At 44.8% G+C, this 72,089-nt stretch overlaps 3 protein-coding genes and 2 pseudogenes across 3 annotated transcripts; 2 read left to right on the forward strand and 3 right to left on the reverse strand.

Moving 5' to 3' along the window:
• Window positions 1-19,662: 19,662 nt before the first annotated feature.
• On the forward strand, window positions 19,663-27,556 carry LOC136487111 (protein SAWADEE HOMEODOMAIN HOMOLOG 2-like). Its single transcript, XM_066484243.1, has 7 exons — window positions 19,663-19,860; window positions 19,987-20,167; window positions 20,824-20,884; window positions 21,288-21,339; window positions 23,953-24,096; window positions 26,758-26,880; window positions 27,464-27,556. Exons 1-7 carry the CDS (start codon window positions 19,663-19,665, stop codon window positions 27,554-27,556), a joined length of 852 nt encoding a protein of 283 aa, XP_066340340.1.
• A 695-nt stretch (window positions 27,557-28,251) lies between these two features.
• LOC136488678 (uncharacterized) lies at window positions 28,252-32,486 on the forward strand. The gene is made up of 8 exons (XM_066485521.1): window positions 28,252-28,278; window positions 29,596-29,631; window positions 30,139-30,171; window positions 31,053-31,088; window positions 31,580-31,617; window positions 31,903-32,038; window positions 32,145-32,240; window positions 32,454-32,486. The coding sequence occupies exons 1-8, from the start codon at window positions 28,252-28,254 to the stop codon at window positions 32,484-32,486; spliced, it is 435 nt and encodes a 144-aa protein (XP_066341618.1).
• Window positions 32,487-32,701: 215 nt separating this feature from the next.
• Window positions 32,702-38,946, reverse strand: LOC136486616 (acetolactate synthase small subunit 1, chloroplastic-like; annotated as a pseudogene).
• A 16,064-nt stretch (window positions 38,947-55,010) lies between these two features.
• On the reverse strand, window positions 55,011-55,424 carry LOC136488679 (uncharacterized). Its single transcript, XM_066485522.1, has one exon. It carries the CDS (start codon window positions 55,422-55,424, stop codon window positions 55,011-55,013), a length of 414 nt encoding a protein of 137 aa, XP_066341619.1.
• A 5,598-nt stretch (window positions 55,425-61,022) lies between these two features.
• LOC136490280 (uncharacterized) lies at window positions 61,023-67,144 on the reverse strand (annotated as a pseudogene).
• Between the last annotated feature and the right edge of the window lie 4,945 nt (window positions 67,145-72,089).

Below are 72,089 nucleotides of genomic sequence, written 5' to 3' on the forward strand. Positions count from 1 at the left end.
TGACTTAATTTAAAAAAAGGTACATAGGATCGCCTCGCTAAAAAACCATACACCTTTTCGTAAAGGCTTCCCCCGTGAGGAAAAAGAACGTGAATCCTTGTTTAATGTTTACACAACTGAGAAGGAAAGAAAAGATTACAACCCTTGAAGGGCGAAGATGTTATGGGTAGAAGCATCGCAGATTGTCTGCGTTCCACATGTGGTTTGTTTTGACTCGTTCTTCGTTGAGCAATTTATAAACTCCTGGCTTGACCATGTTCGCCACTACGAATGGTCCATACCACTATTACTGTAGCTTGCCCTGCTTGTCGGGATGTCGAATTAGCACCATGTCCCCTAGGTTGATGTTCTTTCGCAATACTTTCTTGTCTCTCCTGGTCTTTGTTTCTTGATGATATTTGTCGAGGTTTGATGCAGCTTACAACCTAGCATTTTCTGCTGCTTCAAGCTCCACATACCGCCGTATAAGAGTGGTTGCCGCGATTTCCATGCAAAAAGATCCTAACTTGAGCTCTTCTGGTGTGATGGCTACTTCGCCATACAGGAGACGAAATTAGGTGAACCCTATAGTTCTGGTGCGCAAGATGTTGTGGGTCCAAACTGATGTAACCAATTCCTGCACCCATTTTCCCTTTGGCATATTGAACAATGCTTTTGATACTGCACTGAAAATCAGACCATTAGCCCTTTCGACTGCTCCGTTGCTCTCTGGGTGATTGACAGATGTGAATGCTAGTTTGATCCCCAATTCTTTGTAAAAACTTCTAAACTCTATGCAATCGAACTGCTTGCCATTGTCGACTGTGATGTATGACGGAACTCCAAAGTAGCAGATAATCATTTGCCATACAAAACTTATTAACGTACCTAAGGTGATTTTTGCTAGTGCTTTGGCTTCGATCCACTTGGTGAAATATTCCAAGGCTACTGCAGTGAAATGCAGATTTCCAGGTGTAGTCATCAGTGGTCCTACAATGTCTACTCCCCATCTCTGCAATGTCCATGTTGGGATGATTGCTTTTGTTGGGTTAGCTGGTGCTCTCTGCTTCTTGGCAAACATCTGGAAGTTTTCACAACCGCGAACTAGGTCCTTGGCATCTTCTGCTACTGTCGGCCAGTAGAAACCCTGCCTCATCGCTCTATGAGTGATTTCATGCAGCCCCCTGTGAGCCCCGCACATCCCTACGTGCATTTCGCCTAGCAACTCAATTCCTTGCTCCCTGCTTATGCACTTGAGCATTGGCACGGACTACTCCACTTTTGTACAGTTCTCCCGCTATGATAGAGTATTGTTTCATTCTAGAGTTCATTCTATCCATCTTGTGCTTGCTCAGAGGCTCATAAGTTCCATTGAGGTAAGCGAATATAGGTGATCTCCAATCTTTGCTTGCGATAGTATGCACCAAGCGAGGATGCTCCTTCTCTTCTCGTATGGCTTTGACTGATAGCTCTTGATAAAATACGTCTACTAGCATTGGTGCTTTCTGTGTAGCTGCTTTCGCTACCTCATCGGCTTTAGCATTTTCATTTCCTGGGATGTGGCAAAGAGAGAAACCTGCGAAATGTTTCTCCATTCTCCTTACTGCAGGCCAAGTCTTTGATCAGCCCAGGTTCCTTTGCAGTAAACTCTTTCTCGACATGCCCTACTATCACTTGAGAATCTGATTTGACTATACATCTCCTGACTCCTAGGGCTCTGAAGTTTTCGTAGCCCGAGGAGCACTGCTTCATATTCTGACTATATTGTTGGTCGTGAGAAATTCCAGCCTTACTGCATAGCGAAGTTTCGGTCCATGTGGCGGTGTTAAAATTGCTGCTATTCTGGCACCATTCATGCCCCATGCTCCAGTCGTAAGTGCACAGTCCAAATTGGTTCTTCAAATTGTGTTATTGTGTCGTAAGCTGCTGGGGTCCAGTTTGCGATGAAATATGCTGAGTGCTTCAGACTTGATGGCAGGATCTGTGCTCAAAATCAACTACTGAATTCGTTTAATTCGGTGGCCCATTTTCCGATTCTACTGAATGGCTTTGCTGTTGCAAAATAACTACTTCTAGCGGTTGCGCTGAAAAGGACTTTGATGCAATGGCTCGACAAATAATGTTTTAGCTTTCCTGATTGCCATGAACACAGTGTATGCTATGTTTTCTAGTTCGAATAGTTGAGGTTTGCTACTGACTAGTGCTTACTGATATGAAATATACTGGGAACTGCTTCATCTTGTTTTCATGTTCCTTTTCTTCGACCAGTACCGCACTGACGGTTGTTGGCGATGCAGCTAGATATAACATCAATGTTGTAGATGGTGATGGCTTGGACAATGTTGTCAGCTTGGTTAAGTATTGTTTGAGTTCGTCAAAAGCATGTACTGCTGCTCATGCCCCCATTCGAAATGGTCTGAGCTTTGAAGTATTCTGAAAAAGGGTAGGCCCCTTTCGGCTGATCTCAAGATGAATCTGTTCAATGCTGCTAGTCTTCCCGTAAGCTTCTGTACCTACTTCTTACTTGCTGGCTGGTTTCATGTTTACTATCGCTACTATCTTTTTCAGGATTTGCTTCGATGTCCCCTTGCCAATACTAGGCAACCAAGAAGTTTGACTTTCTTGATGCCGAATATGCATTTGTCTGGGTTCAGCCTAAGGCCAACCTTTCTTATGTTTTCGAATGTTTCCTAGAAGGTCCTGAATATGGGTCTCCTTCTTATCGCTCTTGACCACGATGTCGTCGACAAACACGATGAGATTTTTGCCTTTCTGTTTGCCAAAAACACCGTCTGCCAATCTAGAAAAAGTAGGTCCTGTGTTTCGCAGTCCCTTAGGCATTCGTCGATAACAATAAGTTCCTCCTAGGGTGTGACAAAACTTGTTTTCTCTTCGTCGTTCGGGTTTAACCAGATTTGGTGATACCCGGAGAAGCAGTCTAACATACTCATCACTTCACACCCAGTGGCGATATCAACTAACTTGTCAATTCTTGGGAGCGGATATGGGTCTTTTGGGCAACACTTGTTCAGGTCAGTGAAGTCAACACACAATCGCCATTTCCTGTTCTTCTTTCTGACCATTGCGACGTTGGCGAGCGATTCTGGGTACTGAACTGGCCTGATGATGCTGGCGATGAGTTATCTTTGCACTTCTGCTTTCGCTGCCTTCGCTCTCTCTGCGGACATCTTCCTTAGTTTTTGCTTCCTGGGTTTCACCCCTTTTGCCACGTTCAGATTGTGCTACGCGAGGGCGTGACTAACACCTTGCATGTCTTTTGCTGACCAGGCAAATACGTCCTGAATCTCATGTAGAAAAGCCAATAGCCTATCTTTCTCATCCTCTACGAGGCCAGAGCCCACGTGCACACATTTTTCTGGTACCAGTTTCGATAATGGGGCCTTTTGAGTGTCTTTGGCTGCTTCTGCCTTTGGTTCAACTTTGCTTTCGCTGTTTGCTTCTATGTTAGGTGATTTTTTGAAACTTCATTGATGAGGCTATAGCCTAGGGTTGGTTTGCCCTCGATTTGCCTGGATGTAGCCTGATCTCCTTGTACTGCGATAATGCCAAAAGGGGATGGCATCTTCATGCACAAGTAGCTTTGCTTTATAATGATTTTGAATCTACTTAGAACTCCTCTGCCAAAAATTATAGTATGCGGATAATCCTTGTTGACTATGTCAAAAGTTATGGTTTCTGTGCGGACCTTTTTCGGCTTCTGCGAAAGAGACCGGGATTGCCTTCTTTCTCAAGGCGTCTATCTTTTTTCCACCAAAACCGAATAACGAGTTCCCGGCTGGTTCCAACGTTCGCTTGTCAAGGTTCATCTACTTGAAAGGCTTGATGAATAAGATGTCGGTGGAGCTCCCATTGTCAATGAGGATGTTGTGTACAGTGAACCCAGTTATATTCATTGTTGCTACAAAAGCATCTGTGTGTGGAAAATCCTGCACTTGAAAGTCATTTTTGTCAAAAGTGATGGGCACCATGGACCAAGCTGGCCTGTTGAGCGGTGCCCTTGGTGAGACGGTGTGCACTCTTCTTTCAAATTCTCTTCTGGTCTCTTGTTTTTGTGCTCTTTGTTTGATCCGCCAGTGATTGTGAATATATGGCCTTGTGATGGCAAGATATTATTTATGGCTTGATGTTCTTGAGTATTTTCTTGCTTTGAGGGCTAAGGCTGATTTGAATGCTGCTACTCTTGTTGAACTAGCGAGGATGCAACTGCCGACTGCCCTAGGAGCTGGGCAAAATGCTAGTATATTGGAAATGGTGGCTGCTGCCATATGTATAGATGCTGGTTGTATCCATGTGAAAAAGGTAGGGTGCTAGAAAGTGCGGTTGTTTGTCGGTGAATAGTGGCTGCTACAACCCTAGTTGTTTACTATTTCACAAGCAGTGTTGTGGAACACGTGATTAGATGTTTCGCTGCTTCTTGTGGCCTCATCTTGCTCCTTGAGTTCTCTGGCTATTTTGTTGTATTTGTAGTCTTTCATGAAATGTCCTGCATTTTTGCCACAAATGGCACAATAGGGTGTTTTGGGGGCTCGTCCCCTTCCTCTGCCTTCATGTCCGCCATGGGGGGTTCGTCCTCCTCGCCCGCCATGTGGAGACTGATTAGAACTTCTGTATTGTTGGTTAGGCGGTGGCCCTTGGAGACTTGGTTTCGCCGAGTCATGCTTTGGCTGCTCTTGTAGATTATTGATTGCGCAGAATGGTCTCATATTTGGCTTGGGGTTGGAGGTGGCCTAGGGGCCTTGCCTTCTTGCCTCCATGATTTCCTTGTCGCCTTTTGCTTCTTTAAGTCGTCATCTAATCTTACGTATTGCTTCATTTTTGGAGGTGGCCTGGGGGCCTTGCCTTCTACCCTATCTAACGGAGGTAGGGTAATTCCTGGCGAAGTGAGCTACACACTGGCCTATGGCCAACCCTTCCATGGTTGCTACTATAACCATCTCCTCTGGTGCATTTGGCACCTGAGCTTTGGTCTGAATGAATCTTTCCAAAAACACAAACAGGGATTCGTCAACTCGTTGAATGTAGTTTAGCAAATCTCTCGTTGTTTTTGTTCTCGGGTGATATCCTTGGAAGGTGGACACTAGTTCCGCTATGACTTGGCCCCAGGACTTGATGGATAAGGGCTTCAACAAAGTATACCAATCGTGTGCGATGTCTTCGACCGCCATGATGAGTGACTTTGCGAGGATTTGGGCGTCTCCCCCGGCTGATGTCACCGCGGTCTCATAACTTGCGAGGAACTTCCTCGGGTTTGATTTTCCGTCAAAAACTAAAATGTGAGGCTTGTAGCCGGCTGGCCATGGATACAGCTAAAGTTCTTTCGACAAAGGTGAAGTGAGGTCATATGCATTTTTGTCTACTTCTAGGTGGTTATCATCTAGCATTACAATGTTTTTGTCAGCGTGAATGGCACCTCCTGTTCCTACTCCCTACAGTCCTTGAACCTCTCGCACCAATCTGTCCCTCTAGATTTTTGCTTCCCTAATTGTCCTCTGTGTCTGTTTAGCTCTGTTATGGGCAGCGGCCTGCCTGAGTAGCTGCTCCTTCTTGTTTTGGAGTCTGAGGATGTCTTGCTGGTACTGATTCAACGTCTTTAGATTACTTGCTTGCTCAGTGATTTCGCCATCTTCGACCTCATCGCCATTTTGGTTGATTTTGACTTCTTGGGCATCGTCTTCCGACATTTGCTCTCACCCTCCGTGCACTGCGGTATTGTCCATCTACGACTATGGCGCAGGTGGTTCTGTAGCAGCTGCTGCATCATCTCGTGCGGCTGCTTCCGTTGCCATTGCAACGGTTACAGCCGCGGATGTTCCTGCTTTATCCGCCTTATGCTTCTTTGGTGTCATGATAACCTCAAGCAACAACCACGATGGGTGCCAATGTTGTTCGAGGCCAAGGCCTTCGAACACCGGTTGCTGCTCAAGCGAAATCAAGTATGAGAAGTGGGTAACACGAAACTTGGCGAAACAAGGTGAACGATTTTATTGAACTTGTTCTCCCCCCTTACATTCCCTGCAAGGGGGCTATTTATATAGACTCGTAGGCTTTCTACGGGACCAAAATGCCCCTACAACTACCACCTATCCGGAGGATATTTCCTGTCGCCGTGGGGCTTGTTCGCCATCCAACACCCTTGCCTGCCTTAGGTAGCACCGGCCCAGGGAGACCCAACCAGCGTCGCCTTGTGTCGCCTGCCCGACCGACCAGATGGTCCACGAGCAGTCAGATGTTGTCGTCCACATGAGGATGGCTGGCTTATCGCACGGTGGAACCTGCAGAAACAAGCAACCAAACTATCAATAGGTATTCGTCAAAGCGAATAGCCAGGGTCGCCACCGAGCCTATCGCTAGGGCGAAAGGGAAAGAGCTAGGCCCGGTCTGATCTCGGCCGCCGAGTCCACCTTTTTGCCATAGCGAAAAGGGGTTTCTAAGGACAGAACAGCGAGTGCTGTCATACAAGCAACCAAACTTTCAATGGCCATTCACCTAGGCGAATAGTCGGGGTCATCAGCGAGTCCCACCGCTAGGGCGAAAGGGAAAGAGCTAGGCCCGGCCTGGTCCTGACTGTAGGATCTACCTTTTCGCCGTAGCGAAAAGGGATGTCTGAGGATGGGACAGCAAGCACCACCATTACTTCGCCGAGGTGAGAAGGGGGGCTCGACACATCCTTCTCATCACAGACAGCTGCTGAGTGTGCTAGAGCGAAACCGGGACGGCGATAGAGCCACGTAGAATGCCCATAGGCGGGGCACGCCCCCAACAAACAAGTTCAATAAAATTGTTCACCTTGTTTTGCCAAGTTTCGTGTTACCCACTTCTCGTGCTTGATTTTGCTTGAGCAGCAACTGGTGTTCGAAGGCCTTGGCCTTGAACAACAAATCCTAATCCATGGTCCTAAAATTTAGGCACTTGAGAAATCCTCCTCCATCATGCGTAACTTTGCGCATAATCGCGGTCGCGCGGATACTGCTTTCCCATGTGTATCAGTCGGTCTATCTAAAGGTGAAAGGGTGTGGCAAAGAATAAGGAGTAAGAAAGGGTTCCTAATGCAAATGTATGAGAGAGAAAGAATATATAAAAGTGGTTATGGTAATTTACAAATAGTATAGCATTCCTGATGTAAAATTGTCTTCTATATTTTAGTAATGGATTATTGGAAACTCTCGGAGATGGCCTTCTTTTTTCCTCCCAATATCCTTGTAGGAGTTGCAAAACTACAAGTTTTTGGGAGGAAAAAATAGGATACTCTTGGAGATGCTCTAATAATTTTGGAAGAATATTAGACTGCTACACGAGGTAATTTTGGAAGGATATTAGAGTGCTACATGAGGTAAGTGCTACATCGGAAAACTGGATCCCGGTCGTGATTCCCATGCCATAGTGGTTGTGATCATGCACCCGTCCATCAGGCTAGACGGTATTTGGACGGTGCTAGGCCACGTGGGGTGACATAGTCGAGTGCTGATGTTGTCTTGTTCGGTAGTGGAGTGCTGCCCAAGATGACGCTCTGCCCCAAGACCGGACGGTCAGAGGGGCGGTCGTCCTTCTTGTACCCGGTTGAGTGCACGCGATGCGCGTCCTATCGGGGCAGGTGCATTTGGTGTGTTCACCCACGTCTCATCTTTTCCTTAGTGGCTAAGGAAGGAGGTGGTCAAGGGCACCGTGTGGTGCGTGGTCAAGAGATGGGAGGTCAAGGCGGGCCTCATACGGCTCGAAGTTGGGAGGTCGAGGCAGGCCGCGGTTAGCTGGCCATGGCCAGTTGGGCCATCCTTAGTAACTGTGCTTTGGGGTACCCCGGCTATGTAACTCTGACACCATTTCCCTCTGCTAGACCCAATTCTGGCAGTGATGCATGATTTAGACCCGACAGTGATTGCATGTTCCGCACTAGTGTATGAAGTTTGCATTACTATCCTGTGAAGTTTGTTGTTGATCTTCCTAATCGTTTGGGCTGATAATATAGCCTGGATCTCTATGAACTCCTCAACATAGATGTAGCTTCCTTCATGGAGGTAAACCTCACAAACCTTCTTTCTCTTTGTTTGGTTTGTAATCTAATATATATGGTTTCCATGACTTTGAGGATTTCTAGTCGATCTACCCACTTCGAGTTTGTAGGACCAAGCTTTTGTTGGGACATCCCATCTACCTATTTTTTCCGTACTCGACTTCAAGTATAATTCACTAGAGTAACTCGCTTTGTTACAACATCAGTTTTAAAAGAACATCTCTTTAGGACATACTAACTCAATAGAAATTGGGATTATCAGGTAGTTCTAATTCCATCACAAAAGTTTGGTTTTTCAATTAATGCACATTCATCTAATGCATCACACTATATTTTAGGAGCAACTCTAAGAGCGAGGTCATTAATAATGCCAAGTGCTTGGCTATAAATCAAGTTATAAAAGCTAAGCTATGCAATAGTTCGTCTTCTATTTGTCTACAAACTTTTTTATTATTATATGCTTTCATTCTATTTCCTATTCATCCTCACATACATTTCTATTGGGACCCACTACTGCCTATACTTCTGTTGGGGGAAGGCGACTCCAGCTTGAACCCCCACTAGTCTCCTGACCCTCATTCTGGACCTGGTGACCAGCCTCACAGCGGGCCATGACCCCTGCGGCGAGGGTTTTCCTCCAAGTCCCTCCCTTTCAGGTACCTTAAGCCAAGCTCTCTTTTCTCTTCTCCCTTCCCTCATTCACATTAGCAAAAATGCTGACTAGCCTGCCCATAAGACAATTGTTGTACTTGCTCTAAGGCGATGATGAGTATAATTAGCTTTTCAATAGGTTGAAGGAATAGCTTCAATGTGCTAATAGATAATGCAGTAAGGGAGTCCAAAGTCCAACCCATGCACAACAAGAGCTTATTCCAAAATCAAAGAAGATATCTGGTCCAGATCTACAATAGAAACATCAAGTTCTATTCATATGGTAAAGAGTACAAAAGTGAGAAACTAGAGAGCATTGTCTCAGTTGTTTATAGGCTCTAAGGGTATGATTGGATGCAACCATGGCCAAAATTGCCTAGACTAGACCACTACCTGTATGTTGCTTGGACTTCATTTGGTTCTGGTTCATACCCTGAGTTTCTTTGCCAGATGCGAATTCCTACGCTGGTTGCCAGGCACCAAGCACTACCGGACAGAGCATCTTTGCCGAGGGCCCAGGGCACTCGGCAAAGGCCTAAAAGCCCTCGGCAAAGGCTTTGCCGAGCGCCGCCCTCGGCAAAGAGCCCTCAGAAAAAAATTTAACGGCAAAGAGGCTCCTTGCCGAGGGCCAGTTGTCGGGCACTCGGCAAAGCATTTTCCGAGGGCCAACGGCGGCGCTCGGCAAAGAAAAGCAGCCATCAACGGCGCTGCTCCGTTGACGGCGTCTTTGCCGAGTGCCGACAGTTTGGGCACTCGGCAAAGACATTTTTTATTTTTTTTCAAAAACTCTTTGCCGAGCGCCACGGCGGCAAGGCACTCGGCAAAGACATTTTTTTATTTTTTTTAAAAAACTCTTTGCCGAGTGCCTCCCGCTTGGCACTCGGCAAAGATTTTTTGCTTTTTAAAAAAAAAATCTTTGCCGAGTGCAATGTCCTGGCACTCGGCAAAGTTTCCCAGCTTTGCCGAGTGTCATGACCATTGCACTCGGCAAATCAACCGAAACTGCAATTTTTTTTGTTTTTTGCATTCCACTGACACAAACAGTTCAAATATATATCACATGTCACATATATATCACAAACATCACAATAATCACATATATATCACAACGAAACCATTTTCACACATTATATCACAACCACAACTCAAATAACAACATATCGCAACCACAAGTCAAATATCACAACCACAAGTCATAAATTCACAAACACAGTCCATCAAGTCAAAGCACAAGTCACAACCACAAGTGAAGCTAAAGTCCAAGCACATGATGAAGCACAACTCCTCAAAAAAGCGGCCTATGACACGATGGTTCATTCGGTGATGCATTAGCGGGGTTATTCGAACCCGCCGACGGAAGCTGCAAAAAGGATAAGAGGTTGCATGTGTGAGATTCATCTAGTAAGTTTCTATGTGAAGCATTGGTGTATGTCATAGCTAGTGCAAGCATGTAGTAAGTTTCTATGTCAAGCATCTAGTAAGTTTCTATGTCAAGCATCTAGTAAGTTTGTATGTCAAGGAAGCATCTAGTAAGAGTGAATTTTCGTACTTACAGGAGTGGCTGTAGGAGTAGGCGGTGGAGGTGCTGCCAACAGCAAAGGTACACTCCCTTGCTGGACACTCCACATGAAGGCCTCCATTTCTTGCATCCTCCTCTCCTGGGCCACGAACGCTTCCCTCTGGGCCTACAGTTGCGCGCTCTGAGCCTCGACCACGAGCTTTTGGGCCTGCAGCTCGGCCTGCAATACAAACTTCAATGTTTTAGTAATGCAAATGTAACTTAGGTGTGCAAAGATGAACGTACGACGAGTAAAACAGGACGTACCTCGAGAGCATCGATCCGCTGCAGTGACGGACTAGGCCGTGGGCGTATGGGCTGGCTGGAGCTCGTGCTCCATGCTCGGAGCACGTCGAGAGAGGGAACAATGGTGGAGTCGATGGCGCCATCTGCAATCCACAGCCACCCATGCTTCTTGACTCCTCCTAGCCTCATGATGGTCTCTGCATCAATGGGCTCAGTGCGCACATCGTAATCTTCCCCATGGACCTCCCTCACCTTTGAGGTGTACTCTTGGACCTTAGTGTGCACGGTCGGGTCGGAGTACACCTCGCGTAGGGCAGACGGATCGAAGGAGACAGAGGAAGACGCCCTGCCCATGTGGGACATAGCCCACGCAGAGAACTCCGAGACCTCCACGCCCGGGTGTGCAGCCTCCTGCGAGTAAGACAGCAAGATGGTGAGAAATAAGGCAGAACTCAGCATCAAATAAGATAAAAGAAATCACTTACATATGCTTGTTTGTAGGCCGGGAGGCTGCGGCTGCCTTGATGGTGAGTAGCACCTCGCCTCAGCAGACGCTGGTCCCGCTGCCTCACGTGGTTCTCAGCAAAGTCGTTGGACAACCACATGTCCACGATCATCTCCCAGCACAAGGAGTGGGATCGGCACCACCAGGGAACCACCTACAAGTCATCGATTATTTGACATAGAAAAAGATAAAATTAAACCGACTTAATCTCAAAACGAATCATTATTAATGTTTTTCGTCTACCTCAAGGTACTGGGCCCGGGATAGCTCCACCTGTCTTGCATCAGGCTTGCTGATGGACTGCTTCAACACCACGGCGTAGTAGTCTCTGTGGGCCTGCACGTGCGCCTCGTGGTGCATGTCGGTGACGTACTTCCTACAGGCGGCGGCAGCCGCCTAATCCGCCAGGGCCTCAAGTCCTTCTTCCAGCTTGAAATACATCTGCATACAAAACTGATGTATCCATTCATTATTTCAATAAAAGACTTGCCCAATGAAAATGTTGTGCGAGAGAGACTTACCCAAAACTCCGCCAGTACCCGCTCCTGCTTGTTGCGGTACATGTCGTCAGGGGCCAACTGGTACCTGTCCCACGTGTAGGCTAGCTCCCGCACGTCCTCAGACATGTTCACAAGGCCAAGGGTACCATTTCCTGCACAAAACACCAAGGATGCTTGCGGGGGAGCGTGCAGAAGTACCCGACAAAACCAACCAGGCCCTGCACAAGTGATTAAGAAAATTTATCAGTTCCTCTTTTGATTTCCAACATTACCATATGAAGTAGTTGTGATAACATCTATAGTTACTTACCTCTTCGCCATAGGGCGAATCAGTGCCCGGTTGTGAGGAAGCGGAGGCTGAGGGAGGCTCACGGGACCTCGCTGGTAGACAGTCAAGGTAGCGGAACTGTCGCCCTCGGTGGCCTCGCCCTCGGCAGCCTCGTCCTCGGCTGCCTCGTCCTGGGTCTATCGAACGTCCTCGTCCTCGACCTCGTCCTCGGGCGTGGCCGTCACGTGCTCCTCCTCCATCACCTCGTCTGAAGGTGGTGGGGAAGGAGTCCGTTGCCTCCTGCTGACCCTGGTCCTCCTCCTCTGACCTCCTGTGGACGCTACCCCTAACCCCGACCCCTCGTCTGAAACAGGAGGGCGTGGTCTCCCGTAAAGGGAGGCCGTCTCACGTCATGGACGGCTGCTCGCCATCACCTGCAATCACAAAGAATGAACAAGACTTATTAGTATATATATTAGAAATAGATTCAAAATAAATAAAGAAAACACAAACTAAAACAAACGTAGTATTACATGTATTAGGAATAATCTTCATGATTAGGATCATAGGTGTCGTCATCACTGTCAAAATTGTCCAAATGGGCAACACTATCTGAAGGTTCTATGTTGTCTTCGTTGTCATTGCCTAGCCTTAATCGGTCAAGCATTTCTCTGTCCTTGGCATTTTGCACCACATCTCCATCAACCTCATCATCCTCCATTTTGTTGTCTACTTCCATTTTGATCGCTTCGGGTAAGACTATCTCAAACGTGCCTGGTAGCTCATCTTCTTGAAAGAACTGTCCTTCATATGTGTTTGCGTTGAAGTTGTAATCGTCATCGTTTGGGGCAGGTAGTTTACCGTGTGGAGACACCTGGTGCACAATAGCCCAACCCTTAAGATCCGCTTTGTCTTGGTTGGCATATCGCGTATAATACACCTACATGGCCTGTTGAGCCATAATGTAGACATCTTTTCCTGGATAGACGGAATCTTCTCGAATCTCGACTAGCCCAAGATGAGGGGTCCGTCTCGTTTCTCGAGGATTAAACCAGTGGCATTTGAACATGACAGGTTTATGTTTGTGACCATGAAATGAGAGTTCATATATTTCCTCAACTCTACCATGATAGTCGAGGCCATCAGTGCCGGGCGTGCAAACTCCGCTATTTGTGGTTTTCCGTTTGGGCCGAGTCTGCTCATATCTTGTTGTGTGGAAGCGATATCCGTTCACGTCATAACCGGTAAATGACTGCACCCTAATGTCATAGCCGCCTGCAACCTGTCTCAACTCCTCACTCATGGACGAGTCAGTCTAGGCCTGCAAGCTCAAGCATGATAGGTCGTTATATTAATCGAACGAACGAGAAACTTGGAATATGGAACGTGGGAGCTAAATTGGACATTACCTTTTGTTTGAACCAAGAAATGAAATCAGGCCTCCCCGCACCCGCACCCCAAGAAAGAAGGGTGTCATGTTCCTACGAGGTAGGATCCCTTGATTGATGCCAGGACTCACGAACAAATTCCCTGTCCGAACGAGAATCAGTGGGGTTGCATGAAGAATATTCAGGGCGTATTGAAACAAGTTCGTTGAGAACTTACTCGACGAACGGCTACACCTCGGGAAGGTTGGTCAACACATATAGCATGACACTTCGCCACTCTTCATTTCCCAATATCTTATTGGTCGATCCACTTACGCTGCCGAGTTGGCCTTGGAACAGGCTGTGGGTCCATTCATTTTCGCCAACATTGTAACGAGGGAGTGGATTATGATTGCTAGGAAGTTTTGGCTTGTAGTATAGTATTGTGAAGTTTGCCACCTCCTCCCTTAGACTTGCCTCTGCAATGGAAGCCTCAATTCTGGCTTTATTTGTACATTTCTTGTGAAGAGTCTTTAGACATCTCTCGATTGGATAGCACCACCGGGCTTGCACGGGCCCCCCAAACATGCCTCGGACGGGAGGTGCACAATCAGATGCTGCATGGGCAAGAAGAAGCCGGGTGGAAAGATCTTCTCCAGCTTACAGAGCAACACAGGTGCCGCTTTTTCCAAGTCCTAAGCGACGGTCCAAATATCTCCTTGGCACAAAGCTGACTGAAGAAAAAGCTCAACTCTGCCAGCACTTGCCAGACATGGTCAGGGACATAGCCTCGGACCATCGCCGGAAGAAGCCACTCAATCCATATGTGGTAGTCATGACTCTTCATCCCGTTCACTCGTAAAGTGCCTAAGTTCACTCCCCTGCTCAGATTCGCTGCATATCCATCTGGGAACATTAACGTCTTGATCCATTTTAGTACTTCCCTCCTTTGATCGGGTTCCAAGACAAAATCGACCTTAGGTCTTTTCCATTGTTTGTTTCAGCCACTAGGAGGCCACATCTCTTGCTTCGGTCTATCACATTACGTCGCTAGGTCCACTCTAGCCTTAACGTTGTCCTTAGACTTGTCAGTGTTCATGAGAGTTCCCCAAAGTGCCTCAGTGATATTTTTTTTGGTGTGCATTACATCAATGTTATGTGGCAGAAGAAGGTCATCGAAATAGGGGAGCCTCGTCAAGTCGGACTTATGAGTCCACATATGTTCCTCACCATATCCTACAAAACCACCTCCTTCATTGGGCATGAGAGCATCTATCTGAGCACACACCTTAGCACCACTCTTCATGCGTGGTTTAGGGTCTATCACTGCAACACCTTTCGTAAAGTTCTTGATGTCTTATCTAAATGGATGGTTAGAAGGGAGGAATTGACGATGCCTGTCGAACGACGAATACTTGCCACCCTTCTTCAACCAAATGAACCTCACAGCTTCCTTGCATATTGGGCACGGGAATTTCCCGTGGACACACCAGGCGGCGAATATCCCATACGCCAGGAAGTCATGCAGGGAGTAGTGGTACCAAACATGCATCTTGAAGGATGATTTTGTAGCTCGGTCGTATGTCCATACCCCCTTCTCCCAAGCATCGATCAATTCATCAATTATAGGCTCCATGTACACACCCATATTACTCCCCGGGTGTCCAGGAATTATCAACGACAAGAAGACGTTATGCCGTTGAAAGGAGATGCCGGGGGGGAGATTCAGGGGGATAACAAACACGGGCCAACATGTGTATGGGGCAGACAACTATCCATAAGGATTGAACCCATCTGTTGCCAGCGCGACACATACATTACGAGCCTCAGCAGCTTTGTCAGGATGTTTGTCATTAAAGTACGTCCATGCTTCGGCATCGGACGGATGCACCATCGTCCATGGCTTGTACCGTACACCTTCTTTATGCCATGTCATCTATTTCCGGATTCCTCGGTCATGAAAAGCCGTTGGATCCTCGGCACAAACGGAAGGTGCCGTAGGACTTTCGCGGGGATCGTAAGCTGCCTCTTCTGGCCATCTCTAGAGTCTACCTCTAGGTACCTTGAGGATTTACACTTCGGATAGTACTTTGCATCCTTGTGATCTTTCCTAAATAAGACGCACCCCTTCGGACAAACATGTATCTTGTCATATGGCATCTTAAGCATACGAAGTAGTTTCTGTGACTCGTGCAAGTTCTTCGGCAGAATGTGCTTCTCCGGTAGCATGCTGCCAAACACGGCCAACATCTTATCAAAGCCTTCGCGACTCAGATTTAACTCGGCCTTCAACCCCATAACACGTCCAATGGCATCCAGCTGAGAAACCATTGTACTCTCATGAAGGGGTTTCTGTGCCGAGTCCAACATTTCGTAGAAGGCCTTAGCGGCTTCCTCCATCTCCTCCTTCTCACGTCCTTCTGCGAAGTGAGCTTGGTGAGTGTCATCTAGCATGTCTGCTACTCCGGCATCATCATCAAAAGCCTCGAGGCGTGGTCTCACCACCTCCGCTCTTATACGATCTGCTTCACCATGGTGGATCCACCGGTGGTAGCCAGCCGTATAACCATTGTACACAAGATGTTTATCCCATGGTCACCTTGTCTACCCTTCTGTTGTTGTCACATTTGCTACAGGGACACCAAAGTTTAGAATGTCCTTTAGCTACACCCGAGCTCCATGCATGTTCCAAGAAAGCATCTGTCCCATTCACCCACTCAATGTCAAAGTCACTCCTGCTTCTCCAGGCCCGTGTACATCCACTGACGGTCTTCCATCCTTCCACATATACAGAACATAGTAATGTAACCATCAATTGCATCTACGCGGTGCTCCTACTCTCTAATAGGTGAGGATAGGTCCTAATCCCACCCGCGGATGCGTAGATGAGGTTAGTTTCCATGCTCCGCTCCCTATCCGAGACAGAATTTCGGCAGCACCTCCCCGCTGTTCTCCCGATGCACGTCCTGAAAGGGAGAGTGTGTATCCGGAGAACAACAGGGGTGATGCCGAAACACCATCTCGGACCGGAGCGGACCATGGAAACTAACTTATCTACGCATCCGTGGGCTGTCCAAAAAACGTGGACAATCCGAAACAGATACGATCGCAGATATACAAAGATCTGTATACCTCCAACCGTATCTCTTTCAGGACGGGAGACACCTAACTAGGTTACGCGACCAAAGACCACATACGGATAGAGGGGTTATACCTAGGGTGCCGGTGAGGTCAGGGTAGCGGGGCGGTGGAGAGTCGGTGCAGTGGCGAGTCGACGCGGTGCAGGAAGACCCGCAGCACCGACGAAGACGATCGGGGTCACCGAGTCCCTCCCACAGGTCCTCCTGCAAAAAAGGGCAAAAATGGTTAGTGTCGACTCAAAATTTCGGCAGCACCTCCCCTGCACGGGGAGGTTCCCAAAACCTGCAAAAAACATGGCACAAAGGCCAACAACCACATATATACCAAACATGGGCACGAAGGCCAACAACCACCAATATATCAAGAGGAGCCATGTATTTTAGTTCTCTTTCCATTCAGATGAAAGTATTGAAGTAGTACAACAACAATTACTACTAACCCTACAACTACTACTAAACTACTACTAACAACTACTTAACTACTAACAGTACTAATACTAAGAACTACTTAACTATTAACAACTACTACTACTAACCACTACTACTTACTAACTACTACTATTTACTAACTACTACTACTACTAACCCTACAACTAACACTACTAACTAATACTACTAACCACTACTACTTACTAACTACTACTATTTACTAACTACTACTACTACTAACCCTACAACTAACACTACTAACTACTACTACTAACACTACAACTAACTACTACTAACTACTAACTACTACTACTACTAACCCTACAAGGGTAGGGCTTACCTTGGCGGCAAGAATGACAAGAGCGAGGGCCGACGACGACGGCGGGGATGACCGCAGCAGCGCGAGGATCAACGGGCAGGCGGAACGAAGCGAGGATCGACGGGCGGTCGGGTCGGCACCTTCCTCTTCTTCCTCCTCCCCTTTCTCTTTCTTCCTCTTCCTCCTCCCCCTTCTCTTTCTTCCTCCTCCCCCTTCTCTTTCTTCCTCTTGCTCCTCTCCTTCTCCCTCTGCTGGCCGGCCGCCGGGGCCCGGGCGCGGGGCCACTGGGCCGCCGGGGCCGGGCGAGAGCGCCGGCCGGGCGCCGGCGAGCTCGGGGCATGGGCGCGGGGCCGCCGGGGCTGGACGGGGGCGCCGGGGCGGGCCCGGTAGGAGCTCGCCGGCCGGAGGGGGACAACGGCGGGGGCGGCGCAGGCGGCCGGGGGCGGCGGCGGCACGGCAGGGACGCGGGGGCGCGGGGGCGCGGGTGGGAGAGAGGAGGGGGTCGGTTGGGCCGGCCCGTTGTGGGCCTTTAGGTTAGAAGCTTTGCCGAGTGCCGGGCCCAGCGGCACTCGGCAAAGTTTTTTACAATTTTTTTTAAAAAATCCTTTGCCGAGCGGCCTGTGACCTAGCGCTCGGCAAAGACAGTCTTTGTCGAGCGTCAAGGTTGGCACTCGGCAAACTAAAAAAAGTTTGTTTTTTTCTCCCCATTTTTTCCTGGGCCTTGCTACAGTAATTGAAACTCCATTTCAAAATTTGGGACAATTTTGAGTTTTTTTACTATATTTCCTTAATTATTTTTGTTTCGTTGAATTTTTTTGACTATTTCAAATTTGAACTGCATGTACATGAAATAATGGAATTTGGTCATTCAAAAAATGGTATTCATGATGTTTGGCGTATGTTGAGGCCGTATCAGGAACTCCAAACTTCATGAATACCATTTTTTGAATGACCAAATTCCATTATTTCATGTACATGCAGTTCAAATTTGAAATAGTCAAAAAAATTCAACGAAACAAAAATAATTAAGGAAATATAGTAAAAAAACTCAAAATTGTCCCAAATTTTGAAATGGAGTTTCAATTACTGTAGCAAGGCCCAGGAAAAAATGGGGAGAAAAAAAACAAAAAAAAAAAATTTAGTTTGCCGAGTGCCAACCTTGACGCTCGGCAAAGACTGTCTTTGCCGAGCGCCAAGTCACAGGGCGCTCGGCAAAGGATTTTTAAAAAAATTGCAAAAACGGTTAAAAAGTCTTTGCCGAGGGCCTAACGGTGATGCCCTCGGCAAAGATTGACGGTAGAAGACGGACATCGTGTCAGGCGGTGTTGCCGAGGGCCGGCCCTTTGCCGAGGGTTTAGCCCTCGGCAAATAATTATTGTTGCCGTGTGCTTGTCTTTGCCGAGGGTCTGGCCCTCGGCAAAGAGTCTTTGCCGAGGGCTGTTCTTTGCCGAGGGTCAGGCCCTCGGCAAAGACTCTTTGCCGAGTGCCCGATTATTTGCCCTCGGCAAAGGGACAGGCCCTCGGCAAAGATGCTCTGTCCGGTAGTGAAGTGCACGAAATCGATCACCTGGATGTCCGCCCAGTTCCTGGCTTATAAGCATCATAAATCACTATTCCTATCTCCTCAAACGGATGAACCAAATGCAGCTGCCTAACTATTCCTGGCTAGTCACCTCAGGCACAGGCAGGTGAAATGCCCAGGCAGCTAGCTCAGGGTTGCATCCAAACAACCCCTATAAATGCTTACAATATCTTACCCAGGTACAACTAATATGACTATTAGATGGTAACTCATATTTGACAACTAGGTAACAACTCATGTGTAGCTTATGGACATCTAGATTAAAGATTTTTCTTGAGTAAACTAGTATACTAGTGTAGTAAAAGCTATTTTTGTCTCTATTGCTTCAAGTCAATATAGACGAGTTACATTTTCCATAGTGGTGATATTGAAATTTACTTCTTGTCCTTAGTAGGAAAATCATATGTGTCTTCTATTCTTGATGTCAAAATTAAATCTAGTTGAGCTTTGATATTTGAATATTCTTGCATCATACATGTGACGTCGCTCATCATCGTCCCCTCTGGAACTTCTCCCAAAATGTAAGAACTGAGAATTTACACAATGCCGTTTAATGATGGGCATGACAGATTTTTCTCTGGCTGCATAATTAGTACTGTTATTCCTAGAAATGCTCATACTTTTTTCTTGAGCTTTAGAAAAGCTTATACTTAAGGATAAATGGAACTACGAATCATATGGTCATTAATATGGCTTACTTTAGATGAGTTGTTTTTCTTTCTTCATTACCTCTGCAATTAATATAAAAAATCATTTGTGATACTCATTTAAGCACTAGCCTTTAGCAAACCGACATTTTTTTTAATAAAAGTGGACACCATCTGACACTGCCCTTGTGGCGTGGCCTGGCTAACACGTCAGATGAGAGAGAAACACGTTGGCTAGATATAGAGGACGGCAACTGGCAGCAGTGCACACAGCACGTAGAGCACGCAGCGGGCTCGCACTGGTAACGTCCCTCGACCCTTCTCTCTGTCCCTTCCTTTCCGATCTCCGATCTCCGGTAATCCATCCATCGTTTATTACTTGAACCTTCAATCTGCCACCGCTTGAAGGCTCGATCAGTTAGCAGTTGGATCGGAGAAGGATATGGGTCGGCAATCAAGCAGCACCTGCAGGATGGAGGGACGACCCTTCCGATTCCTGCCGGAAGAAGTGAAAGAGATGGAGGAGCGCCTGTTCCCCGTCACCAAACGCAGGCTGGATCACATCTTCATGGATGAGCTCGCTGTGAAATTTAGCTACTTCCGGGGCCTTGCTGGCATGACTCCCGTCAAGTCAAAGCAGGTACATGACTAGCTCTGTGCATCGATGTTCCAGATATTTCAAATTCCTCCTCCCATGAACCTTTTTCTTCATTCGGGATCCGGGGCTCGATCGATCTGGGCTTGGGGGAACTCGATCATCATGCAGGTGCTCAACTGGTTTCATAACAATTGTAACAAGCATTGCCCCAAGATAGCCAGGGAAGCACATGCTCCGGTGGTGAGCACAAGGGAGTTTTATTGGGCCAACCATCAGCAAGCTCGAGGCTCCTCCCTCAGCAAGTTGAAGCCAACAGTCACTACGCACGCAGGATCTTCGTCTTCCTCAGGTGATAGATGTTACCTGTGACTATGATCACCGATGCTTCTTTGCGTGGATCTGCTAGTCGCTGGTTTTTAGGAAGGCAATAATAACGGAACATCACAGTGAGCGAGTGATCAAATCTGTGAACTGAGTTATGATTTATGAGCATATAAGTATTAATTATGCTCCTTATCTTGGTCTGTATGTAACTCAGAGCCATGGAATTGATAGTGAGCTCCTAAATGCTGTATTATTCATCTGACGTAGAAGGTTTGTTTCCATTTCATGCTAAAAAGCTAATAATAAACTGTAACTCTGCGTGCAGCCTTTTAGTTCAATCATACTTCGTCGTCGTTGTTCCCTTACATGCCAAATGAATGTGTAGCATCCTTTTAGGATCTATGAACTTGTTTGCTGCCCATGTTTACATGCCACCTCATAACTTCCAGACACTTCTTTTCTATTATTAGGATATGCTACGTTCTGTTTTTATTCTTGCTACACATCGATATGCATCACAAAAACATGACAATTATCTCGATCCAAGGCAGTATTATTCTTTAGGATATTGCTATATGTTATGATTTAATTCTTGCAACTGATATGCATCACAAATCCATGACAATTGTCTATCATGTATCTTCCTTCTGCTCATTGTTGTTAGCATTATTTGAAAATCAGGGAATAATTATATCGATGATCACACCAAGTATGAAGCTAAGTCAGCTAGAGATGGCGCTTGGTATGGAGACTCTTGCACCTGGCCTTCTTATATTTTGCTTTTTGATTGATTGCCAAATATTACAAGTTATCCCTATTAGCTTATCATTGTATCCGTGGGTCCCTGTTTTGATATATGAGTCAAATAAAATAATCTAGCTGACATGGCTGATATTCCAAATGGTAGTGTGTCTAGGTCTAACAGATTTTTCCAACGGTTTGGAGGAAATTATATCATAAGCAAAAGATGTTAAATGCATGTAAGAGAAGGGATTGGATAACCCTATGAAGTGCTGCCTGAAACTTGATCATTTGTATAAAGTGCTTTCTACCCTTCGTCATTGAAACCAGCCGTTTGTATATATATATAAAGTTTTCTATCCAGCATTTTTTATTCTTCATATGTGCATCGTTATATATTGCAGGTTCGATGTCCAAGACTTCGTGGCTCAAAGGTTTTGCAAATCAGGTGATTTGGTAAGGAAATCAAATTTTTTGATGATATTGATAAAAAGTAAAGGCAGCCGTTAGTTATTTGTCCAATAATAAGCATATGTTGGTCATAGCAACGTACATATGATTCCATTCTCATTTATATGTACAGGGAAGAAACTCTGGGGCTAAACGCAGTAAGTTAGTCTGTGATATAGGTCGCTTTGGCACTCGTGTTACACTCAGGGCCCATATGTACTTAATATATTAAAATTTTTTGAGGCAGGAGATGTTAAGGTATAATGACATTATGAGACATTCCAACAAATCTCAGGCAGCTAGGCAGAGGAAATAAAGAAGATTTGAAGATGTGGTTTATTATTATAAGTTTCTGTAGGATCGTATATATTTTTGACATAAAAATCAGTTTCTTTGCATTGCATTGCTAGTTAGTGTCCTCTAGTTTCTACAAGTCGGCCCATCATGCCGCACTACTTTGACTTCCCTATTACAGAATACTTGTTAACAATTATCTGCTTCTATATAGTTAACCACCCCCTACCATGTAAAAAATACTTTGGCACCAAAGAGTGAGCCAAGAAATAAAAGAGAGGGGGTGCTGTAGTGAGAGGCCTCAAAACAAGGCAAAGAAAAGCAACAAAGGAGCAACCCTGACTGGGGCTGCAAAACTATTATAGAGAAGCTATTAAAGGCAGAAACTCAAGGCGCTTGACATCACTGAATCTATATGTGGCACAGGCTCAGCCCTCTATGTTGAGCTTATGGCCAAGATTAAGGCTGGTCATATGGTGTGCAGCTGTCTCATCATCATCAAATCTACTCTGAACTACAACCTTCCATTACGTGCTAGAGAAGCATCATATCACTGCCCGACCTCTCCGCGTACCTCTCTGCACTACCATATAGGTTGCCTTGTTCCGATGCATGTCTCCACATAACTCTCCGTGTCATCTCCCTGGTTGACGGGAGGGGCGACAGCCACCGCCTGAAGCGAGCCTGCCCTGGTTGTCCAGCTCTGGCTGCTGTCGCGCAGCCTTCTCCTCCTTCTTCCTCCCACTCCTCTCCTAAACTCGTCCTCCCTGTTGTGTTCCCCGTCAAGTGGTCCTCGCTCTAGTCAGATCTGTGCCTCTAGGGGCTAGATCCATGTGAGTGGGACCCAGATCTATGGAGGATGCAGGTGCTCGGCACGGCTTACCGGCTCCAGGCAAGCTCCGGCTATTAGCTATCGTGCTACCTTGGCGGTGGTGGCGGCGGTGCTGCTGGACATGGCATAGGTAGTGCTGGCTGTGCTGCTGACCACAGCGGCAGTGACGGCGCACTGGCGGTGGCAGCAGAGGACGCGCTACTGGTGGTGGTGACGGTAGCAGGTGTCATGGTCACGACCGTGCTGGGGCACATACATCGTGCTTCGGTAGATTCTTGGCGAAAGTCTTGCCCTTTTTTGTGGCCGGTGCCGACGACGATGGCGCGTGCTCATGTGTCATGCTCCTCAAAGGCGTCGTCGAAGATCCTTCTTCCTTTGTTGCACGTGGTCTCTAGGTGAAAACCCAAGTCTGATTCCTCAGACATGTCATGGTGGCATCTTTGTATGTCATTTCCTTCCGGGAGGCGTTGCTTTGGACACCCCCATTCCCTGTATGCACAAGATGTCAGGGTCGTCCTAGTTGACCCCATGCGGTCGTTGCCGCCATCCCTGCTGCGTTGTCGGTCCTCAAGGGAGATTTGTACTGTACCTATATGTGCTTTATATCCTTCTTCGCAATGGTCTGTCTTGCTATTCTTGTTTGGGTCGTCCTTCCTGGCGGAAGCTTTGCCACCATCGTTTGGCTTTCGTGGTGGATACTTGCCACTACCGTTGTCGGCGGATGCTAGGCTCCTGCAGGTCTCTTCTCTGGTGGATGCTTTGCCGCCGTTGTCGTGTTGGCTTCTCTCTTGCAGATGCTTTTGCTGCCGAGGTTGCTTTGGACCCTTCTCTGGCGGATGCTTTTGCCGCTGTTGCTGCTGGATGCTCATCTCGGCTTATCTGGGGTGGACGTTTTGTGCCACCATGGTCTTGCCTTCTATGTAGGCAACCATTGTGTCGATTTAGTTTGTTTGTTTGGGCGTTGAGGCTGGAGGTCCCCTCCCCTTGCCTTATCTTCGTGTTATGGTTTATTTCTAGTTGTGTCTACCATTGTCTTGGTGGTTTGTAGCCTGCCCTACAAGGGCTCTCTCGTGCTTGCGTCGTGTAATTTTATGTCTCTTAATGAAACACGTGCCAAGGCAGCGCCAGCATGTTCTAAAAAAAGAAGAAGCATCCAACAGTGATGATGGAACAATACCATGATCCTTGGTTGGACCCTCTAGAACCATGTGTATTATGTAGATCTAAAATAATTCAAATCGGAACGTTATATACTGGAGATAACTCTGACACTATCTTACTTTGTATACATAAACTTGCACATATATATTTATTGGCCTACATGCTTTCAATTGTAACATCATATGCAATTTATATATGTTTAAAAATGCTTGTATAGTTTCCTGGACATGCCAGAATTATTTTTCTTATATGTTCCCTATTTGTGTAGTTTCTACTGTCATTTTATGTTGTTCTGACTGCGTGTGCCATTTTTTGCTTGCCTCATGAATCAGAAACTGTTGGTTCATTTTTCTGGATTTGGAGCAGAGGAAGCTGAATGGATCAATGCTCGTACATGTTTGCGGCAACGCTCAGTGCCATACAAGTCCACAGAATGTGCAAATGTTCATTGTAGGGACCCTGTTCTTTGTTATAAGGTACTGTAATATTAAACTCCCTTTTGCTGCTACCTTAATTAGTATACAACATCTACATTCAAACAAGAACTTTTGAGATGGACGGTAGTTAGGTTGCTCTATCTATCCCTAGAACTGTGCATTCAATAGTATATACTTGGTATGCCTATATCAAAAAGGGTTTTCATAGTTAGTGGATTCTTTTGTACACTATAATGTTTTAGATTATACTAGCTCCCACCATTAAAAAAAGTTAGTAGGTTAAAGTTTTGTACTTTATGCTAACTCACACTTATCTAATTAACTTTTATCTGAGATTGTGGAAAATAAATTAAAATATACAACACTGGATAATAGATGCACTATTAAGACATATTTCACGGTTGTTTTAATGAAACTAGTTTAACGGTGCAGTTGCAGTTCTTCCAATTTTTCTATAGATTTGTTAAAAAATAACTATACATTAAAGGTTGATTATGGAAGATATCATGGGGTGGGGTGCCATTGGAGGAATATAGAAGAGTGAAGAAATGAGTGCGGTGGAAAAATGATAAGCTAGAGCGAGACTAGATATGAGTTAAGTTAATATTTCTTAATACTTGTGATTGAGGGCTGGATTTCATTCTTCATACAGTACCTGTACTAGAATTGAGTTCAGCAAAAGACTGAGAATTTATTTTCGTGGACTTCCTTTAATTTTAATGTCAGGAAGCTCTAAACAGTTTTTAAGATGAACATACAAACATATGAAGCAAATAAACTAGAGTACTGAATATACACATAAGTTACACCTATATTAAAAAAAAGGAACTTTTAGAAACTTACAGTCCATCATAACAAGTGCCCTTGTAGTACCTGGCAAGTCCACACTTGACTGCCACCGCTTGTGTCCCATTAGCGCGGAAGAACAGCAAGCTATCATCTGCAAACAGCAGGTGGGACACAACCGGTGTCCTTCTGCACACTTGTAAGCCATGTATACGTTCTCCTGTTATCTACAGCTGCAACACTTTGGACAGACCATCAGCAATAAACAGGAATAAGTAAGGCAACAAAGGATCACCTTATTAGCGTAGCCGTCATGTAGATTGGAAGGTGTCCAGCATGACACCATTGAAGCGCACCACAGAGCATACAGTGGTAACACATGCCATAACCAACTTACCCATTTCCAATGAAAGCCCAGCTCCACAAGAACATTTTCCAAATAGCTCCAGTCCACATGATGATACGCTTTGGCCATATCTAGCATGTACACACAAAAGTTACTCCTATCTGAATTATCATCCTATATCGCATGAATACACTCAAAAGCAATCAACGCATTTTCAGTAATTAGACAGTTGGGAATAAGTGCACTTTGGTTCTCAGAAATTGAATTATCAAGTAAAGGCCGCAAATGATTTACCAAGCATTTAGAAACAACCTTATAAACGACAATGCAAAGGCTTATCAGCCTATAATCCCTTACCTTCTCCGAGAACTTTACTTTCGGTATGAGCTCTATAGCGGTATCATTCACACTCTTCTGCATGTGCCCATCAACAAAAAAGGCATGTACTACCTTACTTACATCTTCCCGGAGTGTGTCCCATTTTCTCTGGAAGAAGTGGATGGGGAAGCCATCCAGGTTCGGGGCCTTTCGCGCGCGGACCAATTTGAAATAGCGCGTCAGCGACTTCCTCCTTTGCATAAGGCTTACATAAAGACATATTCATCTCCTCGCTAATACAGCACTCAAACAACGATGTCAGCACTTGGGGTTCAACATTAGGGTTCTTCGTGTAAAGGTCATTAAAATAAGAATTTACAAGCCCTACCATCAATAGCGTATAATTGGTATGCCTATATCAAAAATGGTTTTCAAGGTGTGGATTCTTTTATATACTATAATGTCTTAGACTATACTCCCACCATTTAAAAAAGTTAATAGGTTCACGTTTTGTACTTTATGGTAAATCAAACTTATCTAATTAACTTTTATTTAAGATTATAGAAAATATATTGAAAAATACAACACTAGATAATAGATGCACTATTAAGACATTTCATGGTGGTTTTAATGAAACTAGTTTAGCGCTGTAGTTGTAGTTGTTCGCATTTTTCTGTAGAGTTGTTAAAAAATAACTATAGATTAAAGGTTGATTAATGAAGATATTTCATGGGGTGGGGGTGCCATTGGAGGAATAGAAGAGTGAAGAAATGAGATACAGTGGGAAAATGAGAAGCTAGAGCGAGGCTAGATATGAGTTGAGTAAATATTTTTTAATACTTGTGACTGTGGGTTAGGTTTCATTATATTCTTCATACAGTACCTGTACTAGAATTGAGTTCCGTAAAAGGATAAGAATTTATTTCATGGACTTCCTTTAATTTTAATGTCAGCAAGCTCTAATAGTTTCTAAAATGAACATACAAACTTATGAACTAGAGTACTGAATATACACATAAGTCACAACTATATCGAAAAAGGAACTTTTAGAAAATTACAGTCCATCATAACGGGCTTGAATAAGAAACTTTTCTTTCCGATTGCTTATGTTTGTGTAACATTGTGAAAGAATCAACAACATAGAAGTAATTTATTTGTCTTCATATTTTCTTGTTCCATAATTCTATCTCTTATCATGGCAGTGTTGATGTCTCTCATGAATATATATACTTCTGTTCTAAACTGTTCAGGAAAGTGAACAGAGTGGTCTCTATTTTGACGCTGAAGTGCATGCTATTGAAAGGAAAACGCATCATTCAGGAGAAGAATGTGATTGTAAAATCCTTGTTCTTTATGTGCATGATAATTCTGAGGTACTTTACATCTAATATTATCCATTCACTAACTACAATTCAGTTATTGTACTAATTTCTATGTTTTATCTTGTTTTCTTATGCCCATGATTATTCTTATAACTCTTCATTATATAATAATGTCTATGCATTGAAAATTTATAATTGTAGTAGATGCACGTACTGACATGCTTTATATCAGTTTTTTCAATGGACAGACTCCGCATATTGTTGCTCCTTTTTATTTTCTTTAAAATTTAGATGCCCTATAACTATTGACCCATTGAGGAACAACCATATGCTTGAGTAAACTGCACTATATGTCCTTAAGTTGCAGCTGTTTCATTTGGCAATATGAATTTAAATTCTTCAACTTGAAAAAAAATATATTTTGCTCATTAATCTCAACATGTTTAAGGAGCACATCCGAATTAGGTTAGCTACATTGAATCTGAATGCTTTAAGTGAACTACAATTTAATATATTGTATTGTTAATTCCATAAAGTATGCACTTTGTACATTTAGTGAATCGTAAGCTAGACTGCAACCTTAAGCTTTTATATTGTTCTTTGCTTGATACTAGATTTTCATTTAATTTTGTAGGATATTGTTTCACTGAGGAAGTTGTGCCGTCGATATGTAGGAGACGACTACAAACCTCAAACTTCATATGAGCGACTAAAAGGAAAGGAATAGCTTAGTAGCTCAAGAAAAAAATTTAGCATCAATTTGATGGGACATGTTTAATATCATACCTTTTTAGAACAATGTATGTTTTTTTATTACAATGTATCTTGGTGGCTCATGAGTATTGCTACAGAATGGAAACTATTATTAATTGTGTAAAGACGTAAGACTTCAGGACAAGGAAATACTTGTGTTTGTGAAGTTGATCAGAGTCACACTACCAGAGAAATGGCCTTTCGTAGGGGTACAAATTGTATCACTACTATGGAAACAATTTTTGGGGGCTGTGAAAAATAGTTATGAGAGGTGGTTTCAAAACCTCTACTACACCATCGATTGTAAAGGTCCGGTATTTATTAGTATTAGTGACATAAATGCAAATGGTAGTCCTTCATCAGTCACTCCACGTGTAGTGAATAAGGCCGTTTTGCTTGGCAAGTGACGATGTGTACAAGGGCTATACTCAAACAATGCAATAAAAAACTAGATGTTTGTACCTTTTTGCAAGTGAAAATCCCACATATGTCGTAAGAGTGAGGACATCAATGCACTGGACATCATAAATGAGAAACACCAGCCACAATTTTTACATTGTAGTTTCAATAAGATAAAACGATGCACCGCAAATAAGTTCACAAGGCAAATAAGTAGTTAACAATATAAAGCATGGTAACACAACCACCACCACCAACCAATATCCAGCCATGAATGTGATGGTCAAATCAAATGTGGTGTGCATAATGTCTCATTACGCGGCCTGAACTCGAAGTAAAACTATTTTTTCCTTAGTCATGTAATTGGTTTAGGATGTGTAATACTTTGTTTGATTGTTTACATAAGCTGGCCACGTAATGGACTGTATGGGCCTAAACTCGAAAGGCGTCGAGTAATCTTTACACGACATGTTCATGAGCTACACGACCCTTTACAGCAACACCCGGTCTTTATAGAGGCAAGCTTACAGCCGCCCCTATAAATGTATTTTCAGGAGTGGCTAGCATAAGTCAACTAACCATGGAAATAATTTTGCGGGTGTGGTTAGCTTAACACAACTAACTCTGTAAATGAATTCCTAGAGGACAGCTTGATTAAATGAACCTCTCTTGGAAACACTTCTAAATTTTCTTAGTTTCTAACCATGTTTGGATTTTTCATTCTCTGGGATTTTTTTACATATATATTTACCGCCAAATTTTACATTATTGTGATCACTATTTTACCATTTTAAAGTCACTATGCACAATGGGTCCTAAATATTCTACATGCATGAAAAATAGAAGTTTTAAATGATTCATTTTGTCATTTTACATCATGCTTTAATCCACAAACAAGATAATACATATATGACATAAACGATCGTGAGCAATCCATTCATTGCATATGCAAATCTGCTACCGAACAAGGTAATAGCAGATCCTATCCATAGATCCACAACACATACAACTAAATGTGCTAGAGATAAGTTTAGAATGTACCCTTGAATGGAATCCAAGTTGTAACGCCCTAGAGTCCAAGCAGCTTAGATCCACTCTGCACGCTGAGTGAACCACACCTACCACTAACCCACTTACGCTTTCGTGTCCTCGCTTCGTGTAAAAGGGTTAACTCGGAGATGGTGAGATGAACTCTAGAAGCTTATATGTTAGTCCAAGGGTTAGAGCTAGTTTGGGCTAGTTGGAGCTCAACTAGCCCTAAAGTAGCCAAACAGGAGGGCTAGAGTGGGTTATTTGCAACTAGCCCACCCTAAAAAACTATCCCCCCAAAGAGGTGATTATTTGGGCTAGTTGGGGCTATTTGAGGTGGGGTCCACTGTTTTCTCTCTACTTTCACCCACACCCGTGATTTGGAAAGCACATTTATTATCATTTTAACCCTTGTATCCAAACATCTCTTAGGCTAGAGTTAGTTCAGGGCTAGTCCTGAGCTAGAAACTAACTCTAACCTCTAGCTGTGCTAGAGTATCCAAACAGGGCCATTGTCATACATTTCCTATAACAACCTGCCTTTTTAGCACTTATTTATGATCCATATTTTTGCATTACTTTCAGGTTATCTCAGCTTTTGAAAAGGCTGCAGGCTTCCAGGTCAGTTAAAGTTGCATGTTTCATATATCTGGTAGTCTTGAGATAAAAGGAAAGAGCCTCATCTTCCCGTACCAGTTATTGATCCAGTACACGGATGCAGCCAATGCTTGAGCTGCCATCGAAGCTTAGATGGAAGGAGCATCCCAATGTCACGTTCCGTTTTTAAGTTACTTTCATGTTTTCTCGGCTTTTCAAAAGGCTGCGGGCTCTTAGGTCGGTTCAAGTTGCATGTTTCATATGATCTAGTACTTTTGAGATGAGAGGAAAGAGCCTCATCTTATTCTCTTGGCAGGCATTGATCCAGTACACTCACGCAGCCACTGCTTCAGCTGCCAGAGAAGCTTACATGGAAGCAGTATCCCAATAATGTGACGTTCAGTGTTCTTTCCTGGAGTTATCCATTTTTTTTCTGTTTGCTGTACTTTCTCATGCTTCTTATAAACTGAATTTCCCTATGTTGGAGGTTTATCCTATTTTGCCTGATACTGATCCTATTCATTTGTGCAGCTCTGTGCAATTGGATTTTGTTTGCGGGATAAGGTGAGTGAGATACTAATTTGCCTGAGACTGATTTGGTATAGTTTTGGATTTACGGTAAATTTTGGGTTCATTTTCAGCCTAGTCCTCTCATTATCTGCTACTGTGCAAGCTTTTCTCACATGCTTCTTCGCCATTTGCTTTATTCTTGCTAAGGAGGTCAGCCTCATACCATGTTGGCTTTTATGTTTCTCTATGCAAGCTGTGCTCAACAGTGAAATGATAGAGTGTTGTGCCATTCCTGGTTATACACCATGAATCAGTGGATTTACAGATTGCTAGATGAAAGTGCTTTTTAGTGTTACCTGAATGTCAGCTAGTGAAGATTTATTCCACTGCTTTCCTGTCCTCAGCGTTTTGCTGCTATGAATAAATGTGATTTGCTCATTAACTTATTCTAGATATGTGTAACGAAAAAAAACAGCCTCTGCGTGCACAGCACCAGGTTACATCGCCATTTAGGTCTCCTAATTTTACTTTTGATGTCAAGCTACAGTTGCCTTTCATGCTTAGATTTATTTATTTTCCCCCATTGTTTTGCATCTGCTTAGATGTGATCCAATCCTCTTATTAGGCCTGTGAATCTCATATGTGGTAAGCTGTAATTTCAACAACATAGCTCTGGTGTTCATTTTATTTCAGGTTCATTTTTTTTAGTTTTCACTGTCCCTTCCTTCCTGTTATCCCCTTGCTCTGCCAGTTCTTTAAGAGATCTTGCGATTACACCTTTCTTGGCTCACTGTTGATTTTATAGTATAAAGAAACCTTCCTGTGCTTCTATTCTATATAGATTATATTGCCCTGTTCGTTCGAAGCATGGTTCATTTTTTAGTATAAAGAAACGCTCTGTTATATTCAAATCTAGTATTTCCAAATTGCAACAGAGAAATGTTATGTATGCTGAAATTCCTAAAACAGAGGTACAGGACAAAGCCCGCTCTTAAACGCTGAGAAAGTCTGTACTATCACTAGGTTCAAAGTTAAAAGTGCAAAATCCTCTTACATGCCTGTTCCTGGACGGCACATAATTGAATTCACCTGCTACACAAGAATAGTGTTGACAAAGAATCCACAAGATACATTCCCAGCATATATGTACACGGTTGTCCCATTTGATGAGATACGAAGTAATATAAAGGAAAAGGAAGACCGAGACTTTATCGGTAACATTCTTACAGATCAGTTAATTTTCGCTGATCATGGTATCTTCTAATGCCATGTTCACTTGCACCACATGGATATATTGTGAGAGTTCTCTGTTTTTAAGGATTTTTAGACACGAGGTCTCCAAGGGAGAAGGAAATAAATGGTGTTCACTGCCACTTCACAGAAAGAAGCAAGTGAGAGAAAGATATAAGCAAGGGCAGATTTCTTGAGTTTGCCCGTGTTCATGGAAATGTATATGGCACAGGTATTGAAGGAGTTGAATTTGTTATTGATGAGGGAAAGGTAAGACTACTACAATTTTTAATACAAATTTCTGAAAGGTGAGCTACTTCATCTTTCCATTGCTTTTTCGTTCTAGAGGTGTATTCTCGACATTAATGTCCAAGGAACTCGATCCGTGAGGGCTTCTTCTCTTCAAGCAATATTCATCTTCGTATGCCCTCTGCCCCTCTATCATTCGAGGAACTAGAGAAGCGCCTTCGGCCACGGTATATTTGTGGTTCATGAAATATAAGTCTTTGGATAACCTCATGTGATGGGTTATTCTCTGCTCAATTGGTCATACAGGGGTACTGAAACACTGAAGCTCATCCAGAAACGACTCAGAAATGCTCGGGCTGAACTTCATCAGTCCAATGAACCAGATCTCTTCGATCATCTTTCGGTCAATGATGACCTTGTGACATGCTATGAGAATTTGAAGGTAATTCACCCAGAACATTGGCTACCTTGCATGGATTTTTGTTTTCGATGCAAGACTCCAATTATGACGTTAATCTTTTCTAAATAATTGTTATTGTAACCTGCAGAGGTTTCTATCTCTGGATGATACCAAGAAGATTCAGATGCTTTTTCTAACTTTGATGAAGTACTTTTGCTTCCACTGTGCACTGATGCTTCAGTGTGTATTTTTTATGGCCAATCCCATTATCCTTCAGTTACCAAGGAGGGAAAAGAAACTGCAAGTTACTCTATCATGTCGAAAACCGGATGTAATATATACCTATGCACCAGCGTATATGTGAAATATACACGTTTTGAATGTATATTTAACTCTTATTACTCATACTTCTATCTATATATCCAACACGTTTTGCCCATCTTCAAAAACTTCCCAGTGCCCACGGACGTGCGCGAGGGTGCGCGCCTAGTATCTTGAAATATATGCACATCAGATATGTCGCATTCCAATAAAAAAAATTGCACCAACGATAGATACAGGTCCATTACGTATGGATGGGCATGGGCATGTTTCTTAGATCAAATTGCAAGTTATAATTTCTAGTCTTGCTATTGCATAATAAAATATAAGATATATATAATTCTTCTCTTGCCTCGATCGAGTGAGATAATGTTTGATCATATCAGTCTCCATGCGTTCCACTCTCCTAAATATTGGCATTTCTTCTTTTTTAACAAAGGTCTGTCGCTCAATTAAGACGAAAGAATAATAAAATGTACAAGAAGGTTAGCCAACCGAGTTGCCAAAATGACATCTGAGGGGCTAACCAGCCCACAACGCGGTTGAGTAGGAACACAACACACTGTCATGGGTCATCATTGCAGGCCACACACTAGTCACCCCTCGATGAGTCTAAAGGTAATGGCTGCCACCCGTCATCATTGCCAAGCTCAAACACCGAAGAGCAGCTCCAACTTCGGGTCGCGAACCCACGCCTCGCATCGAAGCCGCGGCGATAATCCAGATGTGACGCCTTCAGGAAGAGAGCAACGTCGATGGCGCCACCATCGCACATCCAAAGTGGACTGTGTTTTCACCCTTGGATGACTAGAGGAGAAACATGACGGCCAAACAGCGCTCAACGGCGTCACCATCGCCAAGGTTATCGCCCAAGAACCCTCTTGCATAAAACAAAAGATAGACAGTGTAACAAAAGCAGAAAAGCCAAAACGTTATTGACATGGATGGTACGTCCCCAAGGCACAGGGAGTCGCGGCTGTTCAAGGGCAGCGGTCGTGCATTCGTGCGAGGAAGTGGACCCGATATCGTCGAGTGGGGGAGTGGTATTTCCAGATTAAATGGGCCAGTATCCATTCACGGTGTGATCGACTGCAGAGCCGTACCAGCCCAAGCCAAGCAAGGGAACCTATCATGGTGTGGATTGATTACGGGCTTACGGCCCAAAATCCCAAACCAAACAGCACATTAGTTGGGCAGTATTGTTTGTCTGAATATATCTTGCCTTTCCTTCAACTAGGATACCTATACAACCTGTGTAATAAAAATATTGGACCCCGGATAAGGTTTCTCCCCATGTGCTGCGTGATACTTGCATAAGCAAGAAGCTTAACAGCATTAGCACGTAGCAACCCAGACAATATATTCTGTCTACAGTTCTCACTCTAGGATTTTTGAATGATTCCTCCACTTCCATGCTCATAAGTCAAAAAATGGCCGTGCGATCTGAATCGTGGAGTGTTATGCCGATCTGCACAATGGAGAATTACAGAGGGAGGGAAAACCCGCGGAGGTATTTGGAGTCAACTCCAGACTCACGGAGCAGAGCCACCCGTCCTGTCCGTGCAACCTGCACATGCATCAAGCATCTCATCACACTTTAGCATTGGATCCAGTGATGTGTGCTAATGGTAGAAAACTTGGACAATTTTGCTCATGGGTCATGCATGTAATGGGCTAATGGTAGACAGAGAATGTGAATTAGAAGCTCAATGGTCAATACAAACCTCACAGATACCATATTGCTCCAGCATCTTTTGCAATCTAACCATTCTGTCAATATCTCCGGTGAGCTGCATATGCCAACAAGGTTATTGCTCACTAATCATGGTGCCAAGGAAACATTATTGATTAAAGAAATTGGTACAAGTATGAATGCGTATTAATCAAAAACAAAGGGGAAAATCATTGGTCAAGCCAAAAAAAAAAATATAAATTTTGAATCAGTCTTCTACAACTACAATGGACAGTTGCTAAAAATTTCAGTAGCTGACCTTATTTTACCTTTTAACATAAATATACTATGTCACTTCATGGTAGGATCATAACTACATGATTAAGTCAATGATAAACCATATGGTGTTTCTACTGTCCCAAGGATTTTATACAAGTAGATTAAATTGTCATAATTTTGGAAGGATATTAGAGTGCTACATGAGGTAAGTGCCAGTAAACATTCTTTCAATAATAGTTACCAGTAGTGTAATCGTGTGGTCTGATATGTCAACCTTTTGTGCCTCAAAAATCTGAGCAATATCTAAGACATCCCTTCGAACTGTAGCATTTGCAGCGACCTTTATGATCATTAACTCTCTTCCAACAAATGGTAAGTGAGTAAAATCCTGGACCTGAGAAACCAAAATGACTTTCAGCACGACTTCTATAACAATCATGCAAACTGCAATGCTAATTTTTACCTCATGAACATCAATGAGCTTGTACAGTTGATGTACTAGCTTGGCAATGGATTCATCAGTTCCAGGAACAACAGTAGTGATGCGAGAAGTGCCTTCTTTTGCAGCTGGACCAACAGCAAGACTCTGGGAAAGTGATGGTTACTGTTTAGCAAGGACTGGATTATACAATTACCAAAATAAAGGGAGCATAAAATACTAAACTGGTTTGTACAACCTGAATATTGTAGCCCCTTCTGGAGAAAACACCTGTTACAACATTGAGAACTCCAGGGACATCATTCACAAGAATTGATAGAGTATGTGAACAAAACCCTGTTGGCTGAAGCAATAAGAAATTGCTAGTTTAGTTTATAAATAGTTAAATTTAGTTGCAATAATTGTATTTTAGATTCTTCACTGTGAACCATAATTTAGTTATAAATCTAGTCTCAAATTTGGATTCTGGGTACTCATGCGGTCATGTGTTTTAACTTTTAAGAACACAATAGCTTCTAGTGAAATGAGTACAACTATAGATGTAGATCATCCCTAGCTAGCACCAAACAGTTCAAAGTTAATAGAACACAAGACCGTACATCACCATCAGTCATAACACCCCAATGAGCATCCAGAATTTGACTTGATGAGAAGCTTTCATAAGATTCCACTGGATAAACATCACCCTGGGTAGAAGCAGAGAAGCACATATAAAAAAACTCGTTCAAAATTCAAACTAACAGTGTGAGGATGATAAAAAGTATTTCCAGAAAACATTACACCAATAAGAAAAAGAATGTGCGAGTATTTTCTCACTTTAGTAATTAATGATACTGCCAAAATACTTAAAGAGTCCGAAAAACAAATTAAGTAATGCATTCGTGCTATTTGACTGCAATGTCAGATTGTGCAAATAGGAAAATATATAAATGACACATTGGAGGGACTAATGTTACTAAACTATCACTAGCAATAAGAAATTTTCTCAGAAAGACAAATGGAGTTGTACTTACTACTTAGTACCCAATTCAACAGAATGAGCACCAACTAAAACCAATTCAAGGAGATGAACCAATTGTCCACATGAAGCTAATCAATAGGAAGCATAAAACTAGGGAAATATCAGTTGAAAAACATCAGTAACAGTGACGAGAAGCTAAAGCACACATCATACATAAATCATTGTCAGATCACAATTGTGGTTTCTTACCCCTGAAGATTCATCTGGATTCTGATCGACTGCCCTCACACCAGTGTTTTGCCTGAAATTTGAAGGTATTGCCACTTCGAGATCAGGATAAGAAGCTGCAGAGAACCTCCAAAACGGAGCAGTTTCTCCCATTCTTTCACGGCGCAAAGCTATCTATAAGACAAATGTTCATTAGGTCTAGTAAAGAACAAGATCACGATATACTTTCACTATTTTCTGAACAAGAATGACCTTGCCAGTTCTAGCAATTTCTCTGATCCCATATTTGCTCAGAGTCTTCTGTATTGCAACCACCTTTCCAGGATCTCCAGTTACCTTTAACATAACCACAAAGAACCATAAGAAGGACAACATGAGTAATCTCTGAGTCAAGACACACCAAAGATATTACCTCAATAGTTAGTGTATGGTCTGAAAGATCAACCACTTCTGCTTTGAAAATGCGAACCAAACCCATTATCTGCATTCACAACTAGAGATGTCAGCCAAACAACAAAGTTTAGTAGTGACAGGTCCACAGACCTGATCTGTAATGTCCCTGTTGTCAATTTTCATATTTCTCTATACAAAAAAATGATCCACATTTAATGTTCAGTTTGAGAGTTACAGGGCAAGAAAGTGCAGATACATTTTGAAAGATGTGTATGTTTGTACCTCAGGTAGCTTTTCTCGCTCTGCGTTTACTTTTATAAGCACAAGTTCTCTTTCAACTTGTGGTTCCATTGATAAGTCATCAACCTGTTTATTAATCCAAATATTAAGCTATGAGTACAAGATACACTATTGAACAGAATAAGGACAGACCAACAAGCAATGAGTTTCACGCCGTATTAGTTATCAATCATTCTATAAGTCAAATGGTACAGGAAAATGACTAACCTTTATGACATTAACAAGTTTGTTTAGTTGCTCTACAACCTGGTTCAATATTTTGTCTGTTCCTGACACTACTATTGTAAATAATGCTTTATCCTTGTTCAACCCAACAGCCAATGACTCGATGTTATATCCCCTTCTAGCAAAAACCCCAGCAATTCGATTGATCATCCCACTTTCATCACCAACAAAAACTGATAGCGTGTGACGCTTTATAACCCTACAAATTAAGGAAAGTTCATCGAGGCACATCAGTGAGAAACTGCAATAAGCGATGTTAATAATAAATACTTAGTTGTATATGCTTAATAGCACTTTGCCACAGGATAGAACTATCTACAACACTTACAGTTTAAGCATGCTACTTCGCTGTTTAGTTGTTCCCTAGGTTCCTGGAAGAAAAGAACTAAAACAGCATATACCAGAGAATAGTTTTTTCAATTGATATTGATCAAACTGAACTTGAGAAGAAAAATAGAGGTTTAAGTTGTATTACAGTTTACATCGCTTTAGCAAAAATTCAATAAAGATGGAAGATTACTCATTGTTCATTTGAGTGAAAAATAAACATGTTTCATGAGTTGACTATTGATCCTGAAAGCTAATCCTTTTTTATGAGTGAAAATATTACACTTTTTGCCAACATAAAGATCCGTACAAACTAAAGCAAGAAGAACTGGTTGCTACATGTTTTTCCAATAGGACCATTGGTGCCAATTGGTAAAGGATATCAACAATAAAGGGTAGAAAGTAGAAGCATTCATTATTTTGGCAGATTATCCATGTTTTTCCAAAGGTATAAAAATGTGCCACGCCATAATGTATCTTACAAACCATTGGAATTGGCATTTTTGTATTATACATGCCTTTGCTTTGAACTATTGATCCCACTACAACACTTCTAAAGTTTTACATCATAATTGAGTTTTTTTCACAACCAGTTAGGAGAGTTGCAGGGTCATTTCATTAAAGAACAGTGATAAGTTAAGAAAACAGAAAAGAAAATAAACAATCATGAGTCAAACCAATATTTACAATATAACTAAGAATTTGGAAAGAGAATAAAAAACATAGATCCCACAGCATAAGCTCATGCTTTACTCTCACAAAATGCAATCAGTCCATCTATTCCATTTGTCATGTGAATAAAAATCTAGATTTTTCTTGGTTATATTATCTAAAACCTGATTCATTTCTAGTGTTTGAACTTACTCTGTGAATCTAAATCATATACTAGTAGCAAGACCATCAAATTACATCATATGCCATATGGCGCAATAACGAAAACGGTAGCATACTAATTTGTTTATTTTCTTAAACAATACCAGACCAAAGGTACAAGGATTTTTAATTTTCATTTTAATATCATCACAATAATGCAACCGATACATTTGATACTCCCACTGCATTAATGATCAACATCAAAATGTGTAGCCGCTTCCAGAAGTACTAAAAGATAATGTTCTCTGAAACTAATTTCCTTAACAATTCATGTGCCCTGTATAATCATGTAAAGCACTACCAAAATTCCGTTTTTGTTAGGGACGGCAATGCAAGATTTCAACATAACAACCTGGTCAGCATCAGCACAATCCAACTGGCAAATCTTGCCCAGATACACAATAATCTGGCTTCTAGCAGTCCGACAAAGCTCTGCTAAATTCCTCGCAAACGACACAGTCCAATCCGCGCAGTACAACGACACAGTAAGGAACAAAAAAAAACCCGATTGGAGAGGGCTCCTGCGTCCTCCCTTTAGTCCCGCGAACAAGATCCCACAGGAAGTTCAAAGAGAGATATAAGGAGATCTTACGAGTGATTCGAGCGGGTTGGCACCGGCGCCACGCCGCCGGTCGCCGGAGAAGAGGAGGAGGCGGCGGCGACGGCAACTGAGCGCGCCCTCCGCCCCGCCGTGAAACCCACCGCCGGCGTCGGCGGCCAGGCAGTCCACGCGGGACCCAGCCCCAGACCCGGAGGTGGCGAGGCCGAGCCGGGAGATGATCGCAGCAGCGTTCATGGCGAACGGATGCCGGAGATGCCGAGGGGGAGCAGCTCAGCGGCGGGGGTTTTGGTAGGGAGAGGGACTTTTGTGTCAACGCGCACGCGCGGACGGATGAGGTGGTTGGTTTCCCAATCTAGGACTGGCGGCTCCGTGGTACACGGTACACCACGGTCGCATGACTTCTTTTTTATTTTATTTTTTTGGATTGGGACAGGCCGCACAACTTTTGTATTTGTATTAAAGCCCATATCTTCAAAGATCTTTCTAAGATCCATAAAGTCATTTCCTGTTAACCTTTGTGTCTTACTAAATTCGTTCCAAATTATAGTTTGTTTGATGTTTTTGACCACAAGTTTGATCGCTCGCATTATTTAAAAATTTGTGCTAAATATCACTATTTTTTTGTTGCTGTGACTTGCTTTATTAACAAAAGTTCTTCAAGAATCACTTAAATTTAACTATGTTTGACACAAATTTTTTGAATAAGACGAGCGGTTAAACTTGAGGTCAAAAAAAAGCCAAACGAATAATAATTTAGAACTGAATAGAGTACATTTTTGCTAGATTTGGTTCTCTTGGTGTGCTTATAACCTTTTCTATTTCTTTAAGTTACATGGACTCATCTTTACTTTGCTCTGCAAAAGTCTAAGTCCGAGATGAAGAATCCAATAGTGACTAACGTGCATGGTCAACAATCTGAGAAACAAAATGGGTCTAAAAAAATGGGCTGCAATCAGCTCGACCCAAACCAATTGGGCTTTATATGGTCTAAGCCCAAATAAGTAGGATTAAAAAAAAACTCATGCCATATGGACCAATTGGGCAAGGTAACTTATGACAATCAATTTTGTTACGACATACGTGCCACCATCATCTAACAAGTCACTTGCCATGTCATCTATGCCTATGTTACCGTCCATGTGTCAAAGCCTTATGCATTATTATGACATTTTCTATGAAGATTGCAAGTGTCACAATTATTTTCCATGAAAATGTGATCTTCACCAAATCTACGATATTCTATTGTTTTGCTATAGAAGGTGTTTAGAGACACATCTTGTATGACAACAGTTTTTCTTCATAAGGACGTCATGTCATGGATTAGGTGTTGTGAGGAAAATAACCCCATATATTCATGTGAATATATATTAATCACATTAGGCCACATATATGTTGTAATGGTTATATAGTTAGAACATCTTTGTTGGATTTCCTTCAAGTAAATGGGCCACATTACATTCAAGAGCAAGTTAGCCAAATACATCTTTATTTATTAATATTGCTGAAACAAGAAAATAACAATGGGGAAATATTATTATTTAAGTAGGACCGCTGGGCTTGCGAGGTCTTGGCCTTTGGAGCTTGGTGGTGGGGCACTCATTTCGCAGCAACACTGGTCAGGAAAAGGAGGAGTCCTCTTGCAAAAGGCAGATTTGAATTGGTGTTCTCCGTACCACACTCGACACAGCTGGATATTACAATGTCTAGGAACACATCGTTGCCGTAGCACATCACAGCGTACATTATCTGTAAATTGTTAGTTAGTGTATTTTGTCAACTCAATATATTGCGTATAAAAAGTATGTATGTACCTCTTGTGGGAGATGATGTTGATTGTATAATCATGACAAACACAAGAGCAACTATAAGGCACACATTTCCCATTATGCCACGTCCGGAGGCTGCCATGATTTGAGGAAAGAACAACTTGCAAATGTGCTTAGATGGTATTTATATAGAGCCATGGACTATGACATAATAAATGTACCAGTTGTCCTTATCTATATTAATGTTTGCATATCTCAATGGCATGTTTTGTAATCTTGATAGATTCAAATAATAAATGTTTTTGAAGGGTATTCAAATACTAAATGTGACCATATCTAGGTTACATATATAGTATTCTTTATTACCTTCAATCATATTCCTTTCATAGTGTCATTAATTGCTTTTGAATTAGTTCAACATGGTTTAATACTATTCTAGAACACATCATGCGTGCTGGACTCTCACTTGGCACTGATTAATTATTGGCAGACCAGGTGATTATGTTTCTTTATGAAAATAAACATGAAATTGCTTTTGTGTGGATGATTATTTCTTCCTTGTTGCATGCCTTCGTCTATATTAAAACTGGACCTGCGAGGGTATGACCATCCTCAGGCATTGCATTAAGAAGAAGACCTTCTCACGTAGGCCCAGAAAACCCCCGAACCCCTGCCCTACCCTTACACAGCGGCACCGTCGCCCTGTGAGAACGGGCCGGTCCTTACACATGTGCTTTGACGTGGGACAGACGAGGGGATTTTTTTAACCCCAGCCTGAAATTCGCTCCCATGGGGAGTCGAACCCAGGACCTGAGGAGTGCTGTCGGGACGCTCTAACCAGTTAGACTAGAGGCCCTTTGGCTTCATCTATATTAATGTTTGCATATCTCAATGGCATGTTTTGTAATCTTCACAGATTCAAATACTAAATGTGACCATATCCAGATTACGTATAGTCTTCTTTATTACCTTGAATCACATTCCATCCATAGTGTCGTTAATTACTTTTGAATCAGTTCAACATGGTCTAATACTATTCTAAACACATAATTGTGTTGGCCTTAACTCTCATCAGACATTAATTAATTGTGGGTAGATCAAGCAATTGTGTCTCTTTATGGAAATAAACTTCATATGGCTTTGTGTGAATGATTATTTTTCTCCTTGCCACCTGCCCAAGCATTGTAAAAATATGTTCTTGTTAATTTAGTAGTAATTTGTTTGCAATCATCTCTCTAAGAAAAAATGGCATATGGTTGAATAATTCAGACCTTGTTCTGTTTTGTGGGGATTTTAGGAGGGTTGAAGGGGATTAAATCCCCTACAAGTCAAAATCCCCATCAATCACCTTTGCTGTAACTTCCTAGAGTCCAAATGACTCAGATCTACTCTGGACACTAAGTGAACCACACACTACCTCCAACCCTGTTACACTTTCATCCTTGCTTCGCGTAAAAGGTTCTTAACACGGAGATAGCAGTCTAACCCACGCTCAACAACTAAAGTGGAATTGAACTACCACAAGCTCACATCAATATATACATGGGTCACTATAGCTAAATCCATATTGGGTCGTATGTCACATACACCCCCCTCAAAGGGTCCGACGTCCTCATCATCCCAACACACCCACAATCATGCAAATGATGACCAGGAATGTTCCCTCTTGGCTCACGCAATCATGCGTCTAGTATGCCTTACCTGCACACAACCGTGTCCACGAAGGTCAACCTTGATAGCACTTGTAACGCCTTAGAGTCCAAATGGCTCAAATCCACTCTTCATGCTAAGTGAACCACACACTACCACCAACCCATCCACTTACACTTTTGTCCTCGCTTCATGTAAAATAGTTAACCTAGAGATGGTGGTATGGACTCTAAAAGCCTTGTATGTTGGGCCAACTCACTCTCAACAACCTAGGTGGGATTAAATCCCCACAACCTCACATCAGTATACATATGGGCCACTATGGGCCAAATCCAAATTGGAGCAGATATCAAATTCGGTTCGTTCCAATTTCCTTTGGGGAGGGGATTAACTGAACAAGGCTTTAGGGAATACATTGGTATGCGTTAGCCTTAGTTATGCTAACATACTTATAGTGGACGTTTACATTGAAGTTGTAGAACTTTTTACATTAGAGTATTTTGAGGTTTATGTCGATCATAAGGGAAAAACAAGCTAGAAGGTTGTATAATGTTAAACATGATAGCTCCCTTTGTCTACTAGAGATGGAGAGCACTGTGTGAGAAGGAAGGAGATCACACAGGTGATAGTTGAAAGGTGCTAAATGGCTAGAGGGGGGTGAATAGCCTATAAAAATCTCTACAAATACACTAGAGCAAATGGTTAGTACTCTAAATGGCGTAATGTAATTTTGCTCTAGCTCTACAAGGGTTGCAAGCCACCTATCCCAACAATTCTAGTTACTATGATCACTAAGCATACAAGAGGCTAAGTCACTACTCACTAAGAGCTCTCAACAAGGCTACACTAAAGAGCTCCACTAGATGAAACAAAACTAGCAAGCAAACTCTCAAACTAGCTATACTAAAGAGCTTGCTACACAACTAGTTTGCAAAGAATGTAAGAGAGCGAGTAGGGTGATTATACCGCCATGTTGAGGAGTGAACCAATCACAATATGAATGCCTATGAACACCGGGAGAATACCAATGGAGACAATGAGACAAGCAATTTTTTCCCGAGGTTCACGTGCTTGCTGGCACGTTAGTCCCCGTTGTGTCGACCAATACTTGGTGGTTCGGTGGCTCATTAGCACCACACCAAGCCTTCACTACTCACCGCAAGAACCTACCACAAGTGAGGTAACTCAATGACATGACCAATCTACTAGAGTTACCTTTGGGCGCTCCACCGGGGAAGGTACAAGACCCTTCACAATCACTAGAGATGGCCATGAACAATCACCAACTCGTGCCGATGCTCCTCCGCTGCTCCAAGCCATCTAGGTGGTGGCAACCACCAAGAGTAATAAGAAATCGGCAGGCAGAAGGATCCCAAAGCGTCACTAGATGCAATCACTCAAGCAAATACACTAGGAATCACTCTCAATCTCACTATGATGATGAATCAATGATGGAGATGAGTGTGAGGTGTTTGCTTAGGCTCATAAGAATGTATCACTGATGAAGAATGTGCAAGAGAGTGAGCCCAAGGCACCCCAAGTCTATTTCTAGAGACCCTAAGCTCATAGAGTCGTTGGTGCCTCGGGGGGTCAACCAACCCTAGCTAGAGTCCGGTCCAGGTGAGTCCGGTTCCTTAGCCAACCAAGCAGGACACGCCACATCAACCCATGATTCAAACTAGTTGTTGGTGCCTTTGATCCCGTGCATGCATAGGCGATCGGACGCGCTGCTTCACCTGACCAGACCCAGCGCACCCAAAGTCTGATCAGTTCTAGAGAGCTCCCAAAGCACTTGAAAACGACCAGACCCAGTCCGGTCTTAGCAACCGGACCCATGCCTAAGTTTGATCCTCAGAGCTCAACTCCCGTGCGCCTCTTAGCGATGACTGAACTCGGAACGACCGAACCTCACCGTGACATTGTTCACCAGAGTTCGGTCGCATCGAAATCTATGCAGAGATTGTTTGTGACCCTCAGACTGAGTCCGGTCCACGCCACTGGACCTAGAGGCAGGGTTCGGTCCACCTCTGCTTGCCACGTCGCCTCCTGTTCACTGTCGCACCGCAACCGGACTCTCGCGCCTAAGTCTGGTCATTCCCTACGCCTGGGTCTGAAGCCTTCGAGCATCTGCAACCTAGGGTTTGAGTCCGGACCGGACTCGCCCCCTCAGGGTCCAGTCCTGACCAACTTAGGGTCCGGTCCCTGTGTCTCACCTCATTTTCTTTTTCTATCTTCACAACCATTTCACCCTTGCTTTCAAGTTGCTAACCACAAAGTGTAGAGCTTGTGTGCTGGTGTGTTAGCATTTTTCAAACATTTTTTCAAGGGTCAATTGTTAGCACACTAGGTCCCTAATGCATATGCAAGAGTCATGTCACCTAGTGGTACTCGATAATCGCTTAGCCCAAGATTTCCCATCTTTATAGTACGGCTATCGATCCTAAATATACTCACACCCTTTATGGTGTCTTGAGTGCCAAAACAAAAACCGATTTGATACATTTGGCTTGATCAACCTTGTTTTTGTTTTTCTCTTTCTACTTTTCTAAGTTGGAGCACTAGATCTTCAAGTTTGGTCATCACCATCACCATGACCATCATATAGCTCCACTACTTGGCATAGGACCATCCTTTCTTGTATATACACTTAGCACAAGGATTAGTTCATAGGTTTCATCAATTATCCAAAACCAAACTATGACTTTCAATAGTGTTGATAAAAAAGGCTTAAAAGCACATTGAATTGTGCTCCCCAGCATTCGTGTAGGCCTTATGGCCGTGGCCTCTCCATCAACTGCCAAGCCCTATGTCCTATGGCAGCAGGTGAATTGTGCATCTCATGAGACGACAGCTTGGGCGCACATCTCTGGGCTTGCGACATCGTGCATCTGAGGCCGTGGGGAAAATCTCAGCAACCGTAGGTAGCGGGGGCAGCTGCGATAGGACCAGGGCCGTCTCTATAATTTTAAGGGCCATCAGAAACATGATCGCAAGGACCCATCTTATCTTACTATTACTAATTAGAGCCCTCAATGGAGGCACCACATTAACTCTCACCAGACGGGCTAGAAAAAAAGATAAATTCTAGAAATTCTCACAATAATCAGACTGACATTTAATTTGGTAGACTCTAATCATCATCTCCGATAATAGCCATTGGATCTATTGTAATTTTGTAAAAAAAATTACCCACATCTGCCATTACAAAAATACATAAAGTAACCCCCTAATTTTACATATAAATTACCCACTTCTGCCATTATAAAAGATAATTCAAAATAACCCCCTAAATTTATGTATAAATTACCCACACTTGTCATTATGAAAAGTAATTCAAAATAATCCCTAAATTTATATCTAAATTACCCACTTTGCCATTGTGAAACATATTTCGTAATAACCGCCTCACATTACATCTAAATTACCTCATGTCTCTCAAATCTATATGTAAATGCTAATATATGCTATTACAAAAAAATCAATATCGATAAAGTACGAGACATATATTTCTAAATTACAAAATTCCACAGCTGTAAAATTAAATAACCATAATGCTATGTTTGACCATCTATACCAAGTAAACATATATACATTAGGATAATTATTTATTTTAATATGTTATAAGCTTGGAAAATGTTTAATTAACAAACCACATAGCAATAACATATCACTGACAATTCACTTTAAATTATACAACTGTGAATGACCATCTATACCAAGTAAACATATATACAAATTAGGATAATTATTAATTTTAATAGCTTGTAAGCATGGGAAATGTTTAATTAACAAACTACATAGCCATAACATAACACCGACAATTCACTTTAAATTATATTAATACTCCATGCGAAATGTTTCAACTTAATTAACATGCAAAAAATAATACTACTAGGACCTAAACTCTTTTTGATAAAAATAAATGTTGAATAAAAAATTAAAAAACTAGAGTTTCTACTTAACATGTGGAAAAAATATACAACTTGATTAAAAGTTGAAAGCTAAACTATAATTCGTGAATTCATAGAAAGGGATGCAACAAGATTTTAAATATCTTAAGATTAGATTTCAACTAAATACATATGGCGCTAAAAATGATAAATACCAGAGATGCTAACTAGAAGTCCTTAATAGAGCTTCCACTTCAATCCTCGTGAGACACAATAGGAAAACAAAAATCCTAGAAATTCTCACAAAAAATTAACACATCTGACCATCAATTCAGTATAATCTAATCACCACTGATAATAATAGGTATTGAATCTATTCTTTTTGTCTAAATAGTTAGCCACCTCTGCTATTGCGTGAAACAACATAAATTAACTCATGACTATATTTAAACTACCCACATATACCATTAAGAAACATGATCTAACACAGATCTCAATTTAAGGCTAATTGCCCACATACTCCTATTACAATAGATAATTTATGTAACCCAATTTTCATCTTAATATTAAAAAATTAAATTTGCTCTCAAATCTACATATAAAATATAATTCCCCTATTAATTTTTTTAAATAATAACCATAGAGCATGTATATTTGTGCATTACCCACTTCTATTAGTTTTACTATAACTAATTAAGTATACACGTTGTGTTGGCATACATGAGAAATAAATATATATGTTATGTTTCATAGAAAATGTTTCCTTAACAACTCATACACTAATGATACTAGCAAATTTTGTAAAACCATATTATTAATCATGACATAATTTATATAGGTTGTTGCTTTAGATATATTTATATATTTTAAATAAATATTTGACATGTTTATATTGATAGTATAATTATAACTGCACATATAATTTCTTGCTTGGAAAATTCAACCATATTCAGAATTGTGCGAGACTACAGTGGCTATATTTTTCTAGACCTTTTTAATTAACATTGCTTTAGGGTAAAAAATCAATCACTATAAGGCTTAAGATTTAAAATTATCTTGATGTTAGCACTGCTACCCCCCATCCAAGATCTCATTTCAAGCTCTAACACTTATCTTAAGTGATATGATGCAAGTTTCAAATGATTGCGTATGCTATTGTAGTATTTAGACCTAAAATCCTTATTTTAAAAAAGTGCAAAAATGAGAGTTAGTATAACATACAATGAGCACAAGAGTTTCAACTTGAGGAAAAAATTTGTAGCAGTCAATAAAAATAAAATTTGAAAAAAAAAATAGATTCATGACTTCATAAAATATGTGATGCAACAAGGGCCACCAGAGTTAATGGTAAGGTTTCCAAAGAGGTGCCATACAAATTAAAAATATGAATATGGATGAAAAATATATAAGTCAGTCCCTTGCAAAAAGTAATAAGTTGATGCTAATTAGATATAGTCGCAGATGTATCTATTGTTTCTATTTTGTAGAAAATGAACTAAGAAATACATATCCATTTAATATAAGTAACTTTTCATTAGTGTCGGTGCAGAAAGTGACCAACACGTAAATATTTATAGTTTTGCTGTACGTTGTGATCGGAGGTGGCCTAACATTCAATGACACAGGGTTTATACTGGTTCAGGCAATGTGCCCTACGTTCAGTTTGAGTCAGTCGGTGACTTTATTCCTAAGCCCTAGTGCTCGAAGTTTGTTGTGGGGCTATAAACGGAAGAGAAAAAGATGGGGGTACAAGAGGTCCGGTCGGACTCTGGTCTGAAGGGCCAAGAGTGACTAGAGCCCCGCTATGTGCTAAGTGTTCGAGCGTGTGCTCGGTATAACTTTAGAGTGTCTGAAGTTACAAAAGAGTGAATCAACGTATGTGAACTGATCGATTTGAATCAACTGAGTCTCTTTTGGGAGAGAGCGCATCCTCTTTTATAGATGAAGGGGATGGCCTTATAAGTGAGAGGGAGAGAGTGCGTATGTTACTAAGTCTTGTTGCTCACGCCAACGGGTACAAGATGATGGTAGACGCCCACAATACTGTTTAATGTCAGATGCACGTGGGAGGTTGCGTTGTCTTCTTCCGTTATAGCAAACATCGGTGCCTGCCATACTGTTGATGCCTGGAGACACATAGGGGGTTTTACCATGTTCGCCTAGTGTGGTAAATATCGGTACCCACAACACTGTTGATGCCCAGAGGCATGTGGGGGGAGCCTTACCGCATTTGTCTACTATGGGAGTTTATGGCGCCCACAACACTGTAGGGGAAAATGTCAGCACCTACAACACTGCTTGGGTTCTGTCATGCCAGGGAGTCCGCAGGGTACTGTCTGGCAGGTGTATGGTCCTTGGTATTATGGTTGACTTGAGTGCCCTACCTTACTTTCTTCGTTCGTTTCCTCGTCCTTACCGAGCGGGCGTCCCCGGTCGGCTGGTCCCAGTCGGCTCTGATTGCGCCAGTCGGTGAGGAGCTATAAGCAGGGGTTCGGTGCATTCCTGGTCGGAGAAGAGGGTTGAAGTTGGAAGTGGTGTTCTGTCTAGGCCTTTTGGTTGGAGAGGCCGTCCGAAGGTGGGCCGGTGATGGAAGCAAGCGTTGTTCCTCCTTCATGAGGCCTTCTAGTCAGAGAGGCAGGTCGGAGTCGGAAGCGGGCGCCGTTCCTCCTCAGCCAGGCCTTTCGGTCGGAGATTGGATTGTCCTTCTGGTCTGTCGTTTAGGTGTTTGGGCCAGCCCAAGAGTTGCACATCATTTGTAATATTGTTTGCTGGGCCGAGCCTTTGCTTGAGAAGCTGGTCCATGAGGGACCCTGGGTTTATGAACCCGACAGGAGCCCCTAAGCCCCCGGGCGATTCGAGTAGAATTGTCTGGGGGATTTTTTGTCTTGATGGCGGGTGCACGTGAGCGCACCCGCGGGTGTAGCCCCCGAGCCCCCGAGCGATTCGGATAGAATCATCTAGGGGGTTTTTTGTGTTGCTAGCGGGGGGAGTTTTGTTTTGTCAGCGGGTGCGCGCGAGCGCACCCGTGGGTGTAGCCCCCGGGTGATTTGAGTAGAATCACCTGGGGGGTTTATTATCAGCGGGCATGTGTGTGGATTTTAGTCAAAACAGAGTTGTCAAATAAGGTGTCGTGCGCAGTCGAGGCAATTTTTTAGGGATCGGTCAAGAGGGAGCTCGTGAATCCTAGCATCGGGCATAGCCGAGGGATCGGTCGAGGCAGACTCATGGACTCGTCATGTGCAGCCGAGGCAGTTAGTTTAGGGATCGGGCGAGATGGAGCTCATGGATCCTGGCGTCAGTGCAGCCCATGCGGATCCTAGCGTCGGTGCAGCCCACGCAGCCGAGGTAGTTAGTTTAGGGATCAGCGAGATGGAGCTCACGGATCCTAGCGTCGGTGCTGCCCACGCAGCCAAGGTAGTTAGTTTAGGGATCGGGCGAGACAGAGCTCGTGGATCCTGGCATTGGTGCAGCCCACGTAGCCGAGGTAGTTAGTTTAGGGATCGGGCGAGACAGAGTTCATGGATCCTGGCGTCGGTGCAGCCCACGCAGCCGAGGCAGTTAGTTTTAGGTGTCTTGAGCCCTTGAACCCCGTTGGGCTTGGTAGGGGTCAATTTGAGTTTTGTGTGTTACCCCATCCTTGGATTCTCACAACCAGAGGGGCTGAGCTTTGTCGCTTGCCACGATGGCTCGAGCTTGAGCGACACGCTCGGTGAGCTCTCTAACGAGTATGATCGAGTGAAATCTAGGTCCGTCGTTCGTGACGGGGTCGGCATAGCTCTCTTATGACATTTCACTGCTCCTTAACCTGCAATCGCAGATGCCTGGGTCGTTTCAAAGATCGACCCGGGTGACCCGCTGGCCTCCCATCGATGGAAATTCTATGGGTTTGGTAGAGGTTTAGGATCGAACGAGAAGGTTGATATGCTTCAAGGCAGACTAGGCGAGGGCCGCTTGGGGCTCATCTACATTTTCTCCCTTAGCTCTGTTTGACGCGAGGCAGCCTCGAGCCCTTTGTGGGCTAGCCTTCGAACCCCGGTCGGTTATTGCTCATGTTGAATGAGGCAATTGTTGCTTCGTGACGCAATACGGAGTGTTGTGATGCATTTAACCATGTATGCGCTGCCTTAGTTCCCGAGCCCCCGGGCGATTTGGGTAGGATCGTCTAGGGGGCACGGGCATATGGAATGAATGCGTGTATGGATGTATGAATGATTATAAAGAAAGAGCGGGGGTCGATAATGTTACCTTGATGACTAGAGTGACGGGGTTTGAAGAGCTTCAATCAGAAATGTCTGACCAGGACCCATGCTCATCATTTGTGACAAAGTCGGCATGGCCTACATGGGGCGTCCCTTTGCTCCTTACCTATCTCTCGGCATTTTCTTGAGCCGCTCGATCGACTTAGGAAGCCCGATGGTCTCTCCCGGTGGAAATCCTGTTGGTTGGGTTTTTCCAAGTCCCGCCTAGGAAGGTAGAGGGCCGCCTGCATGTGGTGGCGCTTTGTTTCTCATGCCTGATCATGTGGTAGTGGTCGGCCATACCTAGGCCACATCCCGTCTGACCAGGCACCGTTCCGTCGGGCAGGGTGCGTCTCATCGGTTAGGGTGCGTCCTGTCGTTTCCCATCCGCATTGAATGGGGAAGGGAGAGGGTTTCTCGCCCCAATCCTTTTGCCTTTCCTCAACTGCTCCACCTCTTCTTTAAATAGGGGAAGGGAGAAGGAAAAAAGAACTCACAGACCCTGTTCATGATTTCAGAGCACGATGTTGAGTTGGAGGTCCCCCAATGTAGATGAGATGGTGCTGGCCGCCTTCGCCGAGAAGGGGCTGGTTCCGCCGAAGGAGGTGGCGCACTAGAGGGTGCCGTATGTCGCTAGCTTTATCACCGTATGCGAGGCTTTCATTAGGATGGAGCCAGACGTGGACTCCTTCTGGCAAGTCTTCTCCGAGGGAGCCTTGTCGGAGAGGAAGATGCTTGGGGCTGCACCGATGGGAGGTTTCACCCTTGAAGTTGCTTAGGTTGGCTAGTTCATAAAGTTTGATGAGATATCCTCCAGCCATGGCGGCCATACCTTGACGGGCAGCGTCCCTGCCTAGGAGATGTCTCGACTGCATGAGAAGGTTAGGAGCTCCATGCTCTTCTGCTGAGCATCTATGGGTGCGATGCCCTTGAGGTACCCAATGCACTCGCTGAAGTCGAGGGAGCGGAACCGAGCGGGGTCCTTGAGGTACCCGTTGTGCTCGCTGAAGTTGAGGGAGCGGAACTGGGTGGGGCCCTTACGGCGGTGGTTATGTCCGGTGGCATGTGCCGTGGCCTCTCCTTTTGCATCAGCTGGTGCTACCGAGCGGCCATAGTAGTATTTGGAGTAGAAGTAGTCAGCAAATGTAATTTTTTAAGTTAGCGGGGGAGCCCCCGTGTGAACTATTTTTGTATCGATGAATACATCAGTTCTGTTTTTGTGATAGAATCACTATTCGTTCCTTGTTTTTATCCTAGCATAGCTTTGTTTTTATTCTTTCTTTTTTGCACCTGCCCGTTCGTTCCATAGGCTGCAGCTTTTAAGAACCTGGGCATGGACCACGGCGTTCGACTGCTTGTAACCGTAGGTCGTGGCAGGGTGCGTTCGGTTGGGAGTAAGAACAAAGTCACGTAGGGTAATCAAAGGAATGGAATGCGCTTTCATTTGGGGACAAAGTTTTTACCATGTGATAGTAAAGAAGAGAGGTAGTATTTAGTATTGTACCCTCATGGAGCCCCTGAGCGACCTGGGCTAAAAGTGTTCGGTTCGGGGTGCTTTACAGGAGCAAGTGTTGAATAAAAGCGGTAAGACCGAATTTAGGGGAAAAATGACGTAGCTGTTCAATATTCCAAGTGTTGGTGAGAACGTTGCCATTGTCGTCCTTCAGTCGGTAGGTGCCCAGTCAGATCACTTCGGTCATCGTATAGGGTCCTTCCCATAGTGGAGAGAGTTTGTGCTTCTCCTTCATTGATTGGGTCCTCTGGAGCATGAGATCACCGACTTCGAGGATCCTCCCCCTGATCTTCCTTTCATGGTACCTACGAAGAGTTTGCTGGTAGTGAGCGGAGCGGATGACGGTCGTCTCGCGGGCCTCCTCGAGTAGGTCGACTGCGTCTTGCTGAGCCTCCACGGCTCTGTCGCGGTTGAAAGCCTTCACTCTTGGGGCATCGTGGTCGAGGTTGGAGGGCAGCACTGCTTTAGCTACGTAGGCTAGGAAGAAGGGTGTGAACCCTGTGGATCGGTTTGGGGTCGTTCTTAGGCTCCAGAGGATAGTCACGACCTCTGCAACCTATCACCCGGCGTACTTGTTGAGCTGGTCAAAGATGCATGGCTTAAGTCCTTAGAGGACCATGCCATTGGCATGCTCGACCTGACCATTAGTACGTGGGTGTTCGACCAAGGCCCAGTCGATCCTAATGTCGTATCCATCACTAAAGTCCAAGAACTTCTTCCTAATGAAGTTAGTCCCGTGGTCAGTAATGATGTAGTTAGGAACGTCGAACTGGTAGATGATGTCGAGAAAGAATTTGACTGCCTCTTCCGAGCGGATGTTGGTGATGGGCTTAGCCTCTATCCACTTGATGAACTTGTCGACCGCTACGAGCAGGTGAGTGAAGCCGCCCAGGCCCTTTTTGAGGGGCCCTACCATATCGAGGCCCCAGACCGCGAATGGCCAGGTGATGGGGATGGTTTGAAGCTCCTATGCCGGCAAATGAGTTTGCTGAGCATAGAATTGGCATCCCTCACACCTATGGATGACCTCCTCTACATCTCATATTGCGGTGGGCTAGTAAAAACCTTGGTGAAAGGCTTTTTAGACAAGCAACCTCAGGGCCGCGTGATGTCCGTAGATCCTAGCATGGACCTTGAGGAGGAGCTGCTTTCCCTGGTTGGTAGGGATGCACTTCATGAGCACCCCCGACGGACTCTGTTTGTAGAGTTCATCACCGAGTGCGACGAAGGTTTTGGCGCATTGAGCGATCCGTCGGGCTTCAATTCTTTCGGGTGGGAGAAGCTCCTCAAGGAGGTAGGTGAGTAGCGGTGTTCGCTAGTCAGTTTGATCGAGTGACAATATGGTGACATCAGTGGGTGGTGTCATCATGGAGTCACTAGGGTCGGAGCCCCCAAGCGCTGGCTTGGCGTCGGGGTCGGAGCCCCTGGGTGCCGACTTGGTGTCGGGGTGTGTTTGGATCAAACGTTCCAGGATGCGGGCGGACGGCTTGTGGAGATCGTTGATGAAGATCCCGCTCGGAGACGTATCCCGCCTAGCGGCCAATTTTGCGAGAAAATCGGCGGCATTGTTGTCCCTTCGGGGGACATGATGCAGCTCGATCCCTTGGAACTTGTCCTTGAGCTTGCGTACCTCCTGGCAGTATGCTGTCATGAGGGGGCTTTTGTAGGAGGACTCCTTCATGACCTGGTCAATGACCAACTCTGAGTCGCCGTTGATGTAGAGTCGCGTAGCACCGAGCTCGATCACGATGCGCAGCCCATTGATGAGGGCCTCGTATTCTGCTGTATTGTTTGAGGTCGAGAAATAGAGGCGGATGGTGTAATGGAGCCTACTCCTATTCAGGGAGATTAGAACCACTCCATCCCCCGAGCTAGGTGCCATTACGGACCTGTCGAAGTACATTATCTAGTACTCGTGGGTGACGTCCGGGGTCGGTAGCTGCACCTCTGTCCATTCGGCGACAAAATGCACAAGAGCCTGAGATTTAATAGCGGTACAAGGGACATACCTGATGTCATGGCCCATGAGTTTGAGTGCCCATTTGGAGATCTGTCCCACGGCATCATGGTTGCGGACGATGTCTCCGAGCAGGTATGAAGTGACGACCGCGACTTCATGGTTGGTGAAGTAGTGCAGGAGCTTCTAGGTCGCCATCAGCATGGTGTATAGGAGTTTCTATACCTAGGGGTACCAGACCTTGGGGTCGGTGAGTACCTCCCCAACGAAGTATATTGGTTGCTGGACCTTAAGGTGGTGTCCTGGCTCCTCCCTTTCGACGACCAGGGTGGCGCTCACCACATGGTTGCTTGCTGTGACGTAGAGGAGGGGTTCTCCTTGTTTGGGAGCGATGAGGATTGGGGCCGATGTCAGTGTCGCTTTGAGGCTCTCCAGAGCCTGCTGAGCTTCCTCAGTCTAGATGAAGGTGTCCGTCTTTTTGAGGAGCTTGTAGAGTGGCATCCCCCATTCACCGAGCCGGGAGATGAATCGACTGAGGGCAGCCAGACAGCCGGTGAGCCTTTGTATGCCTTTAACGTTGCGTATAGGGCCCATGTTGGAGATGGCCATGATCTTTTTGGGGTTGGCCTCGATGCCATGCTCGGACACAATGTATCCAAGTAGCTTCCCCTTTGGAACCCCGAAAACACATTTTTCAGGATTCAGCTTGATGTTGAACCTTCAGAGGTTCACGAATGTCGCGGCCAAGTTTGCGATCAGGTCACAAGCTTGAGCCATTTTGACCACTATGTCATCAACATAGACGGCGATTGTTGGTTTCAGCCACTCGACTTGATTAGGCTAATCGAGCGGGTCGATTTGGTTGGCGAAGCATTGCTGCATGCACCTTTGGTAGGTGGCACCAGCGTTCTTTAGGGCAAAGGGCATGGTTACGTAGCAGTATGAATCATATGGGGTAATGAACGAGGTTGTGAGATGATCAGACTCTTTCATCGCGATCTAGTGATAGCCCGAGTAGGCATCTAGAAAGGAGAGGATCTCGCAACCTGAGGTGGAGTCGACTATCTGGTCTATGCGCGGTAAAGGAAAGTGATCCTTTGGACACACTTTGTTGAGGCCAGTATAATCAATGAATATTCTCCATTTCTCGGTCTTCTTTTTAACAAGAACAGGATTAGTTAGCTAGTTTTGAGTGGAATACCTCTCTGATGAATCTAGCTGCCCGGAGTTTGGTGATCTCTTCGCCTATGGCCCTGTGCCTCTCATCGTCGAAGCGACACAAGTGCTGCTTGGTGGGCTTTGAGCCCAGGATGAGGCGCCGTGCATGCTTGGTGACTTCCTGTAGTATGCCCGACATGTCAGAAGGCTACCATGCGAAGACATCGTGATTGGCACGCAGGAAGTTGATGAGCTCACATTCCTATTTGGATGAGAGCTGGGTCCTGATCCGCACTGTCTTGGTTGGGTCAGTGGGGTCGATCCCCACCGCCTTGGTTTCCTTGAGTGGATGGAAGGCCATTGAAGAGGTTGGTTTGTTGCAGTCCAGGACTGCTGGGGTCAACGACTCCTCGAGCTGTGGGAGCTCGGATGAGTTGACCACCGTGGTGGCGAGCTCGAGATGCTTGTGGTTGCACGTGAAGGCGTGCGAGAAGGTGCTGCTCACGGTGATGATGCCATTTGGTCCCGGCATCTTTAGCTTGAGGTAGGCATAGTTAGGGATTGCCATGAACTTGGTGTAGAATGATAGCCCCAAAATGGTGTGGTAGGAGCTCGGGAAGTCCACCACTTCGAAGGTGATGACCTCCGAGTGGAAGTTGGCTCGGTTGCCAAACATGATGGGAAGGTCAATCTGCCCAAGTGGGTATGCCTACGCTCCCGGGATCACCCTGTGGAAGGGAGAGCCCGCTGGGCGAAGTTCTATCTAGGGGATGCGCTTGGCGTCGAGGGTGTCGACGTAGAGGATGTTGAGGCCACTGCCTCCGTCCATCAGCACCTTAGTGAGGCACTTCTTGTGGATGATGTGGTCGACGATGAGCGGGTGGCGTCCCGGTCTCACAACATGTGAGGGGTGGTCTCTCTGATCGAAGGTGATCAGAGATTCTGACCAGCTAAGGAAGGAGGGGATGGCCGTCTCAGCGGCGCATGCCTCCCTGTAGTGTACCATGTGTTGGCGCTTGGAGCAGATGGCCTCAGATCCACCGAAGATCATGATGTATTCCTCAGGGTTAGGGAAGCTATCCCCGTCCTTTCCTGCCACGCCCCCTTTTTTGGCTGCCGCCTCTTTGCCGTCTCCTTCTTTTGGCCCGCCGGCCTATCATAGGAAACATTTGACGAGCTCACAGTCCTTATAGAGGTGTTTGACGGGGTAGGCGTGGTTGGTGCATGGGCTATCCATGAGCTTGTTGAAGTGGTCAGGCAGGCCCTGCTGGGGCTGCTTTCCCGCGCGATTAGCTATGGCGACCAACGCGGTGTTGTCTGGTCGGTGCTGATCCTTTTTGTTCTTCTTGCCCCTCTATGTGGAAGGGCTCTCATCTTGGTCCGCGTGCTTGGCCTTGCCTTTGTCCCGACCTCCGTTGAAGACTGCTCCGACCGCCTCTTCGCTGGAGGCGTGGTTAGTGGCGATGTCGAGCAGGTCACGGGTGGTACAGAGCTTTAGGCAGCCAAGCTTGTGGATCATGGACTCATAGGTCGTCCTAGAGAGGAATGCGCTGATGACGTCTGCGTCGACGACATCAGGGAGGGAGTTGCATCATTGGGAGAACCTACAGATGTAATCCCGCAGGGACTCACTGGGCTCTTGCTAGCAGCTCTTGAGGTCCCAGGAGTTACCACCGTGGACATACGTCCCCTAGAAATTTCCGACGAAGACCCTCTTGAGGTCCGCCCAGTCACAGATGCTGTCGTGTGGGAGGAATTCAAGCCACGCCTAGACATGTTCCCCCACACAGATGGGGAGATGTTGAATGATGAAAAGGTCATCATCCACCCCTCCGGCTCGGTAGGTGAGCCGGAAATCTTTGAGCCAAATACCGGGGTTTGTCTCCCCGATGTATTTTGCGATGGTGGTGGGCGGTCGGAAGCGCTGTGGGAACGGTGCTCTTTGGATACGCCGGCCAAAGGCCCGTGGTCCTAATCCCTCAGGGTTGGGACTCCGGTTGTTTGGCCGACGGCCATGTCTGGGGCGCGTTTCACCGCTCCCCTCGATGGTCTAGCTGGGGCCCGTGTCGCCTATCCTCACCATCGCCCGAAGAACGCCATCATCATACCAGGCCTGATACCGGTTGCTGATGATGTTGCAAGCATCTTGGTTCGGGCCGTGCCATTCATGTGCTAGCGGTCGGTGTGGAGCATGCACCGGGTCAGACCACGGCATAGCTGTGGCCTCTCGTGCTGCGCTTGGCGGCTGTAGAGGTGAGCGGATGGAGCGATCTATCTGGTGCGTCCCCACTCCCCTAGTGGGGAGGGAGGGCATGAGTCGGAGTCGCGATGCGGATCTTTTCGCTTATTGTACGGTGGTGGCTTCCACCAGTGCCCGGAGGTTCCGTTAGACCGCCCGCTCCTGGGGGCCGATGGGCTCGGGAACGTCGCGCAGAAGCATTGCCGCAACGGTGATGTTTTGGCTAGCCTGAGTGAACTGTGGGGGGTCATTCCCCTCGTTCATGGTGTCGCGCTGGACCTAGCGGGGGCGACCCCGAGCGCCGCTCGCCGGGTCACGTGCATGGGGCGCAACGTGCTGCACCGAGCGCGCCGGCGTAGGCGGCAGCAGGTTCTACCACCGTTTTTGTAGCTCCTCAGCGTGCCCTTGTGCAAGCGCGAGGGCCCCCACACGCGAGTCTGGAGGGGTGTGAGTCTGCACAGATTCCACAACCACCAGCGGCTGCCCCGGAGCGTCCTCCATAGTGCACTCCCATGATGGACGATGGCTAGGTGCCACATCGCCGATACTGGAGCCATCGCTTTCGACCTCGTCATCTAGGAGTTCGTGGAAAGTGGTGGGAGCATAGCTCACCATTCCCACGAATTCGGATGTGAGAGGGGGCGACGACAGCATCCCTTAGAGCCCCCGAGCGCACACGTCCACGTGGGACGTGAGGCCACAGGGGAACCAGTCATACGGTGTTTGCGGTGCGGACAATACGGTCCCTTCGGATAATCGGCGAGAGAAAGTAAATAGAGAGTAAATAACAGTATGTACATTACTCACAGCGGGGTTTGTGCAGAGAGTTTGCTCGGAATGAAGCGCATGCGCCTCGTCGTTGAAGTCATCGTGCGTCCTGGAGCCAGTGGAGGGCGCCCCTCCGATGGGCACCAGAACAAGTGCCTCCTCGTGGAGGTGTAGTACGCCGAGCCGATCGGCGACGAAGTCTAGGCTTCCGAATAGAAAGGCCTGGGATGGCTCGAAGACGGGTGGAACCCACATCCCAACAGGTGGGGAAACTCCAGTGAGCCGAAGCAAGTCGTATCGCTTGAGCCCGCCATGGCGAAGGTGGCGGAAAAGTGGGCCATCCGATGACCAAAAAGTGTTGAACGTACAGTGTATTCCCCACGGACGGCGCCAACTGTCGGTGCAGAAAGTGACCAATACGTAAATATTTATAGTTTTGTTGTACGTTGTGATCGGAGGTGGCCTAGCACTCAATGACACATGGTTTATACTGATTCAGGCAACGTGCCCTACGGCCAGTTTGAGTTGGTCGGTGACTTTATTCCTAAGCCCAGGTGCTTGAAATTTGCTGTGGGGTTACAAACGGAAGGGAGAAAGATGGGGGGTACAAGAGGTCCAGTCGGACTCTGGTCTGAAGGGCTGAGGGTGATAGGACCCCCGCTATGTGCTAAGTGTTCGAGCATGTGCTCGGTATAACTTTAGAGTGTCTAAAGTTACAAAGGGTGAATCAACGTATGTGAACTGATCGATCTGAATCAATTGAGTCTTTTTTGGGAGAGAGCGCATCCTCTTTTATAGATAAAGGGGATGGCCTTACAAGTTAGAGAGAGAGAGTGCGTATGTTACTAAGTCTTGTTGCCCACGTCGGTGGGTACAAGATGATGGTAGACGCCCATAATACTGTTTATTGTCAAATGTACGTGGGAGGTTGTGTTGTCTTCTTCCGGTATGGCAGACGTCGGTGCCTGCCATACTGTTGATGCCCAGAGGCACGTAGGGGGTTTTACCATGTTCGCCTGGTGTGGTAAATGCCGGCGCCCACAACACTGTTGATGCCTAGGGGCATGTGGGGGGAGCCTTAAAGCATTTGTCTGGTATGAGAGTTTATGGCGCCCACAACACTGTAGGGAAAATGTCGGCGCCTACAACACTACTTGGGTTCTGTCTTGCTAGGGAGTCTGCAGGGTACGGTCCTTGTTATTGCGGTTGACTTGAGTGCCCTGTCTTACATTCTTCATCCGTTTCCTGGTCCTTGCTGAGCGGGCGTCCCCGTCGGCTGGTCCCAGTCGGCTCTAATTGCGCCAGTCGGTGAGGAGCTGTAAGCAGGGGTTCGGCGCATTCCCGGCCGGAGAAGCGGGTCGGAGTCGGAAGTGGTGTTCTGTCCAGGCCTTCCGGTCGGAGAGGCCGTCCGGAGGTGGGCCGGTGACGGAAGCGAGCGCTGTTCCTCCTTCGTGAGGCCTTCCGGTCGGAGAGGCGGGCCGGAGTCGGAAGCGGGCGCCGTTCCTCCTCAGCCAGGCCTTTCGGTCAGAGATTAGATTATCCTTCTGGCCTGTCGTTTAGGTGTTTGGGCTAGCCCAAGAGTTACACGTTGTTTGTAATGTTATCTGCTGGGCCAAGCCTTTGCTTGGAAAGCCGGTCTATGAGGGACCCCGGATTTACGAACCCGATAATTAGTCAAATGTGTTAAATAGTATATCTTTTATAATTCTAACCCGTTAGAGAGCACGGACTGATGGACTAGCTAAACTAATTTTTAATATGACAATTGAAGTATATAGTACAAAGCAACCACGAAGAAACAAGATAAGTTATCGTTGGTGCCCCGAGAGCATGGCTGGTTTTGGTTCAGCTTCGTGATACTTCGTCGCGGAGGTCATCTCCAGCTTCGATGGGACCTATACCTCTACAAGTGCTGGGTCAGCGTAAGCCCTTCCGCTGCGGCTGCCGTCTTCAGTTGTGTACTCGAGTGTTTTGAACGCAATTTTGTATTTGGCTTGATATTCTTTACTGCAGGAACATCTGGCTACCAGTTGGAGAACATGTATATAAAATATAGAATCATTATTTCCTAATCTACTCTATCATTCACTGCATAGTGTGATATGCTATTTAGACGCTGCTTTTTTCTTCCTTCTAATTTGCAAAATTGCTTTTGTTGCAGCATTTGGCGTCCCTTGTTCTAGTTTATTGTTGCTTGCCTAGCTAAACATGTGTCCATGTCAATTTCTACAAGGCAATTGAGTAAAAATTGTGCAGTTTCTAATAGCTGTATTTTTGTACATGCATGAAACAAATTTTTGAATGGTGATTACACCTAGGCCAATTGGAAGACAAGGTAACTTACGACAATCAATTTTGTTAGGGCACATGTGTGCCACATCATCTAACAAGTCACTTGCCATGTCATCTATGCCATGTTATCGTCCATGTGCCAAAGCCTTTTGTATTATTATACATTTTCTATGACGATATAATGATTGTGAGTGTCATAATTATTTTTGATGAATTTTTTATCATTGCTAAATGTATGATTTTTTGTTTTGTCATAAAAGGTATTTAGAGAGATATCTTTTGTGGCAATAGTTTTTCTTCACACAGGGACGTCACATCGTGGATTAGGTACTGTGAGTAAAGTAACCCTATATGTTAATGACAATATTTCATCATCACAAAAGGGCATATATATATATATATGTTGTAATCATAAAAGTACGTCTTTGTTGCATTTCCTTCGAGTAAATGGGCCACCTTTGTTGCATTTCCTTCGAGTAAATGGGCCACATTGCATTCAAGAGCAAGTTAACCACACTACTACATAAAGGGTTTGTAGGGGCGGCTCAAGACCATTTGTAGGGACGGTTTGGCCAGCCGCCCCTACCAAATCGTCTCTACAAATCATGTATTTGTAGGGGTGGTTCCTAGACCGCCCCTACAAACGATTTGTAGAGGCGGCTGGTGTTATCAGCCGTCCCTATAAATAGATTTATAGAGGCGGCTAGCTAGTGTTTACAAATCGATTTGTAGGGGAACACCAGCCGCTTCTACAAATTTATTTGTAGGTTCGGCTGTAGTACCAGCCGCCCCTACAGTACATTTTCCAAAAAAAAAATTCAAATTCGACCCGAACACACACACACATATATATATATATGTATATATATATAATTCGAATCTGACCAGAACATATAAACTACCATTACAAGTCCAATTCACAGGGATCCTGATGCTTAATTCTTCCCCATCTCCCATCCCTAATTAGACTGTCATTTAAGCTTGATCGTACTTGCACCAGCAACTTACATTGTTCTCAATCTTGCTAGTGAAGGCAGAATAAAGCCCACACATGCATGGAAGATGCAGAACACTATCACCAGTGCTACAATCTCCTGCAGGATGAATATAACTTCTCATTAGACTTTGGATGCCAATTTCCAACTACATGTTGTTGCGTTAGAGATATGCACGGTGGACAGTAGACCTGGTAATCATAAGCCACAATAGACAAAGCGAGTCCAGCGCCAATATAAGCTATTGTAAAGCTGTCTTCATTCCGGAAGGGAGCTCTCCATAAAACCATGGAAAACCAGCACTTCCAAGCATTCTTGATGCCAAGAAACAGGGGTAAATTACTGACAATTGAGCATACCTTCCGTCAGCCTGTGTCAATCAACAGATCTATGAGAACGGTAGCAGAATTTCAGCCTCAAGTTTCTGAAACACTACTCATACAGAAAACCAGGCAGAAAACTAGCAGGAAGAACTTGGACTCATACCACTATGGTTGGTGCCCAGAGAAACCAATAGGTTGAGACAGCAAAATGGATGCTTGCTTGAGCTAAGACCAGAATCAGTACTCTTTTGTCTGAAACACATTAATTGTGGTCAGAAATGGAAATGGAACATGCAAGCACTGAAAAGCTTAACCTGCAACAATCATGACTCATGAGTTCATATTGTGAGAGATGGCTGCTTCCTTTTATGCATTTTTCAAATTAGAATTCAGAAACATCTCTCAAATTTGACTAAAGTGATCCCTCATATGCTAAATTTATTTTGACAAACCCATAAATATCTGGCAGTGCGCCCATCTTGGTCATATTTAATTATAATTATGTCTCATGTTAAAATATTCATAGCCAACAATCAACAAAGTCAATGGCAATATCTTTAAAAGGTTACAGAACCGAGAACTGCACATGTTTTGTAATAAAACCGTGAAGACTACTGCAGATCAAACACAATGTCATCAAACATTGAACCACTTATATTTCTCAGTTGTATCTATATATGGTAAAATTTGCTCCTGGACATTATTTATGGAATATAGATGGAGTTTTATCAACAGAAATTAGAAATTAAGCTCTGGAGTAAGCAAGATGACTCACCACTCACCTCTGAGGACATGAGCAAAAAATGATTTTTGGTAGCTCCCGATGGCAGATACATGCTGACTGGCACTCTGACAGGTACTTGATGCATTTCTGATATACAGAATCCCCACTACCGACAGTGTGGCTGCAAATGCATAGGGAAGCAATAAGAATCTACTGTCGTCATCACTAACCAATACATTTGTGATTTCTTGACTTCCAACAAGGGACACTGATTCAAAGAATGTCATCAGCCAGAAGGTATCAAACAGCAGATCTTGCTTCTGGTCTTGCTGAAAATTCAGGATCAAGCATTGAATGATTCATACAACGTAGACAACACAATAATAACACATTTCGTGTTTCAAAAAAATACACAAACCTTCTCATGCTCCAGCACAAGGCACGTCTCAAAACAGAAAGAGAATACTGAAGAGGCAAAAGCCAGAATGAAATTGTTGATCCATGAACAACGAAGCGCACTGAAACTCTTCACAACATCTACTGCAAGCTGAAGTACCCAGTACAATATGCAAGCCCTTCGTGGTCCTCTATAATCATTATTAGTGAAAAATCTTTAAGTTATAGCTACTACTGGAAGGATAAAAAAAACATAGACCACTCACAGTTGCAACCCCATAACAGTACCTGCTGCAAAGGATACATGTAGCTTATGGAACAAAAAACTACACACACAAAGAAAAGAAAAAACATGAACCATACCAAGGTGTAGATTATACTCTGCAATTCCTACCAGCCTAATATATCATCCAACCTTCATCAAGAGGCACCAGTCTAGGTTAACAACTAACAAGTAATGCATAGAACTACAAATTATCTACGCATTAGCTATATACTCCCTCCATATCGTAATTAGAAGTCGTTTTAGACAGCATTGTGCATACCAAGGAGTGATTAATTAGGGGGAAGTTTTCCTTCTTTGCCCTTATTAAATAGGCCTGCGGGTGTCACCTGTACAACATTACTTCATAGTCCGAGTGGTAAGCTTTCCGCCGCCCAAGGCTAGAGGTGCAGCGTTCGAACCATCAGCCGTGCTATTTTTTTTACCTGTACGTGTGGATTTTGCATGAGGAATTTGCATGGCGCTGTGCACGCTCGCTGCATGCGCTCACTGGCTCGCTACTTTCGCTCGCGTTTAGGCGTGTTTGTGTACCATCTACCGTGCTATTTTTCCGCTGGCACGTGTGTACGCTTAAGGAGTTCGTTTGTTTCGCTTGGGCGCGTTTAGGCACGATATTTTCGTTCTTTTGGCGCTCACCACTCAGCAGTCCGACGGTTCGAGTGCCTGCAGTATTAAAACGCCTCGTTGCTAGCTCTTGTTGTTCACTTGTTCATCTAGGCATGGCTTAGCCTCTTCTTTTCTACTCCTTCCACAACAAACCGTACGGCGCAATGGCTGATGTCTTCCATGGCTTTGATCTGAACGTGCGTATAGAGGAAGATGGCGACGGCAATCTCCCCTTCAATCTCAACGAGCCTGTACTGGAGGACCAAAACAACAATGGTAATGTGCTGATTCATACTGGTTGATATTCACAGCATCCGCATGTAAATTAGTTTCCTTCCTCAGTTTGATTTGTACGGGTTGATTTAGATTTTCTACAAAATTTGCCCGGTAAGGTTTACAAATGAGTTTTTTTCTTATAGCTAGAACATGCCGTGTCCAAGTAGTAACTATTGCATGAATGTGCTTGTTTTTTCTCTCTATAATTACAACTTGCCATGGCCAAGCATAACAATAAACGTGCTTGTTTTTACCCTATAGCTAGAACATGCCGTCTATAAGTTGTATGATTGTGCTTGTTTTTTTTTGCTATAAATAGAACATGCTGTGGAGAACATTGTGGACAAAATGCTACCGGAACTAATGTTTGTTTTCTTTTAACAGAACATGCTGTGGAGAACCCCACCGTGGAAGAACAAGTTCAACGACCCCACCGAAGGAAAGAAATGTCTGAACACCTCCGAAAACAAGTTTATCAAGCTTTGTTGGCTAGGAGCAACAATGGGAAACTAGGCAAGAATGACACTACAATTGTTGCCGAGCAATTTGGGCTTAATATTCGGTCAGTTCAGAGGGCATGACAGAGAGGTAAAATACAACTTGCAAACTCAGTTCCGGTTGTGGTTTCTAGTCTAAAGAAGGGTAGAGTAGGCCATAAACAAATCCCTGTTGATTTAGAAGCATTGCGAAACATTCCTCTAAAGCAAAGAATGACTATAGATGATGTGTGCACCGCACTAATTATGAGCAAATGGCAGATTCAAAGGTATTTGAAAAAAGGTTACCTTAGGCGCCACTCTAGTAGCATCCAAGCCATATCTCACTGAAGCTAACAAGCGGTCTAGGTTACAATGGTGTGTTGACATGGTTAACAGGGAGTTGCTTGATGATCCAATGTTTAAGGAGTTGTATGACTTTGTGTTCATTGATGAGAAATGGTTCTACCTATGTCAAAAATCTGAAAGGTATTATTTGCTACCCGAAGAAGATGAACCCCATCGGACTTGTAAGAATAAGAACTACATCCCTAGGCTCATGTTCTTGTGTGTTTGCGCTCGACCAAGGTTTAGGGATGGGAATTGTATTTTTGATGGTAGGATTGGATGTTTTCCTCTTGTTCGTTATGAAACGGCTATGAGAGGTAATGAGAGAACCGGCCGTGTCCGTGGAGACTTGGTTATGAAGCCCATTACATCGATCACAAGAGACGTGATTAGAGATTTCATGATCAACAAAGTGTTGCCGATCATTAGAGCCAAATGGCCAAGAGAAGATGTGGGTAAACCGATCTTCATCCAACAGGATAATGCACCCTCTCATTTGAAATTGGATGATCCGGATTTTTGTGAGGACGCTAAGCTAGGAGGATTCGATATTCGCCTAATTTGTCAACCACCAAACTCTCCGGATTTCAACATTCTTGACTTGGGTTTTTTGAGCTATACAAGCAATTCAATATAAGAAGAATGCAAAAATAATAGAGGCTCTAGTTCCAACCGTACAAGAGGTAATTTGATCAACACATGATTCAATGTTTTTTTGAACAACAAATTTGCTCATTCATTCATTTCTTACACAATTGTTTTGTAGGCATTTTTGGAGTACTCGCCATGCCTTGCAAACCGAATGTTTCTAACACTACAAGGTGTCTTGATGGAAGCTATGAAAGTGAAAGGTTGCAACAAGTTCAAGATACCTCACATGAAAAAAGAAACATTAGAAAGAGAAGATCGGCTGCCATCTTGTATCCCTTGTGATCCATCATTGCTACATGAAGCCGAGGCTACTCTTGCTGCATGAAAAAATTAGATTGATGCTATAATTAGTAGTAGAGGCATTCTTGTAACAGTTTAGCATTATTTATCTAGAACATGCCGTCCCTGGTAGTATTATGAACATGCCGTGCCTGATAGCATTATGAACATGCTTCTTACCGATGCTTTGGCGTCGTCCGTTGTCGGCAGCAAGTCCTTGTAACGCTGCATGAAAAGCTCGCAGTCCAACTTGTTGTGGCCAAGCTTGGCGTCGATTAGGTAGTCCGCGTGGACGAGACCACAGCGAGGGCATGGATAGAACCGCGAGTGCGCACGGTTCCATGCTTCGCGGTTCTTATGGACGAGATGACAGCGACCGCATACAAACGCGCCCGGCGGCAAGGAATCCGGCACCATCTCCATGGAGTTCGGCGCGAGCTCTAGCGACGCCGGCGAGACGACCTTCTCCGCCTCCAGCGATTCCGACGTGATGGAGTCCGGCACCATCTCCATCTCCTGCTCGATGCCGTCTTCCGTCATCATCTCCATGGAGTCCGGTGCGAGCTCCATCTCCTGCTCGAGGCTGTCTTTCGTCGTCATCTTCATGGAGTCCGGCGCCAACGCCGACGTCGAGTCCGCCGAGGATGCATCCATGGAGTCCGGCGCGGGCTTCATCTTCTACTGTAGCAAGGGCGAGCGGCTAGCGGCGTGCGGCGGTGGCTAGGGCTACCGGGCAGCGGTGTGCAGCGAGGGCTAGGGCAAGCGGCTAGTGGCGTGCGGCGTGCGTCGAGCGGATGGGAGGGCGTGAGTCGAGCAGATGGGAGGGCGTGCGTCGAGCGGATGGGAGTAGCGGCGCTAATAACTCGCGCGGATGGGAGGCCAATCGCGCATGCGTCGAGCGCGGCGCTAATAACTCGCGCGGCGCGGGAGGCCAAGCGCGAGGGGCAGCGGCGTCCAAAGCTGCGTTCATGCGGCAGAACGACATCTTTTCGTCAACTCCATTCCAACTGCAGAACGACTTCTAATTACGATATGGAGGGAGTACTAATCTTCAGGATCTTCATGTTGTACCAAGACACACAGTTTTCAACGGTCATATGATATGAAAAAATGATAGCTAGTAATTAGGTGGTATAAGAACAGGAAATTTACACCACTGCTGGATTCAGAAACACAGGTGCAGATGTTGGTTCTCAATCACTCCCCGTCACAAAATTAAAATGATAAGCCTACTCCAGTACAAGACCACGACGAGATCTCTAGGCTATGGTTATTCAATTGGCATCTGATCTAGTTCAAACTGAAATTTGTAAAAGAAAAAGCTAGCATGTACCAGGTACATACTACTATTCATGAAGTGGCTTCAAGCCTTCAACCCGAAAACTGAGGCTCATTAACAGCACCTTGTTAGTTACTCCGTTTAAACACCAGAATCGGATCTCTAAGTCTAACTTGAAATGCACCGCTATATGACACCAAACAATACGAGGGGATTTAACAGGCTATGCAACATGTTACACCTCCTAACATAAATTCATACTCTAAACTCCAAACGAAGACTTGTCTTACACAACTGACAAATTGAGCAAAAAGCATTCATCCCCAAACCTTACATTTTGTCAAGAGATAACAGTCAGAAATGGCACCGGGGAACAGCGCAGCTGCAGTGGTAGAGGCAAGGCGCGCGGCCATCTGCTGTCTGCTCCCTGCCAAGTGCCCGAACACGGAATGGATCCCTTCGACCTCTACAACAACAGCCAACACCGCCTGATTAGGCGCGGCGCGGCGGCTCGAGAAAGGCAGGAGATCGGAGGGGCGCGCTAACTGCTCACCGGACGCAAGGGAGAAGAGGACGAGGAAGGCGCCACTCGCCCTCCCGCGTAGCCTGCACGCCGGGATTCAGCCGCCGTCGCCGCCTACACGCCACGAACCAGCCGCCGCCGTGGGCCGCGCGCCAGGAACTAGCTGCCGCCGTGGGCCGCGCGTTAGGAACTAGCCACCGTCGCCGCGGCTGCCCCAGAATCCCGCTGGCGTTGCGGCCCGTGCACCTGGATCCAGCCGCCGCAGCCACCCGCGCGCCGGAATCCTGCCGTCACCGCGGCCCGTGCGCAGGGAGGCGCAGATCTGGCGTAGATAGCAAATAGCTTACGTTAGGGTTGGGGAGCACGGTTTCGCGCAGCGGGAAAGGGAAGGAAGGCAGGGGCGGACGAACCTGGTGGGTGATCGTCACGAGATCTCGCTCGTCGCTGGCGAGCGGCCAAGGGCCCGGCGAAGCCCCTCGGCACCTGCGTAGCGTGGGGGCGGCCAGAGAGTGGGAGAGCGGATGGGGGCAGAGTTAGCGGCGCAGCAGACGTCTGGGGGGCGAACCTGGTCCTTTGGATCACCAAATGGCTGCAGTTCGCATAGTAGGGGCGGCCGGTGATTGAGCCGCCCCTACAAATCGACCCATTTGTAGGGGCGGCTCGTATCATCAGCCGCCTCTACTGTGTCATTTGTAGGGGCGGCTGGTCTCTGGGCTCCCGAGCACATTACTATAGGGGCGGCTCCATCACCAGCCGTCCCTAAAAAAAAATTATCCCGTTGCTACAGACCGTTTTTCACGTAGTGCCAAATACATCTTTATTTAGTGATTGCTGAAACAAGAAATTAGTCATGGGACAACATTTTTATTTAAGTAGCACCACTCGGCTTGCGGGAACTTGGAGTTAGGGATCTTGGTGGTGCGGTAAATTGAGCAGCAACACTGGTCAGGAAAAGAAGGATGCCAACTGCAAAAGGCAGATCTGTACTTGTGTTTTCCAAACCACCCTTGGTATAGTTCAGTATAACAATTTCTAGGGACACATTCTTGTTGTAGCTCATTGACAGAGCCAATCATCTACCATTGCCGACTTGCCGTCACACAGGGGAACCGGCGAGACGCCGTCGCCGCGCACAGGCGCTATAGCACAGGCACTGTTGCTGCACAGGAGAGCCGCCGCCGTTGCCGCACATGGGCGCGGCCGAGCTGCCGCCGCCGCGCACACGCGCGCGAGCCACCTCCACGCAGGCGACCAGCAGCCGCGGCCGCGCTCGTCGCAGCCGCTGGGGCTGGGTACAGCCGCGTCCGCGCATGTCGCGCTCAAACAGCGCCGCAGGGCCGAGGAGGCGTGCCGCCGTGCCAGTCTCTTTTTCCAATGCGGCACTCTCTCTTAGACGCAGCTCGGTGAGTTCTTGTCTTCGGTGAGGTGACCGAACTGCGCGCTGGCTGTCTTCTCGGCGCGGACGGCTTGGTGATGCGCCTCGTACAGCAGCTGATTTCAGATATCAGTCCATCAATGGCCGCATGTAGGTCGCATGCTTCCTCTGTGACCGCTTGTCGAGGACCATGGACGTGCAGTGCTCAAAGCTGCTGGTCAGTGACTTTGCGTTTGTTCAGCTGCTGCACGGCAGCAAGGGCCGAACAATGGCACGCGGACGAGCAAGCCATGGCCACGAGAGAGGAAGAGAGAGGTGAGACATGGAAGAGATAGAGCTGACGTGTGGGCTTATATACCCGTTTGGATGAATACGAGACCCAAATAGAGTTTAAAGACTAGAATGACCAGAATGACACACTTTCTGCGTTCGAGGACCGGGATGACACATCCGAGGACCGGCCATGAACTTTACTCTACTTAAATCTATTGGTCAATTGTTCCTTTGTCTATATAAAGTGTGCAGTTCAATTTTAGCCACGGTTTATGCTGCTCCTAGCTCCCTGTCATGCACTCATGCACATAACTTAAATTCAGCGCAAATAGCAGAACTAGATGTTGTACTATATTTGAAGGGACTTTGATGCTTTTTGGGGGACTTAAATTGTAATAGCTCTCTCTCTCTCTCTCTTTCTACATGAACCTTAAATATATTTTATTCTATGCTTGAATACAAAGATATGTATTGCCTTTTGCTTGTTTGTTGCATTACAAAACATCCCATAGCGTTAGCATGGGCAATATACTAGTATGTTGTAATCACAAAAGTACATCTTTGTTGCATTTCCTTCGAGTAAATGGGCCACATTGCATTTAAGAGCAAGTTAGCCAAATACATCTTTATTTAGTAATATTGCTGAAACAAGAAATTAGTCATGGGACAACATTATTATTTAAGTAGCACCGCTCGGCTTGCAGGGACTTGGAGTTAGGGATCTTGGTGGTGCGGTAAATTGAGCAGCAACACTGGTCAGGAAAAGGAGGATGCCTACTGCAAAAGGCAGATCTGTACTTGTGTTTTCCAAACCACCCTTGGCATAGTTCAATATAACAATTTCTAGGGACACATTCTTGTTGTAGCTCATGACAGAGCAAATCATCTGCAAACTGTTAGTTAGTGTATTTTGTCAACTTAATATATTGCATATCAAAAAGTGTGTATGTACCTTCGGGGTGATATGGTGTTGATTGTATAATCATAACACACATAAGAATAGTTATAAGGCACACATTCCACATTGTGCCACATTTAGAGGCCACCATATGGTTGAGGAAAAGAACAGCTTGCAAATGTGCTTCTGCTTCAATGTGGTCCTTGACAGGCTCCTTAGATGGTATTTATATAGAGGCATGGACAACTGATATAGTAAATGTCCTGTTTCTCCTTACCTATATTAATGTCTGCATATCTTAGTGGTATATTTTGTAATCTTCATAGATTCAAATAAATACGACCATATCCAGCTTACATATATACTATTGAGTAGTCCTCTTTATTATCACCTTGAATCACATTCCCTTCAGTGTCATTAATTGCTTTTGAATCAGTTCAACATGGTCTAAAACTATTCCAGAACGAATCAATCATGTTGGCCTTAACTCATGTTTCATTGTGAAATGAACTTCATAATGGCTTGGGATGATTATATTTTCTCCATGCCGCATGTGAGCAATGTAGAAATATGTTCTTGCTAATTTAGTAGTATTTTTTTGCAATCATCACTTTAAGAAAAAATGGCACAGATGTGAATCATTTAGGAAGGAAGTTGGTGTGTGTTAGCATCAGTTATGCTAACCTACTTATACTGCAACTACATAGTAATGTTGTAGCACTTCTTACCTAATTAAGTGTATTCCAAGGTTTATGTCGAACATATGAAAAAAAACAAAAGAGAATTTTGTATAAGATTAAATATGGTAGCTTCCTCTATCAACCAGAGTAGGAGAGCACTGTGAGAAGGAAAAATGGCCTGAAATCGCATGAAGCTCACAGATTGCAGCTTAGGTCTTCCTGGTATTTTGACATCACAAAGAAAAAAAAACTTTAGGAAGGGTTGGCTGGACACTTCCGAAGGGACTGTGCACCTAAGAGGGGAGATGAATTAGGCTTTCTAAAAACTAATCGCCTCTAAAGACTACTTATCAAAACCATCGCAACATATTATCTAAATGTGCACTACGGTTTTGCTAAGTCTTTTGTTATCTCTACCACAAAATATTTATGCAACCTCGCTTCCAATCATATTAACTAGCCTAGCAAGCTAAACTAGAAAGGTAAGCACACAATCTAGAAACACAATATAAATACGAAAACTTCAAGGTAGAGAATGCAAAGTCATGTTGACAACAATGATTTTTCCTAGGTATCAAGAAGCTCATGCTTCTACCTAGTCCTTGTTGGATCCCCTCGCAAGGGCCAAGCTCCCAATCGGATAACTCTATGGAGTCTGTGGCCCTTCCCCATATGCAAGTGCATCTCTGCTAGGCCTTCTCTTGGACCGCTTTGCTGCCTCCACTATTGTGTTTCTGGCCAAAATGTCATTTGTCACATGTTCCCGAAGTATAAGCTAGGGGGACACACCACAAACACATGGTTAGTGTGATCTTGCAAGATTACAAAGCCTCTAGTGTAAGATTACAAAGCCTCTAGTGTACAAGTATGATGCGTGCAAGCACCGGGTGGCAAGAAGTATGCAAACCTCACTAAGCACTAAGCCTAGGCCTCGAGGAAAGCGTCAATGCGGTGGTCTAACTAGCCTAAGCACTATGCTGATCATCCAATATTTCCTTAAGCACTTTTGGTGGCTAGACCACATGGGGAGCACCTCAACACTCCTACAACTTGAGCACACTCCAACACACACCAAGTGGCGAGCTGTAGCTTTATGCAGGGCATATCAAAAAGTTCTGATGCACACCTGCCAGACCATCTACTGGTGCCACATGTACTTTGCCATTTGAATCACTACTAGAAATATCCACTTCTATGACAAAAATCTTAATAACGAATCTGAAATTGTCATAAAAATTGCTTTTTATGATGAAAATTTCGGTTTCGTCATAGATCATCGGCGACGATCCTCGAACCCCCTTATCTATGATGAAATTGGGTATCCTAACAAAAAAACATCATAGAACAACACAGGGTTTCATCACATATCACTCGCGTGACTGTTCCTGCTCATCTACGACGATCTTATTCAGAACTGTGACGAATAAGGCTTCATCATTGAACTAATTATTGATCTGTGACGAACAATATTCGATCTGTAACGATGGCGCTTCGTCATAGATCTCCACACAACACTTTCTCCATCCAATGTGTACCTGTGGAACCTGCAGTTAATCATCCGTGACACTTGTAATTTGTCATAAAAGTCTCCGCTCGATCCTTTCTCCATGCGACGTGTACCTATGGGACCCTTCTCCATCCAACCTGTGGGACCCGA

Source organism: Miscanthus floridulus, chromosome 10 (assembly GCF_019320115.1).
Source record: "Miscanthus floridulus cultivar M001 chromosome 10, ASM1932011v1, whole genome shotgun sequence".
NCBI lineage: Eukaryota > Viridiplantae > Streptophyta > Magnoliopsida > Poales > Poaceae > Miscanthus > Miscanthus floridulus.

Coding starts and splice junctions, on each gene's coding strand:
- LOC136487111 (XM_066484243.1), top strand. CDS start 19,663: ATGGGTCGGCAATCAAGCAGCACCTGCAGGATGGAGGGACGACCCTTC. Junction 19,861..19,986: donor CTCCCGTCAAGTCAAAGCAG/GTACATGACTAG, acceptor ATCATCATGCAG/GTGCTCAACTGGTTTCATAA. Junction 20,168..20,823: donor AGGATCTTCGTCTTCCTCAG/GTGATAGATGTT, acceptor TTTGAAAATCAG/GGAATAATTATATCGATGAT.
- LOC136488679 (XM_066485522.1), bottom strand. CDS start 55,424: ATGTTTGGCAACCGAGCCAACTTCCACTCGGAGGTCATCACCTTCGAA.
- LOC136488678 (XM_066485521.1), top strand. CDS start 28,252: ATGAATGTGATGGTCAAATCAAATGTG. Junction 28,279..29,595: donor TGATGGTCAAATCAAATGTG/GTGTGCATAATG, acceptor CATTACTTTCAG/GTTATCTCAGCTTTTGAAAA. Junction 32,039..32,144: donor CATGCTATGAGAATTTGAAG/GTAATTCACCCA, acceptor TGTAACCTGCAG/AGGTTTCTATCTCTGGATGA.